The following is a 72,089-nucleotide window of genomic DNA, read 5'->3' on the forward strand; positions in this document are numbered from 1 at the left end:
GAGCTGGGCTGGAGGTCTTGGTTCTTTTAAAAATGAGTTTCTCTATGGGGCTGCTGGAGCTTGCTTGCAATATAGCAGCTGTACTCTAAGTCTTGAGAGCTAAAAGAAAAGTTTTCTGTCTCTACATACACGATATATAATAAGAGACAGAAGAGCTAAAGTACACCCCGTCATTGAGGAAGGGGAGAATTAGTACATACATAAAAGTCATTGGCTCATAGCATTTTGAAACCTAGCTAGGCACATGTTGTCAGTCCATTGATTAGTGCTCAGTCTTATTCCCTGGAAATAATTCACCATGGGTCTTGGCTCTTAACTCTGAATCATCCTTTACCCTTCATCAGAAATATCCAATGTTCACAGCTGAGCAGTTTTCTTAAACTTCCTTTGGTATAGTAAATTAGGGGCCCAAAACCCTCTTTCATTTTGTATTATCTTTGTACTTTTCAGTCCAGGCTAGCTAATCGATTTTTAAAAATTGGCAGAGTTTTTGTGGACCAAAGTATAATTCACTTCATCAGATAACATCTTTTCAATGCTAATCTCTTCAAGATACATTCTTCTTTACTTTGGGGCCCGATGAGGCTACTCTGAGAAAACACCTTTAATATTCTTAGAAACCCTGTTGCTTAGCTACGAGGCACACACTTAAGAATATTAGAAGCCCAATTATGCATATCCTTAAATATTTCTGATGTCTAAAAAGATAAGTCTTACTGTCATGTCAGGGAAACATTTAGCATTAGGCCGTCCTATTCCAGTAGCCCACTGGATTTGGAGTTAGCCCTAAAGCTTTTCTTACTTTGAGAATCTATTTTCTGGTAGAGATCAGAAATGAGAAACATTCCTATTTCAAACTCTTAAATTCCTGGTTTCTCTAAATTCTGCTCAATAACTTAACAGTTCCTTCAGTTCTTTCCTCATAGTTTATCATAGACAGCTAGAAAAAGTCAGTCGGCGATTTCTACTTTCTGTCCTGAAAATCTATCCACTGAAATCCATGAGTTTATTGGGTCTCCCCTCTATTACCCATGTTGCCACAGGCAGTGCTGTTGACAAACATCTGACCACTTCATAAAGGGGAATCTCTTTTCTCTAGCTTTCAGTCCTCATGTTTTAGATTTTCATTACATTGGCACTCCATTTCCAGGAACCAATTCTGTTCCAGTTGTCTACTGCTAAGTAAAAAATAATCCCCAGACTTGATGACTTCAAACTACAGTGATTTTATTTTATCTTGTCATTCTATGGCTCAAGAACTAGTACAGGGCTCAGCTGATGTTTAGTTGACAGCCAGGCTAATCTGGTGGGTACCTAGTGGCTTCATTCATGTGCTTAGCACACGAGTGGCTATGGCTGGAAGAATGGGCTGATCTGAGGCTCTCTCCCTCTGCATGTAGTCTCAGGGCATCTCTAAGTATTCTTTTCAGCAAGGTAGTTAGACTTCTCATCTCACTTGGTGGCTCAGGACTCTAAGATAGAGTGTTCTGAGAAAGAGAAAGTAGGAGCTACCTGTTGTTTAAGGACTGGACCCAGAAACTGGCACAACATCACTTCTGTTACGTTTTCTTGGTGAAGCAGTCATAGACAAGGCTCAGATTCAAAGGTACTAGACATTGACTCTCCCCTTTTCTCAGTGGGAGCAATATAAAATAATCCATGGCTATTTTTAATCTACCACAGGGAATGTGTAACTACCAACATAATTTCTAGCATGGGTTTTTCAAACTGGATTAATTTAGCTTGTACAATCAGCCACAAACCTATAAATAAAGGGGGTGGTCTGGGTTACATATTTGTATATCTTTTTATTGGGAAAGACTTAGAACATATCTCGATCCCCTTTTTCTTTTTCTCTTTTTGTTTTCTTACTTGAGAGAAAAAAAACTGTAACTCTTAGATAGTGACACTTAGAAATGTATATTTTATTCGATTCTTGGATATTTGCCAAAAAATTTATCCTTAATACACCTTTTGTTCTTTGTCTCCCTTTGTGGCCTTCCATTCACAATAGGAAAACTTTCCCAATCTTCCTACTCTGAAGATCCATATTCACTTTGATCATTTCATTTATTATGTTTTCACCTCCTATTAGTTTCTGCTAAGGCTGACAAATGTCATATGCTATTCTTTGCTGTGAGCTAAGAGATCTTTCTGTCTCTTGATGAAACTTTTGATCTGCTATCTGTTGCCTTGAAACCGTCAAGCCTGCTGTTTTTATATCTTAATTGGTTTTCTTAATTTATCCATATTTATTCCTTAAAAGATGGCAGGATAAATTTTTCAATTTCCTCCAACTCTCAGATTTCATAGCATTTGCATTTACAGTATACTAAAAAAAAAAGACATATTTCTTTTGACTTCTAATATCTTCTAATAAGGCTTCATTAAGTTTTACTCTCCATTTCTTTCTCATACTTGAGTTTGATAACTACGTAGCCAAGAAAAAAAATTACAGAGCATAAAATCATATTTTTCCTTGTTAAAAAATAAAAAAATGGTTTGCCTGACCAAAGCTTTATTTTCAGATTTTATTGGTTTCTTTTCTGTCTTGAACATTAGTTTATCAAATCTAGAAATTGTGTGAGATTCCTGACCCACTCTAATCCAGAAATATATTTAGACTGGGCAAAATGCTTCAGAAAAAAATAAGACTATGACCTCCTCTGAACTATGTCCTATTTGCAGAATAAAAGCAAAGAGCAGACACAGAAATGCCGAAACACTGACAGAAAGCCTCTGAAATAAACCCAACTCAGAAAACTTCTCTACAGGTATGGAAAGTCCATTTTTGTCATATTTTTTAAATCATATATGGGTTACTCCATTATAATAGAGTATAACATTGTCAAAGACTAGAATAAACTGTTTTATGATTATTTTATCCAGGCTGTGAGATTGGGACTAGAGAAAGAGAGGGGGGGAAAAAAGACTATGCTGTCTTTTAAAAAAAAAAAAAAATCAATGTCAAATTCCGTTTTCAGGATTGTTCTCATTGGACAATTATAGGAATGGAAAGAAAAGGTCACTGTTTTACCAGACTATTTTATGTGATCTCTTTTCTCTGTAACACACACACACACACACACACACACACACACACACACACACACATCCCTGAAATGGTTAAGTTAAAAAATAAAGCTTTCATCATAGTCATCATCATTAGAAATTCATTAAGGGATGCAAAGTAGCATTGTGGAATACTTGAGATGTGCTATTTATTGTCAGGATAGAAATCAAAAGACATTCATTGAGCATTTTCTAAGTGTCCAACCATGTGTTAAGCAGTTTTATTTGGGTTATATTTGGGTTATACATACATATATATATATATATATATATATATATATATATATATATATTTGGGTTTATTTGGCACTACAATGTGGGACTATCAGACAGAGTTTGCCAAATAAATAGTAAAAATTATAAATTACAAAATCTATAGGAATTCAAAAGAAGGTCACCTTGATGAGTACCTAAATATAAAATATAGATTTTATAAGTGGGAAACTAAGCAATGTGTTCGATTTACAAAATACCCAACTAATAGGAATACTATTAGTTTGGACTCCGAATAAGAACCTTATTGGAAATCCAAGAGTGTATCTTATTTTTTGAAGCAAGACTAAGGCCAAGATATGTGCTCTTTACATTATGGCACAAAGATTCTCCTCTTTCTAGAAACTAAGAATTCCTTTCTTCTTTCCAGGTGAGCTCCTCAGACATTGAATGGTCTTTGGAAGAAGTCTATGGAATCCTGGATAACTGTATTTGTCTAGAGATGGGAGATTGGATGAGGTAACTATTTAGGCCTTTGCTAGTTTCAGGATTCTGAATCTTAGCTTCATTTGTACCTACAAAAGTTTACTGTTGCACATAGGCATACTTCTCTTTTATTATGTAATGTAACCAAATTGGCTCTTATTTTTACAGCTGTCATAGAGGTTATAGCAAGAAAATTTTAATACGCTGCGTTAGAATAAACGATTGGCAAACTGAGGTCCACAAACCAAACCTCCTGTTTTCATACAGCCTACAAGCTGTATGTTTTTTTTGTTGTTTTTTTGTTACTTTTTGTTCCACATTTTTAGATGGCTGTAAAAAATCAAAAGAAGGATAATACCTCACAACACTTGGGAATTACATGAAATTCAAATTTCAGTGCTGCCCATAAATAAACATTTCTTGGGAACAAGTCCATGCTCGTTTATTTACCTATGGTCTATGGCTGCTTTTGTGTTACTACAGCAGAGCTAAGTAGTTGGGATTGAGTCATATTGTCCACAAAGACATATTTGCATATTTACTACCTGGCCCTCAACAGAAAAGTTTGCTGACCCTTGTAATACATGTTCAAGTGATTATTTTTTCAGAATTTAAAATTCTCTTAACTTGCATTATCAACTTGGACAATGGAAGGCCTTGATAAATTCCTCATTGGAGTTGGGTTGAGGGTACTCTCAGACACAAAACTAATCCTTGTGCTTTGTGGATGGACAGCCTCTGCTGACAGTAACTGGAATTGATGTATTTGCCAATCAGATGAAAAAGGTGAAAAATTGGTTTGGAATATAGAGCAGACTGTTGTAAAGTTTCCACTTGATTCTGTATACACTGACCAAAAGGAAGGCATCAATGAGGCTTGTAAATTCAGGGACAGGAAACATAGTTAATAGTTTTGTGAAAAATTTCCCAGAAACATTAATGTTGATGGAAAATAATAACATTTACTTTCCTTAAAAAAAAAAAAAAAAACTTTTATCTGCTGATTTCAAGGCATTGCTCTGGGAAGCTTTAAAATTCCACTGTTTGGGCAGCATACTTTTATCCAGCATAAACAGGATGCTTTCTCTTTGTTCAAAAGTAACTATTTCTATTTCCATGGAGGTTGCCTCCTCCAATTTTTCCTGAATCATCAATTCTCAATCTTTAGGACATTCTTTAATTATTTTCAACAGGACTAAGTTTCTAACTCTAGCGTCCTGAGAAAATTTTTCTATGGTCAAAGATGCCCATGGTATGCCCAGGTAGCAAATAACCACCAAAGTCACTTTGTAATTTTCAACAGAAATCATACAAACCATTTTGAAGGTACAGTATGCCAAGACATCTTGGAGAGTAGCATGGCCAGGAAGCCAGATGATGTCAAAGTGACATTTCTAAGTACAGAAAAAGGAGAGCAATAAGTTGGTGTACTAACCACTTAGGGAAAGAATGTTGTGATGTTGTGATTCCAGCCTCTGAACAAATTCAAGAATAAGAATTCAGCCCTACCATTCTAAGATAAATCATTACCATGTACAGTGGTACCTCAGTTTTCAAACGTAATTCGTTCCAGAAGAGCATTTGAGTTCTGAAACATTAGAAAACAGCCGATGGCTAGGCCTCAGGATCTTGCACTCAGTGGAAGCTGTGTGATGTGTTCGACCTCTGAGGTGAGTTCGAAAACTAAAGCATTTACTTCCGGGTTTATGGCGTTTGTAAACCAAAATGTTCGTCAACAGAGATGTTCGAAAACCAAGGTACTACTGTATTATTATAGATGGAGATAGAGCACTGCGCATATTTTCACCCTTGCTGCTTTTGCTTACATCTCATATTCCATCTGGAATATTCTCTATCCTCTTGTTTTAAAATACTACATACTCTTGATGACCTAGGTGTATAATCCTACCCTTTCCAAGGATTTCCATAAACTATTCCACTCCTGAAATCACAGCACTTCATGTTAATATCTCTTTTACTTTTTGTTCAAATTACCTTATTGGGCCTTAGGATTTGGAAACACTTTATGGTATTATTTAACTTTAAAAATATATAAAAATTCAATTACCTTCTCAATTATAACTTGTTTGAGGGTGGGATCACAGCCTTATGTATCTAAACTTCCCTATAGCATCTAGCACTGTGGCTTTTTGCCAGTGAACACATTACAATATTTTGCTGATTTAACTTTATGTATGGAATACGTGAGCTCAGAATTTGAACACGGGGCGGGGGAATCTATAATTTCAAATTTGCATTTGTTAGAAAGTAACATAGCTTTGCATTTGTTTAATTATAGCAGCAAATGAATTTTAAAGAGGAATATAAAGTATTATGATCGTGATTATATTTTATCATTATAAAATCCGTAGCTTCTGACATGGCTTCAAATAATCCCTGACCCTAGGTAGTCATGTCCTGTGCAATTCTTGAGTGTGGGCTTGATATGTCAATTTGCTTCTAAGGAATAGAATGTGATAAAGGTGATGTCATGGATTTTTTTGTGATTCAGTTATATAATACCGTGACTTCCATTTTGCTGGTAGACTTTCTCTCTTGATGGCTTTTATAAAAAAAGACGTCAGGTTGTAGAAGCCCACATGGTGAGGAATAGAAGGAAGCCTCTAGCCAATAGCTAGCGATGAACTGAGCCCTCAGTGCAACAGTGTGCAAAGAATTGCAACTTCCCAACAACCAGGTCAGTGAGCTTGGAAGTAGATCCTTCTATAGGTGAGCTGCAGATGATAGCCTAGCCCTTGACTGCAGTCTTGTGAGAGACCCCACAGCAGAGGATTCAGCTAATCTCTTCCTGGACACCTGACCCACAGCAACAGAAATGATACAAGTGTATTCTTTTAAGTCATTAAGTTTTGAAATATTTCATTCATTAAATAATTTTATTTATTTCATATACATTGATGTGGTCTCATTTCTATAAAATCATAACTGAGACTTTAAAATCTTGATTTGTTGCAGTCCATATTCTCTGCCTGGCTAGAGTAGTCAGTCATATATCCTGATTCCAAGAGTTTAAACTGAGAAGGGTTTATACCTGCTATATCTCATTTCAAAGTTACAACAATGCTGTAAGGTAAATTGATGAGAGTGGGGCAGATGTCTATATTATTGGCATATTTAGAAGACACCAATATTAAAAAAGAGTTAGCGTGTGTAGAAAAGAATGAACCATGTGTCTATTACATTGAAGGTGTAGGTGAAATTCTGTTTTAAGTCTCTCATATCATATGAGCAGTTGCCTCCACAGATATTTATGGTTTCTCCTGCTCTTTCATGGAAAAATGTACAAAAAGAAAATGACTATAATTGTGTGTGTGTGTGTGTGTGTGTGTGTGTCTCAAAGAGCATCACTGTCATTTTATTTGAGAATATTTCATTCCTCCTAAGTGAAAGCATCCAGCCTTCCATATTCCAGGGAGCTTAAAGAATCAAACCATTTGTGGCATGCGAGGCTGGGTGAACTTGAGATACTCACAAATGATTTGTTCTACTGAGACTAACCCAGCACTGTGGCAGATAAAGGCTAAAATGTCTGCCGCCTACTTGGGTGACTGTATAAAATCACACAGCACTGCCAGAAAGGTCTTTGTAGTTTTCCCAGAATTTGCTTTCACACCTTTTTGTGCCACATTTTGAGCAAATATTTACCACAGAGAAAAAAAACAGCAATTTGTTCCAACTGGTAAGAGGCTCAACATGTAATGCCAAATTATAGTAGCTTTCTGGAGACTAAATGTGCTCAGTTAATAATGTGTGTGTGTGTGTGTGTGTGTGTGTGTGTGTGTGTGTGTGTGTGTGTACTCAAACACTTCTTTGATGAAAGAACATGCTCTCAATTAGGTATTTACAAGAAATGTCAGAAAAAAAGTTTTAGAACTGAAAGAAATATATGTAACATATATATTTATGTATTTATACATGAATTTAAATATATAAACATATAAATATAAATTTATATATTTATAAATATAAATATAAATTCAATTTGTTTATTAACCCAGACATTATTCCTGGAGTTAAACAATGAGAAAGCTCTCTGTAACTATCAAGGGCTCCGTAAGTGCTAAATAATAAATAACACGAGGCCAATACTAGAGTAAAGCTGGCTGTAGGAGATGTGGGCAGATGTCAGTGCTACTTCTTGGATCCTACAGGAAAAGGGCTCAAACCCACCATTATTATTACCTTTCAGCATTATTCCTTAGGGAATGGGGAAGCAGTACACTTTGGCTTGGGAAAACTGTTTCTTAAACAACAACCACCCCCTTACTTCCCCAGCCCCCCCAAAAAATTGTATGTTTCATTCAGATTTTGTGTTTTATTTTTCTGTCTTTTATACATTCTTTGAGGGCAGGACTTACGAGTATACCACCGGTGTTTTCTACATTGGATCATGCCCTAGAACTGATTGATTCAGCGACTATCTTATAACCTCTCTTCAGGACTCAGAGAGCCTGTCAGAGGGACCCTGGGGTCAGTTTGGGGAGGGGTTTTGCCAGTATTTAAAACAGCAATCATCATGTTAAATGAGTATTTTTTTTCACTTTACAACCTACTCAGAAGGTTGTTAAAATAATTCAGTTCTGAATTGGACCTCCGTTTCTTATTTACTGTCTGGATCATGATAAATTCCTGAAGCTATACCTTCATTTTATGGCAGAAATAGTTCCTTTAAACCATTAATTTTTGTTAACTGGTTCATATTTTGTTGCTCTGTGAACATTAAGTCTTTGGAATAATTTCTTTGGGGAATTCTATCTAATGAACGACGATTTCCAATTTGTTTTGTGTTTAATCACCAGTGCATTAGTGAGGGTAACCTAACTACTATACTCAAACATGCCAGTTTAACACAATAGAAGATTATCTCTTATTTGGGTAAAAGACTGATGCCGGTACTCCTTGTCTGCAGGTGGCTGTCCTCTGGGTTGTCATCCAGAGGCCCTGCATTATTGTACCTCTGGGCTCCACATTCCACGTAAACTTGTGAGTCCTGTACTGAATGCCTGTTGGTGGTTGGTGTGAGAGATTGAAAAGAAGGCATGCCTCCATTCCCCTCGTCACCCAGGTCACTCCTGGATGCAAGAGTTCTGGGAAATATCCCCAGCTGGGTTCCTGCCTCCTGCCACAACTCACTATGGAAGGAATAGCAAGGAGTGGGGAATATAAATATCTGAAGGTCAGCTAGCTCCTTCTGCTACTCTCTATCACAAATAATTAAAGCTCATGATTTCTTTCTTTTCTAATGCCTTAAAATTTGTATTATGAAGACTGGTACTCAATTGCACATTTTCATATAGGAGGTACTACTCACTTTTGATGGTTGGCTATTTCTGTAGGAAATTAAAAACAGCTACAAGGTGGGAACCACGACTGCCATTATAAAATCACTTGACGTGCCTAATGCAGTCCTGGGCTTGGTAAAGACACACTTTCCATTCTGATCGAGAAGCCCCATCCTATCAAATCCCTAATATTCACACATGTACCAGGGCTTCAGTGGCAAAATGGCAGCTCTGAATATATTATGGCTAATGAGTTATTCTTTTCAGTCTAGCTAGAGAGTTACTTGTACTCTCCTCATAAATCTTAGGATTATCCATGATAAATTTCAGGTATTCTGGCAACTGACTCCATGGTTCCTAGAATCCCAAGACCAAATGTAACATAAGCATCTGCTCAAGTTGTCAAAAGTAGAGAAATGGCACAAAGTCTTTGTGCTTGTTGTAGTTGTGGTTTTGTTTTGTTTTGTCTTTTAATTAAATTCCTGTCTAAGTAAAGCTAAAGGAAATTTTCTTAATTATGATAATGTTATTAACAAATATACTTTGCATTGGTATATGTTTGTACAGTGTCCTTTAGTTTCCAAACTATTTCTATGGTATTAATTATGTTTAATATTTTAAAATTATCTGGTGACATAGAAATATAGGTATTATTTTTATGCTAATATAGCATGAAGAAATTTTAGCCCAGTGTGGACAAATCAGTTTCTCATATTAATATAAATTAGTGGTAAAACTAAAACTACAGTGGATGTTTTGGTGTTTCACAATCCACTTGTTTTTTCACAAAATGCTATGACTTGTGAGTTTTTTGACAGCAAGGAACTGTGTTTCAATTTTCATTACCTATTTGTACTTTGAAAACTACTTTAAAAAATTAAGGAATATTTAAGTATGAAGATAATGGTTACTGTTTAGCAGATCTGTCACTTATATTGTTTTCCCCCCCTTTCCCCCTCATGGAGACACAGTGAAGATATTGCATATTGCATTGCTTTACCATTATCTCTCATCAGACCATTTCTGCAGTTCCAAGGAAGACATGAATAATGCTACCATGAATATATCCAGTGTTATTTATAACCCTGAATTTTATTACGTTGCTATAGGATGGTCCATAGGTTTCCTTCTTGATTTGAACACTAAGATCAGGGATGTATGTATCCTAAATATTTCCGTACTCTTTAGAACCTTATTATGAAAGTATCATTCACATTTGAAACTTTTCTCTCTTTCAAACTGCCATAATTTTTGCTTAATGAGTACCATGTGTTTACTCCTCTTTGTGGTGAAAGACTTATCTTTAATGTGTTAAATTTAAATTGTTTGAGTTTCAAGAGAGCCTCAGCTTGTTAATTAGTCTTCCAGGATTCAGTGGTCAAGGTTGCACTCCCGCAAGCCAATCCCTTCACCATTTTACAAACACTAGTTATATTCTTCCCTCAGCCTTCATTTCCCAGACTGAGAGTCACTACCTCTTTAGTCTGTTCCTCTGAGAATATGCTACATACATAAATCAGGCTTCCAAGGAAGCTAAAAGAGGTAATTATTATTTGCATTTTGGGCATTTAAAAACTCAAAGCTCAGAGGTGAGGATATTTAATTCTAACTACTTCACCAGATCATAAATTTCTCCTGGGAACACAGCTCCTTCTGTTTGTTTTATCTACATCTCTACTCCTTAAAATTCCAGCAATAGAACCATACAAATAACCCAGACTCTAGGGCTCTGAATAAAAAATATATCAGGATCCATCAATTTATTAATCTAATTCTAGTTTTCTGGTCTCTCTCAGCCAAGGAAAGTAGACTTGTACTATTATCTGGGGATTCTTTTACCAAAATAAGGAATCAGTTTAGATCATTGAGGTGAGAAATATATTTCTACTTCCTGTATTATTAAAGTATTTCCATCTGAATTGTATGGATTCATGCCTACCTCTTTTGAGTGATGTAGGTAAAATCCAGATGTACTGAGAAAAATCATCTCTCCCAACCTGAATGGTTTCCTATAGTTTAGTTGCTACCAAAGGAAAAGCAGAAGTTCTTACAAGGTCTTTTTTTAGAGTTTAAACCAAATTTAAATCTTTTTTTTTTTCTTCTTCTTTGGCCTCAAAGTTGCATTTTAATTACAGTGCAATAATTTGAGGAACATTGGTAATAGGGAAAACTTCTAGACCTTTTATACTTTAGTGCAGTCAAGGGAAACCTCATTAGAGAGGATTTTCTTAGTTAGCAGGGCTCGAGGTTAATGAGCTGTGAGTGATAATATATAGTAGTAAAATCCCTCCTGGCAGTAACAGGTTGTATTTTATACATTCCTTAATCTCAATAGAAAAAGAGGTGATGGGAGAGGGTGAGAAGGAAACCAATTTAAGGGGCTTGGGGATGTTCCATAAATCCCACTCCTGGTATGAATTATAATTAAAAACTTCACAGGTTCAAACCTTAGAAGCTGAAATATGGGTAAAAACATTTCTCCATAAACTGATTCCAGTGACAAAATGGTGACCTGTTGTGACTCCCAAGGTGGATTAAATGAGGTTCCCCAATATCTGGTATCACCAGGAGCTAAATTCCTTTTACTGTCACAAGAAGGAGCCAGAAAAGTCAGGAGTCACAAATCTTGGATCAATCTGACAGAAGTAAGGAATGATAAGAGGGTGAAAGTAGATGAGGGTGGTGTTGATAAGGGGACATACTGAGCTGAATGCAAATTTGGGGTCCAATTTATATGACTTAATTCCAGACTGGGTTATCTCCAAAATGGACTGAGACCTCCTCAGATGGCTTTTCATTGGCATTACACTCGTCCTTCAGAACGACTCACCCCATTTAGTATTTCCTTTGTACACCCCATTTAGTATTTCCTTTGTTGTCCGGGAAATCAACTAGAAACCAACTCAGTTCATGCAATACGTTTAAAGAGACAGAGTTTCCTTTCTAAGCAAGATGCAGAGCTCAGTTAGCTGAGCCAGTGTCATCTTATTTCTGTGACATTAGATACCTTTATGAAAAAAAGAAGTGGAAGGAAGAATGAAGCTCCCTTTGTCCTCCTTTGCTAGTTTTGGTTTTATAGGTTGGCATCCCTGAATTGCCAACAATACTTTCTACTCTTAACAAAATAAAGTTCAGGATCTTTGCCCTGGCATTGAAGATCATCCATAATTTGTCATTACCTAATTCTCACATTTTATTTCTCTTTTCTTTCCTCCACAATGTCTCTGTTAGAAACAAGCTGGAATATTCATTTCTCCTAAACATGTAAAGCCTTTTCCACCTTCTCTTCTGTCTACTTCACTCCTAGTTATCTGCCTCCTATTCTTTGGGATCTAGCTTGAAAAACAAACACATGTACATCCTCCATGAAATCTTCCTTATAATTCTATTTAGAAAAAAGAGAAAAACATTTTCTCCTGCTTTATCTCTTGAATTACTATTTTTGTGAATACATGTGAAAATATTTTGAAAACAAATTGAGTGCTTTATAATTCAAAGGTACTTCTTAACTTACAGGCACTGTAGTGCCTTTTTCATAAAATAAATGGTATCTTAACACTGAAAACAGAAAAAAAATATATCATCTCAGAATGAAATGCAAGTTTGTAAATCCAACAGATTTTACATAATGAAAAAGTAAACTCACTTTCCGTTTTAAAAATTACCATATGCATGAAGATTTAATTACTCACTAGCCCCTTGGACTGTTCTTGAATGAATTTGAAAAACCACTCCGTAAGAGGAAGATTTATGAAGCTAAGAAATGTTTCATCCAGGTCACCAAAAAACAAAAAGCAAAAACAAACAAATGAGGAAGCACCCCTCTTTAAAAGAGGTCTTAGTGTTTCCTTCCCTTTGCATGTCCTGAAGAAACCCTCCAAATGCTTCAAATATTTGAAGCCCCTCGTTGAGGCTCCCCAATGACAGAAAACTCCCATTTTCTTTACCTCTAAGAATGTGATAAGGAATCACTCTACCATATTCTCTTTCCAGCTCAGAGCCAGGCACCAGAGACACCAAGAACACTCTAGATTGAAATGCGTGTCTACTTTGTTTTACCCTAGGAGACCAGTGAGTGTCAGGGCATGTTAGGGACCGAGCCCTGCGCTCCAACTGCTTTTCATTAAGTCCTCAGGATGCAGGGGCTGGGCCTGGGTGTGCTGTGCCTCTTTATCTTTATAAGGTCTAAAGATCACAATCGATTATCTGTTTTCTACCATCCTCTTGAAGTACCTTTTCTCTTTCAACCCATATGGTTCTATGTAAAGCTCAAAAGTCTATATTAACTCTGATTCCCTGCCTCTGTTTCGTCATGTTGATTTGGGACTTTTGGTGATTACAAAGACTCTTCAACCCCTGTAGTGACAACTGTAACAGGACTTAGGTTGATTCCTTAGTCCTTTAGTTTTATAACCTCTTAGATTTGTGCTCAATATATCCAGGGTGAAGATTTAATTAGAGAGCACACATTGATTAGTCTTTTAAAAGGAAAATTATAGGTCAATGGAAAATACGTATAAACTATTTTTCTATGGCTTTTAATGTGATACAATTTTAGAGATGACAATTTTGGTGATTGGGGCAACTTCTGTATTTTTCCTCACAATCATCATTTTGAGCCATTTGGTGTTTAAGCTTGACATTTCAGTTTTACTATGCTTAAAGGAAATAATGTTATCTACATAAATCATCCACCTTTGATTTAGAAGTGTAAGTCCTTAAGAGAAGAACATAGTGGCAATGGGATAGAATTTTGTTACCATTTTAGAGATGTCCTTAAAGAATTGTGTTACTTCTTCAGCCTTTCTTGGATAAAGTAATTACCTAGCAATTTTAAAAATAATTATATATATATATATATATATATATATATATATATATATATATATATTTTAAATAAGTTCCAGAAATTTTCCTAGTGGTTAACGTTAATATGGTCTTGTTCCTGAACTAAATCAAAACGATAACATTTTACTGAGAACTCCAAATTGCTGAGCACTGTTAGGGTGACTGTACCATACTCCACCAGACTTCATGAGACTGGCAAATATAAGATTAAAGAGATGGAGAGAAGATGTGTGAAACTGCCACATGACTCTAAACATTGTGTATATTCTACCCATAATCCTTTTCTTCAGATTCCTATATCTGCTAGAATAAAAACTTGCATATATTCCATATGCAATCTATTTTTTACTTGTATTCATTGATTAAGTTCTAACACTGATCTTGGTGTCCACCTTAACCTGAAGTATAAAAACAAAAATGGTTGGAAATGGGAAAGATGCAAAAGATGAGCCCACTGTGCTCTTTGCTCTGGCCCAAATGCTTCGAACCATGTTTCCCCCTCCAGAGTGGTGTCCTTAATGGACCTTCAATGCATCCTGCAATTAATCCATTCCCAAACCCCACTGTATTCACTTTACCTAATTTACCAGCATTAACAATTAATCTGTTCCCAAATTCCCTGATTTACTTCATCAATTTTGGATTTACTTCACCAAGTTGTCTGAATTAATGGTCATTTAATTTTTATTTATTTACATTTGAAAATAATGCAAACACTATATATAATGAACTACTAATGCAGAAATGACTTCAGTCTTATTTGGTTCATCCTCTTATATACTGAATGTCTACTATGTTCTAAACCATCTGCCAGGTATATAGGAAAGTAAAAGAAATGTTAAACGTAATGATTACCCTTAAAGAAATAGGATGTGGTCATGAATCTCAGTTTTTAGAGACAATTCCTCCTTCCCATGCTCTACTCACAGCGACCCATAATCAATTCTTGTCATTCCACTCTCCAGAATATATTTCCATCCCTGCTATTTCTCTACAAGTCCTCCACTGCCATACTCATTGAAACTACTATCATTCAAACAACTATCATTCAAAAGCTACAGCCTCTTGAATGTCCTATCTCCTCCCACACCTGCCTACCATCCCCTATAGTATGTTTGCCCAGAAATAGCCAGAGTCATCTTTAGAAATTTCAAATTTGATCTTGACCTTCTACTGTCTTAAATTTTCCAATGAATTAACATAAAATACAAAATCCTTTTTCTGGCCTCTTACTGGTTCCTCTGACCTCATATTCCATAGCTCTGCCACTCCACATGAGCAGTGTCACGTGGGAGCAGTGTCACTCGAGGTCAGAATCTCAGGGATGGGTTCCAGGAATCAGTATATTATAATAACAAGTCCTCCAGGTGATTCTAATGCACACTAGAAATTGGGATCACTGTCTCACATCTTTTTTTTTCCTCGCTGGGTTTGCCCCAGCCCTACAGGGTTCTTTCTGCTCTTTGAACCAGTGAATCCAATTCTGTTGTCAGGACCTTTAACCTTCTATCTGCCTGGAACTCACCTTCCCCTAATCTTTCCATAGCTTTCTCCTGTCTCAAGGTTCCTGCTAAAAGTATCCCTTCATTGATATTCCCCCGACCACACCATCTAATGCTGTACTCTTCATCCCTTTCTTCCACATTAGCTTCTCATTTTCTTAATAGTAATTATTACTATTTGAACTTATTTCTTTCTTTATGTATCTATCATGATAATAGATTTGAATGGAGATCCTGAGACAACAAATGCCATATTCTAAAGTAGGGTACAAGGCTGTCCACAGGACTTGCAGATAGAGTTTAGGAAAACTAGTCTGTACCTTTATGGGATCATTCAAGTATACCAAATAAGTTTGAGAGGCTTAGAAAAGGGCTGTGCAATAGACAGTGTGAGCATGTAGGTAACTGGTGTGCTCTGGGTCTCAACCCCTTCCTAAATAACAATAGTCATCTTTTCCTCAGAACCTCAACTCACAGCAGAGGTTCTTCAAGAGTTACTATGTGTCCCCTACAGTGTGTAGATCACTGGATTTGTGTCTGAGAGAATCTCCAGTGTGAGAGATGGGCTCGTTACCTGTTCTGACAGTGAAGTAAAAGGAAGGAAAGTGGCTGGCTGCCTTTGGCGATCTATGCTCCTAGTCTTTGAAGAAGAGAAGGATGCATGGTAAGCACTTGCCTTAAACCACAAGTTGTCCCTTGAAATCACACCCAACAGTTCTACCAGAAAGGACAAAAAAACTTCCCAGAAAGGAGTAAGAGGTCCTCATGGATGGCCACAGGCTAAAGAAGAAGCTTTGAGCAACAAGCTGTAGGAGAGTGAATCAGCAACATAAAGGGACTGACAAGTTGCCCAAAAGCCCATTTGAGCAACTCAGACTTATCTACCTACCTGGCTCAGAGAAAGTGGACCTATCTCATGTTATTAGGTAAGGACTTCTTCACTCACCTTTCTGCTCCTCCCTTTCTAGCTCTGTCCCTGGAAGGATCAGCAAAAGTCAAAGTTAACAAACTGAAAAAAGAATAAGCTATTTGCAAACCAGGGTCATACAGATGCCAACTATGCCACTCTTCTCTCCTCACAAAGGATTTGCCTATAGTCTGGATTAGGAAACAGGAGTAATCATAATGTTGAATAAAATATAAGTTTTTCTTTTTTTTTTCATTAGGTCATTTATTTTAAATTAAAATTTATTGGGGTGACAATGGTCAACAAAACTACATAGGTTTCAAGTGTACAATTCTGTAATACATCATCTATATGTTGCATTATATGTTCACCATGCAGAGCTAGTTCTCCTTCTATCACTATATATTTGACCCTCTTTACCCTTTTCTACCATCTCTTCTCCTCTTTTACCCTCCCGTAACCACTAAACTGTTGTCTGTGTCTATGAGTTTTTGTTACTTTATTTGCTTGTTTTGTTCCTTTGTTGCTTTCAGTTTTATATCTCACATATGAGTGAAGTCATACGGTTTTAGACTTTTTCTGTGTGACTTGTTTCATGTAGTATAATGATCACAAGATCCATCCATGTCATAAATGGCAACATTTAATTTTTTCTTATGGCAGAGTAGGTTTCAATTCTTACTGTATTTAAACTTACTATGTACAAAGGTTTTCTATGTATAACATCATATTGTCTGTAAACAGAGAAAATTATAATTCCTCCTTTCCAATTTAGATGCCTTTTATTCCTTATTCTTGTCTAATTGATCTGGCTGTGGCTTCCAGTATTATGTTGAATAGAAATGGTGAGAAAGAGTATCCTGGTTTTGTTCTTGACCTCAAAGGAAAGATTTTTAACTTTTCACTATTGAGTATGATGTCAGCAGTGGGTTTGTCATTTATGATCTCTATGATGTTAAGATATAATCCTTCTATACCTAATTTGAGAGTTTTTATCATAAAAGGATGTTGAATTTTGTCAAATGCTTTTTCAGCATCTATTGAAATAATCATATGATTTTCATCCTTCATTCTGTTAATGTGGTGTATCACATTTACTGGTTTGTATATGTTGAACCATTCTTGCATCTCAGGGATAAATCCCACTTGATCATGGTATATGATCCTTTTAATGTGCTGTTGAATTCACTTTGCTAGTATTCTGTTGAGAATTTTTTCATCCTTTGCTCATCATGGATATTGGCCAGTAATTTTCCTTTCTTATAATGTCCTTGCCTGGCTCCTGGATATATAGCCAAAGTAAACAAAATTAGCATCTCAAAGAGATATATGCATACTCTGTTTATTGCAGCATTATTCACGATAGCCAAAATACTGAAATAACTTAAATGTCCTTCAATTGATGAATGGATAAAAAAAGTGATTGATATATTGCTATATCTCTACCTATATATAGATATATAGGTATAGATATAGAGATATATAGGTAGATATATAGTACTATATCTACCTATATAGTATATCTATATATCTACCTATATATCTATATCTGTAGCTGTAGCTGTATATGTCTGTCTATCTATCTATCTATCTATCTATCTATCTATCTATGTATATATGGACTATTATTCAGCTATAAAAAAGAAGGAAACCTTGCCATTTGCAACAACATGGATGAAACTGGAGGGCATTATTATAGCAAAATAAGCCAGACAAAGATAAATAATGTACAGTATCACTTAAGTGGCATATTAAAAGCCAATTTCATAGAAACAGATAATAGAAAGGTGTTTGCCAGAGGCTAGGGGGAAAGGGAAAAATGAGGACGTGTATGTCAAAGGGCAACTTTCAGTCACAAAATGAATATGTACTGAGGCTCTCCTGTACAGCATGGTGACTATCGTTAGTAATACAGTATTATATACTTGAAATTTGCTGAGAGTGGACCTTAAGTGTTCTCACACACACACAAAAAGGAGTTAATTATGTGAGGCAATGTATGTGATAGGTTGATCTTACTAATCATTCCACATGTATATTAAATCAAAATGCTATATACTTTAAATATATACAATTATAGTTATCAATTATTCCTCAATAAAGTTGAAAACATTTTTTAATTATCTACAAGGGAACATTTTATTACTTAAAAAATCACTCCCAAATCGTGGAAATTTGCATATATTTCATCAGGGTAGGAGAACAAATTTAAAGGGACACAGAGAGACTGACTATAAATGTGCTTTCTGATTACGTTCTGTGAGTAGGACTTACTCAACATACAGGTTGCACTTGCTTTCTGCTCAGCCATAAGCATCAAGAAACAGGTATCTCATCTATTATTTCTGACTAAAGTAATCATAGCACAAGATAAAGTCATGTATCAACATTGATATTCACTTAATGAATATAAGTGAATGAATGAATAAATGAAAGAACCGATACATGAGCAAATAAATGGATATAATTAGTAGACTAGTGTTTAAAGTATGAGTCTGCCATTTATGTTACTGTGTGATAATCACTAAACCTCAGTTAATTTTCTTAGTAAAAAGAGTAGAAGCACCATTCTGAGGCAATTGTAGAAATAAAATAAAACAATGTATATAAAATACTTTGTACAGTCCTTGACTCATAATCATTATAATACTTTAGGAAACAAGACATATACGTGTGTAATATCACATTAAAATAAAACCAAAAAAAAAAACTATAAATCTCTTAGTGATTAAAAGATAATATACAATTCAAGTTCCAAACCTTAAAAAGTGGATAGTATTTGCAGAGTTGGAGCAAAGAGGAGAGGAGGCGAGGGATCTGGCACTCAGTGTCAGGAAGGAGACACAACGTGTCTAGTAACTGCTGGGAAATGCTCTCAGTGTCTGTACAATTATCATTTCACACCTAAATTAACTCATCAGTCTCTACAATTTTATTTTCCTCAGAATATTGCTTTTATGAAGACAGTTCCATAACAACAACAATGATAACAACAACAAAAAGCCAATCAAAACATTCTACAGAAACTCTCTCTGCACAGAATAAAGTCAAAAGACTTTATATTGATGTTCTAGGCCCAGTTACATCGCAGAAGGTCTAGCTTGAAGTCTTACTATTTCTCACCAAGAACTTTCTTTGAGCCATATTCATTTTTTACTGACCCTATACTAGATAACAAACATTTAGCACTTGAGGTGTCTATTCATTTTGCATTATCTTCAGGGAAAGCGCTTTTCTCTGCTGTCATCCTGTTTCCATTGCCTCCCTCTTCAGAGTTCAGTTCAAGTCAAGTTGCCTCTCTTGGATTCACTCTGTCCTCCCACCGAAAAACTGCTCTTCTAATTGGTTATAAAGCTTGTTTGTCCATTTATCACAACATGCCTTGGGACACCCTGTTCATTGTGCTATCACATAATTATTTAATTGCTATAGTTATATATAGATTATTATTATTATTATTATTATTATTATTATTATTATTTGTTTTTTTAGATATTTCTTTTATCTCCACTACTCAGAAAAATATTTGTATAAATGCTTTGATTATAGATACTATACCTCTCACTTCTGTGCATCTTTCCCGGTAACTAATATAACATTGGCTGTATGATCTATTTCATAGAATTCTGCTGCGTTGTAGATGTTGTGTATCCTGGTGACTTATGGCAGTGTCGGCGTTCAAGTTGTCACTATGTTTTATCAAGGAGACAGATACAGCCCTTCCCTTGAAACTTTGGATCACTTTGAAGAAAACTAAGGAAGATATATGCTCCACAATAACCCCAACCACAGTCAGAAGTAGCACCGTAAACCATTAAGAGTTATAACGCTCAGTCAATATTGATCATATCTATTTCTGGCTAATTGGAAACGATTTGAGTACTATTTGAATTTCTCTTCATATATATTTGGCTTGTTGGTATAAAGAAATAAGAGGAGATGGAAGAAAAAAGAAAAATTTGTATTGGTCACATACCCTCAAATAGGCGTGAAGATAGACAGGGGCAGGTAAGGAGGGATTCAGGTCCTTTGTGTTATTTAGAATGAATCACTGAAATGTCTCTGATAAAACCAGTTCAAGTAGATGTGGAAATTAAGTATAATATTACCATAGAGTTGTAGTGTTGGTGACAACAAAGCTGAAAAAAAAAGGGGTGAAATAACTGGCTGGTAATATTTTAAAGGGTAACCAATGCTCGCTAGTAGCTGCAGTAAGACATTAGGTAATAGAGCACAGTAATGTTAACTGCTCTCCTGGTAAGAGTGGTAAATGAAATAAACCCCAGTACCCAGGGTATCATTAATCTATAGTGAATAATGGCAGTGGTGGTGTAAGGAGATTAAAAAGGGCATTGTAAACATTTGTGGCTGTATAATATACAAATTAAAAATGTGAGAACGCTTGCAGCTGCATAATCTACAAATTAAAAAGTGTAATAGCATGGCATTAATTACTGGCTGATCAATTCCCCCATAATTGCTGGCATGTAGATGAACAATTATGGGTCCAAAATGTTATTTGAGAAAGAGACATTGACCTTGGAACTGTAAGAAATGATACTCTGTTATAAGGTAATACAGGATCCTATCAAATTCGGTTCCAGTATTTGTAGCAGCCGCCAGCTCAATGCAGAGCTGTAATCACCACACTATTTCTTTCGATTATGGTGCCAGAGGGGTTACACATTGTTTTCTCTTTTTGAACAGAAACACCCAGTGACCTTCAGCCTATTGAAAATGGGACCATCAGGCGTCATTTCCAAGTTCAAACAGTTTTAATAAAAATGAAATAGCAGGAGATAATACACTTTACCCTTCCAGGCCAGCGGAACGTTTTGGGAAGTTGGAAAGACAAACTTCTTTCGGATGTGAACATTCCAACTGGGATTGTGGTTGTAGATCTCATGTTTCCAGACCAACCATTTTCAAACTGACAGCTGATAGTTACGTAACCAGAGATTTAAATATTTGATTGATATTGGAAGTAAAAACACTTACCTCCTTCTCTAGCCCTTCTTAATAATAGACAAAGCGGCAAAGCTATGCTCTTGTTGACCATTTGCTATTATGGTGACCAATAAGATAAGTGAGTTGAGATTCAGCACAGCAGCTGCTACTCCAGACATATTTCTCCGGTCTATGTTAGCTCTGTGAGTGTGATTCCTGACAGTGAATTATAACTTCATGTCCAGGAGTTACCAACATTCTCAGTCCCTTTCATTCGTTTACTAACTGTGACAATCTGGAGTTTCTCATTGCCCTTCTATTGAAACCATCTTCATCAAGGTCACACTAACTATCAGTCCAATGGACATTTGTCACACCCTTTCTTGTGGGATTGGATTCTGCTGACCACTCCCTTCACCTAGATACTCTATTTTTTTTTTTTTTTAGACTTTGTTGACCTTCTTTCATGGTTGCCTCAATTTTCTTTACATTATTGGCTTCAATGATAAAAAAACAAAAACAGAACAAAACAAAACAAACAAAAAAAACCAAAAAAAACCACACACACACAAAAAAAATCACCAGTATCAAATTCATTCCTTTTTCTTTCTTTCTCTCCATTCTGTCCTAAATTCCAAATTCCACCTACTTCTCAGAGTAATCTCTGGTCCAGACCTTTTCTCTGGACCTCAGATTCCACAGTCAAAACCTTACTCAGCATACAAAAAAAAAAAAAAAAAAAAAAGGCACAGGCTCAGTTTCTCAGATCCTGCATGTGCACCCTCACACTAGCCATGGTCTTAAAATCACCTGATACCGTGGCTGAAAGCCAGAGTGACCACTCAACTTTTTCATCTCCCAAACCCCTCATGCCAAGTCAATCATTACAGCCTGTCTATGTTATCCTCTAATTGTTCTCGATTCTGGATCATTCCACGGTTACTCTCTTCTTCATCTTTTTCCAGGATTTTTATCATAGCCTCATCATTTTTGTCCTCCTCCACGTAAAATGCTGTCCACTCCACCAACACATATGTTCAGTTCATTCTCTGTAGGGCCATCCACAGTTATCACTGGCCCACTTGTCACTTTTCAATTGCTTTGTATTTTTACTGAGTAAAACTAAGCTTTTCCTCATGTCCTATGATTGTTTCCTGCTCCCTGCTTAATTCCCCAAATGCATGCACTACTGCTTTCTGATCATGCATGGTTTCTCCAACAACAATTAGCAACAGTAATAAATGCTTTAAACAAGGCCAGCTTTATTAAACCTCCCGGCCTTTGCACATACTTTTCCCCTGCCTGGATTTCTGCTCCCTCCCTTGTCCCCTTATGTTGTTTTACATCATCATATTTCAGGGATAAATGTAGATATCATTTTCCCTCAGAATCCTTTCCTGCTACCCTCGACAGAACAATCCCTCTCTCATTTCTTTATTCCCGTAGCTACTTCCATTACCACACTGGTCACAATGTGCTGTTTGTCTAAACGGCCATCCCCCTCTCTTGTGTCTGTAAACACAGTTTCTATCAGAAAGCCTGACATCTGGTAGGCACTCAGTAATTTTTTTATTTATTTTTATTTTATTTTATGAATTGTACTAAAGTTGGTAAAACAAAGAAGTTCTTGAAAAATTAAAAATAAAAAAGTAGACAGAGTACTGCTCCATTGGGAGTACTTTGCTTATATTAAAGCAGTTGCAGTAGAGATAACAATAATAATAGTAATATCAAATGCTAACTCTAATAATGATGTAACTTGCAATAGCAACACAAATGCTAAACACTTCTTATATACCAGATGTTGTACAAATTTGGTGGAGGGCATAAATTACCCTATTTAATCTTGACAACAGATAAGGTAACTGAAACTTAGGGAGTTTGGTTTTGTTTGTTTGTTTGTTTGTTTTTGCCGTTTTTGTTTTGTTTTGTTTTCAAAAAAAAAAGTCTGTTCTGAATCATATAGTTAGAAAGTGGTGAAGATAGGATTCAGTCCATGCCTGTCTAATGAGTCCATTTTATTAGCCATTAATTATCCCAAATCCCTGATTTCCCCCTTCCCAGAACTAGTTAAATTATATTTTCATTGAACAGCTCATTTTTTATTGAAAATACCAAATTAACAAGTTATTTTGTATTTGTTTAGACTCAGACAATTTATCTCCGTAAAAACATACTCTTAGCCCACAGATTTTCATTAAAAAAAAAATCCTACATACTTTGAAAAGAGACTGACCTCAATGGGGCTTTCATTTGAAGCATTTTAAACATCACATATCACATATACACATCAAATAAATTTTCAGATAATACCAGCTCCTTTTCCCAAAGTAATATTCATCAATTTCTCTGCTTAACTGTTTCGTCTATTCAATACAATTATGGAGATTTGAAATACACAGTAGATATTGATTCAGTCTCTCACATAAGACCATTTAAAAATAAGAACTTGGGAAGAAATTTTGAGTGAAACCATTTACATAAAAAATAAAATCCTTGCATATAGCTTGAGATTGGCCTTGAAAGAAGCCATAAAACATATAAAATTAAAGAAGCAACTATTTTCAGGAACTTTTAATAGACTTTACCCTTTGTGCTAATCAAAATAATTAGCATTTCTATTATTCCTTTGGAATCTCACTATAGAACTCTTGACAAAATAAAGGAATTCAATGGTTTAACACAGTGATTAGCATTTATATTATTACGGGGCAACACACTAGAACATTATTTCCTACAAATTAGAATCAGAGTTATGAAGGCTAGCATTTCTGCCACTATGCTAGAAATTTGTGTAAGCTTACTCACCATGAAAAGGAATGCACTATGCAGTTCATGAGACTGGACCTATGGAAGAAGAAAACAAACAGAGAAACAAAAATGAGATGAGAGTGCTTTTCAAGTATCAAAGTGAACTTGCTTTAAGGTGGCCACAGCCACATACGAGGCAGTCAGTGACCCCTCAAAATGGCCCGAGAGTGTAGCTCCATGGGACCAGCCTCATGCTCTTGTTTCTGCCCTGGAGAAACTGTTAGCAAATCTAAAACAGCAGGTGGAAGAATATCAGACTTCCCAGTTCTTTATTGGCTTCTCCATGAGAAATATTTTAAAGAGAAAAACAAAACAAAAAAACCCCTCAAATTTAGAAAAATAATGGGTTGCTTAAAAAAATCAGGCAATCTGGTTATTATTGAAATTAAATGTTTTTCACACCAAAAAATATGTCTCTGTGAATAAATTAACTCAGTTTGAGTGATGCAGTATAGATACAACTTCCATCAAGAAAATGATAGTTTTTCATTTCCATGGCATCATTGTCTTGTTTTATTTTGATTTTTAATGTATTAGAAACACAAATCTCCCCATAAAATTCTTCAGTAGCTTTCCATGTCTCTATACATTATTCAGGTCTAGCTGTTCTTCTTCCTCTGATGTAAAGAGGAGGTGCATGGACAAGAATGTATCAGGGTCAAGGTCACTGACTGAAACATGGTTTCAGAGTCATGGTCTATCTTTCCTTCAGGGTTCCATCCTTTGGGTCCTTCTTTCAACTCTCCCACAGCAGGGCAACATTAAATGAGCCTTGACCTCCTTTGGCAAGGGGAATTAGTTCCACCTGAGGAAGATCTGGGAGAGGCAACACACAGCTGCCTGTGGTAGGCTCACAACAAACTCTTTTTTTCCCAAAAAAACTATTCCCTTCTTCTCTTTTATATTCTTTTCTTAAATCACCTTTTATTTTGGAATAATTTTAGACTCATAGGGTGTTGCAAAAACACTAGAGTTCCCGTGTATTCTTTACTCAGCTTCCCTCATTGACAACAGCTCAAATAATGAGAAGAACATTATTAGAAACAGGAAACTGACATCGGTACAATAATACTAACTAAACTACAGATCTTATTTGGAGTTCACCATGATTTACATATGCATTCTTTGGGGGTGGGATGCATAGTTCTATGAAATTATATTACATGACAGATTTGTATAAGCACCACTACTATCAGGATACTTAGGTGTTCCATTTCCATCATGACAAAGAACCACTCTGTAGTTACCCCTTACTAGTCAAATTACCCCTCAACCCTAACCTTAGTTAGCAATTATTGATGTGATATAATTTTTCCTTCTTTCCTCCCATTTTCTCCTTTTTCCTTTATGCTAGACAGACCACCATAATATTTTCCAGGGCTACTAAAATCACCTCCCCTTGCCTTTCATCTTGTCTCCCACAAATCTAATTCCCACAGTAAAGCAAAACAGAACCTTTTAAAACACATGTGATAATGTCATAACACTGCTTTGGGCCCTACCTGAGTGATATCTTCAAGACTTTTAGGATAAATTCTGGATTCCATATGTCTTTCTGGCCCCTTCCTACCATAACATTCATCACAGCCCATATTCTAAGTACCTGTTTATCTGCATGTATTCTTCATTATGCTGTAAACCTTAAGGGTGAGACTATGGCTAACCTCTTCATAATTCCATCCCTAAAGTCTAGTTCAGTGACTGAAACATAGACAGTGCTTAATAAATGTTGTTTAAATGCATTAATAAGGAGGACATTTTCTCTAGATCACAGGTAGAACCAGGGAACATGACAGGGCAACAAACATGTAGGGTTAAAGCACTGTTAGAATGGCTAATGGTGGACGAAGTTCAGATTTTTTTCCATCACTATGTTTTTCCATGTGCTGGTGTTAATTATATATGGTTAAAACTCCTTCTAATAAGGACCTCTATTATACCATATTCTATATCATCACCTCAAAATGTTGAGTAAAAGCATACTGTGTGAAGTGAAACATGATCATTAAACTATTTTCTATTATGGAGGAACACCCTCAGTAAAGCTTACCTTCTCAATTGCAGAGGAAATGGCACCATATACGAGTATGTGACACGTTGGAGCAAAATGAAACCGACCCATCCCTAAATTTGTGAAACCAGTCCTCCCCCTCGATGTGACTAAATAAAGTTAGAAAGCCTTTCAGTTCAGAATACAAAACACCCCATTGCACATTTCATACTCCATATTTCTAGACAAACTTATTAGATATGCGTATACTATGTGCTGTTGCTTTGTGACATTGGCAAATGCTTTTAAATCTTCTAAATGTTTTTTAAACCGCGTGAAATGTGTTTTTTTCAAGGATGCGAAAGTGAACTGAGGCCAAGTGGCAGTGGGTGTGTTGGCTGTAAATCTACTCAATACATAAATATATGCATATTGAATTTTTCTTCAGTAGGCCGACTATAAAAATGTACCTTGTTGAATGTGTTATTTGTACTGTGCAAAGTTCACACTGCTAAGAGAACCATAACTTTTGCATTCATATTTTGTTCTGCCACATGCAAAAGTGAGTTTATTTTTCCTAAAACATAAAACTAGACTTGTGTGAATATAATACTGCCTCAGATTAAGAGCTAAATGTATAAAATATTTTGACTAATCAAAAATAGATTTTAGTATATTATTTATGTTCATTGTAAATATTTTTCTTTTGTTTTCTAGCATGCTTATAGTATGCCAAATTTTATTCCTTTGATTTTCTGAATGTAATAAGTATGACAATTTTTCAAACTTTTAACATAAAAATCATCTGTACCTATTATACATAATGTACACACTGTCCATAATACATATGTACATAGAATGCTGAAATTTGTAATATTTAGACCTTTACAGATAAACTGGTCTACCATGGTTATTTGCTACTTGACTCCTTATAAAAAGAAGAAAAAAGGCTCTTATTTTAGTGAAGCAGGTCTCAAAGAAGCTGTTTCCTCTTAAGTAAGTAAAGGGATAAAAAATCAGCGAGGACAGCGCTGTCCTTTGGAGAATGGACCTTGCCTTTGGGTTTTTGTAATCTACAACTGATTTAATAAGATTTATTCTTTTTATGATTTATGAAACACTACTCGTAGTTGAGAAATAATTCAGCATTATTCTGGACAGGATATGAAGAATGAATCTTTTCAGCCTTTAAAAGGAGCTTATTCGGCTATTCTTTTAGCAAAAGAAATAAGACTGCTAATCTTAGGCACTATTCCCCTGCAGATGGTATTGGTCAGATCTACTTCCTTTGGCTGAAAATGTGAATTTTATACCTTTATTACAGTAAAAGGATTGAGCTGCTGCTTATAAAAGAGTGTATGTTCCTAGGTAAATGGCAAACTGTTTGACTTCACTCTGGACTGCAGTATTGGATGGAAGCATTTTTTTTTTCATAGTTGGCTATGAAAAATAAGAAAGACACAAAATGCATAAATTGTAGCAGATGCTTCCTTAACTCACCCTAGTGAAATAATTTTGATGGGTGGTTATGAATTTGTAAGTAATGTTTACTTCTGAAATGCCATAATTGCTGTTGGAACTATTTGAAGCGTTTTGAATTGTATCTGTTTTTATTGTAATATGGAATTGTATTGCCATTTTATGAAGTGGCATCTTTTTGATGCATGGAAGTTCTGGATACATTTGTTACCCATCATGGGGAAACCAGATAAGTAAATATTACAACTATAACTGAAATGCTTCTTTTTTTACATGAATAAATGAAAACCATTTTGAATCTGAAGGCAGAAACACTCTATCTACAGACTGAAAAATTGCATATTTGTTTGGTTTCAAAAAACTGGTGTCTGACTTCTACACTGTGACTAAGGGAAATGTCTGTCTCCTGTAATGACAGAGCCTCTGAGATGGAGGTACTCTCTCTTTGATGGAGATGGGAGAGGTCAACTGAGTATATCGTAAAGAAAAAGAGCCCTTATCCATATAGTTACTATGGAATAGAATAGGACCACACAGTCTCTCCATCTGAAATGCTGTGGCTTATCTATGATGCTATATCCCCATATCCCTCTCAGTTTTCTAATTCTCTCCATAAACATCTACTGAGCACCTATTTTTGTGCAAAACATTATTAAAAATCCGTTTGTTGGTAAGATCCTTTGAGCACTCACAATTTATAACTGTGATTAATCTGCCTTTAACATTATCCACACATATTGCCCATATTGAGTAATATTTTTTTCATATGTGGACAAAATAGAGAAGTGACAGTGCTTATTTAAATTATTTAAAATTGAAAGGAATAAAATAGGGGAAGGGATAGAATCAAAAATGTGCACGGCCTGTACAAACATGCAAGAGACCATTCATGAAGAGGTACAAAGGCTGTGGCGGAGTGAGACAGAACAGAGCAACTTGAAAAACTGTAGTATTGTCACATGTTTAATTTCACTTTATAAATCTCAATTTCTTTCCTGTTCAGTGACTATTTTCACAATGCAGTTAGTAAACTTTTTGAAAACTCATAATATAAATCTTTAATAAAAGCATGAGAATCTAGGTGAATAAATAATATGAGATAATTTTTTTCTTCTTGAAGAGGCACCAGTTACACAGTGGACGAGGATTCTGGGGTGTGTCAGTCTCAGGGTCAAGGGAAAAGACATGGAGTCCAGGAACCTCTTGAGTCACAGTCCTACAGCCCTGGAGACTGTCATCCCTCTGGTCACATTTGCCTAAGCTTTTCAACTTACAATTTCTCTCCATATCCTCACTGGCCCCGTCTTGGCTTTTTCTGGCTGAATGTTTTAGTATACAATAAACTGGATTAGAAGAACTGTGAATGTGTGTGTGTGTGTGTGTGTGTGTGTGTGTCTTCTGAGTGAAGTACAGCTTCGAAGTCACAGATGGCACATTAGAAAAAAGAAATATAGTAAAATGAGTAAAATATATTCTCATTCACAATTTCCTAGAGGCCCCTTGGCTCTTAATTGAAACTTTTGTCTACTTTATTGAACAATAAAAGTGGCAGCAACTACTCCCAGGTGTCCTTCAGTATTAAAAAGAGGATAAAGGGTTCCTAGCAAAGGTGACAGAAATTAATGCAGTGAGCCGAGCTATCAAACATTCTGATATGTGAATTGCCTGATATTTCTATAATGCTGTCTTATGATTGGAAATGTTATCGCTTCTATTGAATCAATAGAAAATGTTAAAGCTCCACGGAACCCCAATTACAAACTAAAGCTGGAAGGTTAACATCTGGGAGCAGCAGAGATAGAAACAATCTCTATTGTCATACCTTCCTGACAAGTAAATGTCAGAAACATAACGCTTTTGCCTGGTCTCAGCACGGAGCACATGTAAAAGAGTGATTGTAAGGCTGCCTCAAGTCAAATCGCCTGTCATCTCAGCTTTGACACAGAATTACTTTTGTTTTATGCATCTATTAACCTTGAACTATCAGCATTTGTTTTAATGTTCCAGGCTGAAGTGACCTAAATGTTCTTCTCTCATGCAGAGGGAATCTGTGAGAGGACAGAGCATGTAGCCTGAGTTGGGGCTGGTCTTTATGGAAAGGAAAAGTGATTGAGACCAGAGAACTACCTTTCTCCCAAATGGCAATAGTCTGCTTCGCCGTCCACCATTAGAAGGGTATTATTTTGTGTTTTAAACAGTTGCCCTTTCCCTAAGAGTCTCCTGTGAAAATGTAAAAATCACACCTCATAGAGAGGATTCTATATGATCATCAACGATACAGTTATCACATAATCTATGTAGAAGCAGTTGTTGGCACAGTCAGTAGGGGAGGGTCAGAGGGAAAAGAGGACTTTTGTTTCTTACTATGGAAGATGAGACAGATGGAAATAACGTGAATTTGACCTGAATCCTGCTGTCTTCCCATTTTGCATCACTTTTCACTCTTGCTAGACCTTGCATATTAAATGCTCTACATTTTTCACATTACCTTGGCTTTCAGCCTTTAAAGAATATCCATCTCAGGTTGCTTTTATCGTGTTTCCCCGAAAATAAGACCTAGCAGGACCAGCAGCTTTAATGCATCTTTTGCAGCAAAAATTAATATGAGTCAATATTATATTTATATTATGTTATATTATATTATATTACATAAGACCTGGTCTTATATTACGTTAAAATAAGACCAGGTCTTATGTTAATTTTTGCTCCAAAACACTCATTAGAGCAGATGGTCCGGCTAGGTCTTATTTTCGGGGAAACATGGTAATATTACACTATATAAGGAAAGGTAGGCAATTTTGTGACTGACTCCAAGTGTGTTCTGGTGGTGTGTATATGTGTGTGTGTGTGTTGTTACATTGTTTTCCTTTCTAAATTCCAAGGCAACTTCAGTTTCATCTGACTCTTGGTCCCAGATTATGAAGTAATTATCTTTCATGTATTTTTTAATCCAGGATGGTATATCTGAGTCTGGGCTCTAAAAATCCTACTTGGCCCTTGATCTAATACTACATGTTCGCAAAAGCATAGTGTGGACATATTTTGCTTGAAACTATTGTCAGAGATAAGCTTGTTCTTTTTAGAGTTCCAACTTCTTCACCTGGACTTCCAGGCTGGATGGAGCCCAGTCTTCCACTCAGTGGAAGATTTTGTCTGAACTGGAGTCTAATTTTGACACACAAACTCTTTACAAGAACCAGAAAACATCTAAGTCTTCCTCTTTGCCTTCCCACTGACCTTTCATTAAGTCCAATTGTCTGCTTTTGTAAAATCTTGAATTCTCAACTCATTTGCAGGAAGAGGTGATTAACATACTTTGCCTCTCCTGGTTTGGGATCCCTGTTCTATTCAGTTCCTGAAGTTCTCTGTCATGACTCACAGTGGCTTCTCCCCTGCTTCCATCAACTACAGACTCAGAGAGCATTGGGACCCGGGGCACATCATCATTCTCTTAAATAGCAAGCATTCCTTTGGCCTGTGCAATGTACCAGCCACTGCTTTCAGCATTTAACACTATAACTCCATGGGCTTTCCATAAGAGTCTTAAAAAATAGAAGGTCTTATATACCCCACTTTATAGATGAAAAAACTGAAGCACAGAGATATGAAGCCCAAAGCCTTAGAGTTAATAAACAGTAGAAGGTAGAACTAAACTCAGTTTTCTCCAGAATCTATCATTTTAATACTCTGCTCCACAATCACCCCACTAGTCACCTAAAGAGGTATAAGTTAAAAAAAAAAAAAGGATAAAGCATTTGTTGAACATGTATCATAAACTAGACACTATAAGGATTTTATATAAATATTTTATTTAACATTCCCCCAAATCCTAAAGCTCTGATTCCAAAATCCAAGTTATTGTCAATCTAGGTAGAGTCAGTATGTTAATATAGATAAAAAGATAACACTCGATGGTGTATTCATTAGTAATGCTGGTGGAGTCATAGCAATTATATGCTAAAACAATTCTAAAAACTGGAGAATTAAGCAAAGCCATATAGCTTTTCCTGGTGAGTCCTGTTCCTGATACCAAGGTACTAGTTCCTGCTGGCTCCGCAGGACATTTTCCTGTAACCCTTGCCCTTTCCAGAATCCTACCATCACTTCACTTTAATAAACATCTATTGTCAGGAGTGACTAATTTTATAGCAGGGATGAACACGGCACAGACAGATAAGGGAGTTTTTAAGACAATAGCTTTGAAAAATATAGCAACACAAAGTCAAATTAGGTATATGTGTTTAGTAAGCTCAACTTTATAAAAACAGATTTCAGTATTCTTAGTGTGGCTGTATAGTTTAGAGTCTTGATTGCATTACAATCAGACCCCATAATTCTATTTCTTTCTTTTCTTTGTGAGAACACCAGCTTTTGTGAACTGTTTCAGATTAGCGCAATTCTAAAAACAAGGTGGCTGACACCAACCTCTATCGAACCACAGCAACATAAAACTCAAATCATAGGAAGTGATTTTATTTTTCTATGAGCAACTATAAAAATACTGTCTATTGGTCTGGAAAAGTACTGCCTTGGTGAAATAATGCCTGTGGCCCAGAAATGAATAATTACTATAGCACTCATTTGGCAAAATTCTCTTTGAAGTTAGTAAAAGTTTACATTGGAGGAAACTGGAGAAGTAGATCTGATCATGACAATATGCCTCTGTTCCAGGTCAGGGCACATTTAGGAAGATGTGTACTGCAGGAGTGATTGGATGAGTATATCGCCAGATAAGGCAATTTTAGCACACGATGATGGGGATAAACGTAAAAAGACACAGTGTTAGTACTCATACACAAAGCTCTAACTCACATTGATGTCAGCAGCCTGCACATCAAACTGCTTATTTTATTTGTTATATCCATGGGTCTTAGGATCAAAGAACTCTAAGTCTTGCAGGCAAGTTCATGAAAACCTAAGAATTGCAGTTTGAGAATTATTTCCCATGGAGGTCACACTGAAATAAGAACACTGCTTATGTGCTTTCTCTCTCTATTTTAACTCAAAAAGGGCACTGATGATTGTGAGGTAAAGAAGTGTCTACTGATTGAATTAAAATCCATCCAATCTGTATTAAACTTGTATAAAATATATACAAGTATGTTGTGTAAAATGTATACATAAATACACATGTATGTGCATATGTGTGTGTATAATATATAGAGACAGACAGACACAGAGACAGAGAAACACAGAGAGAAAGACTAAATGAAAGAATCTATTGCCATTTGTCTAGCATTGTACAAGGCTCGATAGGGTAGGAAACACAGGAAAGCTTATCACTTAGACTTAACTCCCCACAAAACTTGCTTTTAATTAGGAGACAATTGCACGTACATGAAACAATCAGAAAACATCACAAAATAATATATAGCTACATAATATATTTAGTGGCACAAATTTACTGTATTAGAAATTCATGAAAATTGGCTGATCCAAAGCCTTGGAAAATAAGAGTTGTATGTGGCATAAAAAGTAATTACATAAAAAGTAATTACTTTTATGTAATTGGCTCATTTATTTAATAAGACAATATTTATTAGTAACTGCTTCAAAAGGTGACAAAGATTAAAGTAATGAATACAGCACAATCTCGTCCCTCAAAGAGCTTACAATTTAGTGGAGAAGATAGACAAGAAAAAAGCACCCAGTGCCCAATACATTTACATTGTCATAAGCACAGATTGCTGTATGTATCTTTCAATTTATAAACAGACTTTGTACTAGCTATATCTGATCCCCATGTGGACATTATGTTTACAAGAAAGAAGCAACAACAATAAAAGAATACAATGAAATAAAGGCCCAGGAGAATAGGGACTTTGCAGTGTCACTTTCTACTATGACTTCCTTCGTGGAATGTCCTCATGCAAAAGATTTAGGGAAAAATAAACTTTTGTATTGAAAGCAACAAAAACAACAAAAAACAATTCAATGCCTTGTTCATTTGATATAACAAGCTGGGCACAACACTGTAATAGCTGTGATTGGATGTATGTATAAATGAATGAATGATGCTACCGTGCTTCTCTTCTTGGAAACACAGCCTCATAACAGTTAATGTTACTAAAGTTCATTCCTTGACAAGTCATGCATTGCTCTTGCTTTTTGTTTTCTTTCCTTTTCAAGCTCTCTTACTGCAATTTAAACATCCTATCTATTTATTGTTGTTTTCTTTAGGTAAACACTTTGAGGGCAAGTGTTTTGCGAGATAGAATCATATTCAGACCATAAAATAATGCCATGCATATAATAATTGCTACTATCTCCTAAGAAACCACGTGCAAAAAGACCTTGATATATCAACAATTAAGATAGATCTAGGTATGAAACCCATTTTCATCAAGCACAAAACTATGATTGTGGAAAGAGATGATGTAATCCTCAGTTTTTTCTTGTGTTAAATGAGGGATGTAATATCTACCCAACAAAGATTTTGTGAAGATGATGGAGAATTACTTCTGTAAAAAGCCAAGGGAAATGCTTTGCCCAAGAAATGCCAGACCTCTTTCTCTGGTATCCCACACACTCATACACACACATAATGAAAGAGGTGTTGCAGTCAGGGTCACTACCTACTGACGCACATGCTGTGTAGTGCTCAATCCAGAGGTGTAGGACATGGAACGCAAAGTGAGAGACGCCCTCTGGAATTGTGAAAAGCAATAACTCCAAATACGGCCTGTTGGGTTATAAAATATTGAAATCAACAATGGTTATTATTCTATTTAAATGGCAGAACTGGGCCTTGGTCCAGTGACATAAATAAACATCAATATGGCATATTTTCATTTATGTATGGCCCACTGATGGTAAATCATATATCACGTGTAATATTAATGCTATGTACTGTAATATTTTAGAACAAAATAGCCATTTTAATGAGATGGTTCTACAGATGGTCAATTTTTGTCATAAATTCCTTTCTGTTTTATCCCTTCAGCAATTGTACAAAACAATTTCTCTGCACTTTATATTTCACTATCTTCTAAACATGTTATATACATTATTTTCTCTACACTTTTCTATGTGTCATCCTTCTGACTGGTATATTCTCTCATATTGTCTATGGTTTTCTGAACTCTTCCAAGCTTTAAAATACTAGCTCATCATTTCCAACCTCCAATCTCATTGGGGTGCCTTCTCCCTTCTGTCCCCCAACAAAGTTGATCTTTCCCTGGGCAGTTTCAGAACTCAACATGTGTATCTCATTCAGTGCTTAAACAGTAATTCAAGGCAGCCCAGTTATTTTATTTTTATACATCTGGTTATCTAATTTTATAACTACTATGACCTGCTTTACAACATGGAACACAAATACAGTTAGAGCACTTTAACATTTCTAATTAATATTTTATTTCCTTCAAGATTTCCTAACAGGATTTCCCCCCCTTTTTGAGACGCAGCCACCCTACCTCACCATAACCCAAGCTTGGGGTGGAGGAGGAAACAAATCTAGTAAGACTATCTCCAACATTGCTTCTTGCTGTCATATGATGTGAATGATAAAGAGTGACTCTTTAGAGCTGGGTCTTGTATCAATATCTCCCTGACTGGTTTAGATTCCTGTAGGAAATGGGTTTCCTTAAGGAAAGAGGACTGCGTTCCTTTAGGACCAACTTCCATCAAAAACGTACCATGGTTTGACTCCCTGTGTATTACATGCCATGCCATTGTGTACCCTATCCTATTCTGTTACAAGATGATCACAAAGTAGTGGATCACTCTTAATTACCCGGCTTGACTACATATGTTGGAGGGCTTTGAATACCAAAGAGACTGGCTCAGAGAAAACTTCCAGTCTCAGCCACTTCCCTGGCTGGACCCGGTTCTCCTCGCAGTGCCTCCTGCAGCTTTATTTTATTTTATTTTATTTATTTATTTATTTATTTTTTTAAATTTATTGGGGTGACAATTGTTAGCAAAATTACATAGATTTCAGGTGTGCAATTCAGTATCACATCATCTATAAATTACATTGTGTGTTCACTACCCAGAGTCAGTTCTCCTTCCATCACCATATATTTGATCCCCCTTACCCTCATCTCCCACCCCCCAACCCACATGCTTTGCAGCTTTATTTTAAACCCACATCTAGGATTAACTGTTTTTAGGGCAATTTACATCAGAGAGTTTTACTGTCTTTTTCTTCCCTGGAGCTTTGGGGAAGGTCATTCTGACCACTGGCTAGATCTACTTAAAATCTTGGGCTTTAGGAGTCAACATTTTTCACTTCTAAAAGATCTTTAGGAAAATGAAACTCTTTAGGCAAAATGATCCCACCTTCTTTTCACGGGTCAGTTTCATTTACCATGAGTCTCAGGGAGTGACAACCTTGATAAAGTCACAAAACTTTGTTAAAACACAATCTTCAAACAGTGGAAACCTATTCATCCTACAGTAAAGAAATCTAATTACTCACAAAATCCCTCTTGTAGCAAAGAATATCAGCTTCTCTAGATTAAAATAAAAGCAAAAAAGAGAACTGGAAAATAAAAACAAAAACAGAAGAAAAACATATATCAGGTCTACATAACTAAAGGCAAGTATCTTAAGTATCTCCTTTGTATCTCCAGAAATTAGCACAGAAATTTGCACATAATGTTCTATTATTAGAACACAAAAGCATATAATCATCAAAATTATGTATGGAAGGAAAGTTAGAGATAGAAAACTTGAAATCAGACTTGAGTTGTGAAGCCTAAGGTCTTTATACGAGTTTGTGTCAAGGCAGCAAACATACTTGACTATGATAATATCTAGTTTATAGGCCATTCTGCTAACTTATAAAGACCTCAAGAATGAGAACCTTGACGTCAACTTTTCTTAACGTTTCCATAGTAGTTTATCTAGATATGTATACAGCGGACATACCGTGGTTATTTTACAAGTTTATGTAGAAAGTATGAAGGGAAAATATGATCTTCTTATATGTTGTTCTATTCTTTCCCATACAATTTCTACATGTCATCTTGAAGATATGGACTGAGCTTAATATAAAACATTACAACTTGATTATAGGGAACAGACGTTGTTAAATTATTTCTTACTGTGAATATCTAGATAAAGTGAAAGCACTAATGCCAGGAAGAAAAATTATGACATCTAAAATTCATTTTCTATTTATTGTTGTCATATTTATTGCTATTTTCAATGAATGCAATTATTTTTAAATAGCTTACACCATTTTCATATGCATCATTGCTGAATTGCAAGAAAAACAGCTAGTATTATTCAACGATGGCTCTTGGTATATATGAAGCAGGAAAAATACATAATTGGCCATCTTTCAATCTTCCCTTTTCATGTTCTTTTACTCCTTCTAGAAACATTCCTTGCTCACAACTAGTGTATGTTTAGTGCTCATTGGCTGCCTGAAAATCATTTCAACACTCAGTAATGCCATTCATCTGAACATAAGGTTCCACTACAGGCTGTGAGTGAAATTCAAGTTAAAACAGAACCACCTGTCCCACTGTCCTGCCAAACCAGAAACTGGGACATTCAGAAGTTTGGTCCATAGAAAACTCATATCCAGTGGTACCTCGGTTTTTGAACTTCTCTGTTGATGAACATTTCGGTTTATGAACACCGTAAATTTTATGGATCTATGGTATCATTAGATAGTAAAATTCATGCTAAATTTGCAGTTTTAGGGTTTGATTTTAAAGGTCTGCAACGGATTAATCCATTTTGCATTACTTTCTGTGGGGAAACCATGCCTCGGTTTTCGAACGTTTCAGAACTTGAACGATCTTCTGGAACGGATTATGTTCGAAAACCGAGGTATCACTGTATATATGTGATACCAAAAAATGTACAAATTTTAAGAAAGGCGAAAGCTGTACTAATATATACCAATAACAAAAAATAAATACAAGTTACATTTGCCTTCTACAATTAAAAGAGGTGCTCAAAGTAGTTACCATCCGTGTCCAGACACTTCTGATTATGGCAAACTACTGCTTGAACAACGCTGACCAAAGTGTTAACAATTAACACATCTTAAAATGTGTATACATTTTTTTGCACCCCAGATTCAAACTTATATCAAGATGATTATGAAGAATTCTTAGTAGAAAGAAAGCAGCTGAAAATCCTGGAGATTCTATAAACATTTGAAAAAAGGTGGTGTTTTTTTTTTCAGTTTTTTTTTTTTGGGGGGGGTGTGGATTATAGGGATAACTACATCTATGTCGCAGTCATTTTAAACTTTAACGATCACCAAAACTGTGCTCACTCTGAAAACATGAATAATATTCCTATGATTGAAAGCAACCAAGGTTTATAGAAACTTTAAGGGCTATTAAGCAAGTTCCTATATGAATCCAGAGAGTGAATTGTATAAGCATTTAGAATGTGCTGATGATAAAGGGATTCATAAAAGTTGTTATGCTGATTTTATGTTGATGGATGTCTGAATATAAGGTGAGTTATTAACCGGAGGTAAGTGAAACTAATGTTTAAGTGTTATGATATATGTGTAATTGAAAGTGAATTTTCTTGGCAAAATGGGGAGCAGAGTGAAAAAGAAAGAATGACTGAGTTAAAATAAAGATAATAACACAGATAAATCCATCTGCAATGCCAGTACAAGTGGCCATGGTTTACATTAAGCCAGGAATTTTAACCCCTAAATGAATCCAGTCCAAAAATATTTGAAGTGATATATAGATTTGTAGTACGTTTGGTAGATGGCACTCATCTGCTTCTTAATTAGATCTTTGCAGTCTTCCTTCTTCTTCCCTTTTACCATATGTCTTTTCCACTCTTTGCAGGCTGTCACCTCCTTTTCTGGCTGCACATTAGTATAATTATTGGGTGAGTCACTTACCTTCTCTTTGTATGTCATCCTAATCAATAAAAAGAATTCTGCATCTATACTACAGCCGTGTGTTTAGAGTTTGAAATCTAAAGGCTTAGTCTGACAGCCCCACAACATAACTTTGTACCTAATAATGACTGGAAATGGAGACACAAAGAGCCATGGTCACATTTCTGATCATCCCTTTCTGTTTCTTTCATCCATGGTCCAGCTCCCTTTTTCTGTAAACTTCCCCTTCATCACAATCCCAGGACAGGAGGTAAGGAGGAAATGTTCACCTGACAATAGATACCCAAATGAGATGTTTCACTTGTTCTTTCTCTTCAGCACTGCTCATAGTACTGCTGTTCACACTCATCATTCACATTTTCTAAGCACTTTTATATTATTATCCTATTTACCTAATCTGTGCAAGTAGATGTATGTGATTTTGCTCTTTCACTCCCACTCTTGCCTTTATGGATAGAAAAATAAATGGTAAATCAGAGGACATTTTTGTCCCTGTTTATTGTTTCGTGCTCAAATCATCAGACATGAAAAAAACGATTATCAAAAGAAGATGAAGGACTTATTTTTGAACATTTGAGAAAGACGTAATAAAATAAGTGTGGTAATAAATGAACTAAAAAAAAAAATGTTGAGATGATGGTTTTTATTGGTTGGTTGGTTGATTCAAGCCAAATAAGCTTACAGTAGCAGGACGAAGAAAGCCTTAAAGGTATTTGCTAATACTTGAAGGAGATGAGGTAAGTTCAAAACATTTTAGACAGAAAGCAGAATGATATGGATCTCTCCCACAAGGGGGTCTTATTCCCTTTTTACACTGAAGGAAACAGTTGAGGCCCGGATGTGGGAAGTCTTTCAGCACCTGATTAGTTTAAACTCTCCAAATTAAAAACTAAAAATTACTTTCGAAACTACCATACCATAGAATCGGTGACCAACATTTTCAAAATTCTTGAAGGAAAAGACAATTTTCTCTAAAAAAGGGTCAAGAAATGACAAACAGAAAATGTCAAATAATAAACAGAGTAATACCACTTACTTTCACCTTGTAGCACTCTATTCCCTGCCAAAACACAATATAAACAACCAAAAAAGTAGATACTGGGAATCAGAAGAGCAATTTTGTTGTTTTATTTTGTTAAAATTCGATAGTATGTTTTTGAGCAGATAATTAATGAATAGGTTTGGATTTGTCACGCCAAAGCTGTAATCAAAAACTTTTCAGAAGGTAGTTGGTTACAGGTGAATTCTTTAGATCTAGGTTACATTGTTTTTGCATAACTTCTCTCAAAGTCTCACATAGCTTCCTTGTTATTAAATGGAAAAATGTGAGTTATATGATAGTGCAAATCATGGATTCATAATTAGTGGAAAAATTACTCCAGCTGCCCTCTCCATTTAAAATGTCATATAATAAATAGCTCTTTATCACCCTAAAGTAATGGTGTTACCACAATTCTTCCTTTTGGTCTTAGAAAACATAGAGATGACTCCAAGATTTAAATGATAGTATCAGAGGTTTATTGTATCAAAATTGTGATTATATAAAACTAAGAAAAACAAATGATGCCATAGCTGGTTCTAGATTCAAAATTGCTCTCTTGACTGAAATAATACTTAATCATCAATAGCATAAAAATGAAATGGGGATACATCGTGTAGTTTTGAATTTAGCCTGAAAAAAAAATCATTTTTTAAGTTGTACGTAGGGAAAACCTGGCTTAAAAGCTGTCGTGTAAAAATATCTGGGATTTTTTAGCTGGCTGTCAATTAATAGGAAGCCACAATGCCATGCAAATAAACTTAGACATCACTAAACTATGGATTTTGTTGAGATAATGAGAATTTGCTCATCTGCTAAATTTTCATAGATCGTATCACCTCTAAAGCTCATACTTCACTAATGTTTCTGCATTTTGAGGGGAGCATTGGCAAAACGAGGAGGGATTCAGAGGAAGTCACTGATTGCAAAGTGACTAGAAGTTATATTGCTCTAAATGCTATCAAAGAAACTGGCTATATTTAGTCTGAAGGCAAAACTATGGGTCATTAATATTAAAATACTGATAAATAGAAAGGCAGTAGATTTTATTTCTTCTCTTCCAAACCACTAAACTTAAACCATTCCAAGGAAGTTGTAGGAATTCTGCTTTTGACTCACTCAAATGAGAGATTTAAACAACCGAAGAGCTTGTTCTCTATCATACAACACAATACTCTTCTTACTGAGATATTCAAGCAAACATAGATATTTATAAGGGAAAATAATTATGAGAGAACGTTTCTCTGGGTGAAGGGTTATATAAGAAGACTTCCATGGTCCTTATTCATTCAAAATTTTATGATTCTACCTATGCCCTGAACATAAATATAGTGCCTGCCTGTTGTGAACAGGTGCTTAAGAAACACCCCAGACACAAAGAAAAATGGAAAATTGCCATCTGCCCTCAGTGGTTTTATCCCACTATTTATGTATTTTTCAATACATTTTGATAAACTGACTTTAAAAAGTTGTTTAAGCTAATCATCATTAATTTTAAATAAGTATGCATCAGCTAAACCACTTTTACATTTCTAGAAATTGCATTGAAAGAGTTAATGCACTCTTCTTTGAAAAAATGAACTTCTATCTTCATTTTTAAGTAATTAAAACTTATAAATTAATGTAATGAAACAGTATCATTAACATCACTTTTGTAAATTAAAATAATTATAGACACACAGGCATGCACATCCCCACATACACATACACATAGTAGAAGAGAAATGGACTGCTACAAATATGCATTGAAGTCCAGCCTTTCAATTGGTTTATCACTCTGGAAATTACACTGTTGACAGCTCCTGACTGGAGTGGCCTTTTTTTCTGCCTGGAAAAAATTCAGAAGAAACAGAAAAGGGGGCACCAAGCAAACCCCTGTAATCTACCATAACAAGTTCCGTGATGAATTTGAACTTAGTGGCTTACAATTTTACATATTCAAACTACTCTATACAAGCGTATTACTAGGTTTTTGGAAGTGTTGTCCACGATCCACACCTGCTATTTGTGAAGGACTATTCTTTAGCTTTTATAAATCCTGGAAGAATCGTTAAAATGCAATTGGCATTTTCAAGGTGTTTGAAAGCAAACACTCCAGTATTTTAGAGGTTGAATGGCAGCATGGTGTGGGATGGGAAGCAGTTTCAGCATCAGAAGAACCACGGTGAGGTTTCAGCTGCACCACTTAATATTGGCGAGGTTTTAAAAAGTCCTATGAATCTCATCCAAAGTCTCAGAAAAGCTTTTCTGTATCTATCATCTAGAGTTGTTTTGAGATCCCAAAACAACAACAAAAAAACATTTATGTTTTGTTTTGCTTTGATTTTGTTTGTTTGTTTTTCCCTTATTAAAAGATGTAACAAACTAAGGCATCATTATCATCAATGCACATGTTTTGCTTTGTATCTTAAATTTATTTGCATGTGTTTTGGTCTCTTAAGTGTTCAGACTGCAGTGGCTTATTTTCAAGAACTAGAAAGGCATGACTCTCAGAAGTTACAAGAAAATAGAGATAGGATGGGATAGAGAAGAAGCTAAACTCTTCTGGCAGCTGGAGGAAAACTATGCCTTGTATTTACATGGTATGAATGTGGTTAAGCGGTAAGAGCAAAGAGAAACCTCTGCTCCATGCTTAAGATATCAGTTTGAGTTGATTAGAGAGATAAAAGCTTGCTCCAAATTGATAAACCTTCCAAATCTCTTTCTGAGTCTTTTCTAATCAACTTCTTGTCCTTAAATAGCTTTATTTCTAGAGTTTAATAGTCACTTGGGGTAAAATTATCTGGTCAAGAACAGAAGCTATGATGACTATGTCTGGTCCAGAGTAAAAAAGGCTGAATGCATGCTTTTAAGAAACAGCTAACAGAAAAGGTGAAAGGGGAATCAATAACTCCATGACCTTTTCCTCTAAATGACTGTAAGTAGTGACTTTAGAAAGTTTTATTTTTACTGAATTGATAGTTGTAAAGTAGGTTTCATGAAAAGTCCCAGATGTAAGAGCTCTCACTAAAAGCTGTGTTAACTCTTTAAAAGAACCTAGTTAAAACTATTTGAGGTTGAAGGAGCTGTGACATAATGTGTGGTAGAGTAATAGAGTGATGGAAAATTATACTATATTTGTCAACAGACATAGACAGTAAGAACATTCTGATTGCTCTGGAACATTTTAGTGAAGAAGTGCTCTCATTTTCGTACATTTCTGGATCCACTGTTATTCAGTGTCATTCTATGTGAGGCAGAATGACTTTAAATAGAATGGAAAAAGGTATTATATTTTTGCCAGCAACACTGAAAGTAAAAACCTTTTAATTAAAAGAACAGGCTGTGCTGGTAATAAATTTATCTCAGACTAACTTTTGTTTTCTCTGAGAGTCACTGGGCTGTCTGTAAGCTTGTAGGGAGGACATTTGTGGGCTTGAAGATCATGACAAAGCTGGTATCCATTGGAGACCTTGTTCAAAGATCTCTTCAACCTAAGACTGAAGCAGGGGCAAATTTCAGGTTAATTGTCGTTTTAGTTCCAACAAACTCCAATGTTTATCACAATGCTTTGTTTGAAAGTAGTAGAATACAGTTTGTGAGCATTTGACAGTAGCATTAAATTATTTTCACTGCAGGTGTTTTATTACTATTATCTTTACCAGCGTCCTCATCATCATTATCATCATAATCATCAAGTTCTTACTACATCCTAATCTAATGGAGACAGAAAGAGTAAGTTATATCTTCTGCCTCTAAAGTGTCTATAATTCATTTTGATGGGATAGCACATATGCATAAAAGACCCAATAAAAATTATCTATAGAATGGTACCAAACAAAATATTTATGAAGTTTATGGCAGAAACATCATTGGGAACTAAATCTAGCAACACACAAGCCTACATCCATTCAATTATTCATCCATTCACTAATATTCATTGACTATGTTATCGGCTAGAAATAAATTTGGCTGAAATTAATGGAAAACCCAAGATTGGCTCAAAAAAAAAATAGTGTTTTTGTTGTTGTTGCTGTTGTTATTCTCTGATAATAAGAACCAACGGTAGGTCTAGCTTAGCTAGGCCATCAGAGACTCAGATCATTTCTATCAGTCATTGTATCCTTCGTGGGTTGACTTCACCACTTAATGGGTGGCCCCATCACTACAATCTTGTTCAGTGGATATTGCTATAGCTCCAGATGGTATACCTGCCATCAAGGTAAGGTGAGATAGTAGGGGGCATGAAATAGTAAATCTCCAAAAGTGGGCAAAGAGAATGAAGTAAGAAAGGGCAAAAGACAGGGGGAGAAGATATAAAAAGAGAAGATAAGGAAGTTAGATAAACCAAGGAAATTAAAACAGAATTATTTCAAGCAGGTAGAGCTCTATAAGCAAAAGATTAGAGGAAGAACGATAATGATGTGTTTTAGGTAAAAAATTAGCAGCACAGCAGGATATCTATTATAGGATATCAACTTAGCTAAAATTATTATATAGTTCACTTTATAAAATGGCATATATATGATCTTGATGACCAGTTGAATATTTCCGGGCAAAGATGAAAATAAAATGAAGGGGCCAACTGTGAGAATAAACCATACTCAAGGAGTTCTTAGAATTTGATTTGAAGACAGAGTTAAGGGCACTGGGCAGGCAACACTTAGAAACACATAGGATTCAAGGTTTAAAGTAAACAGTAATTTGATCGGAATCTGTTCTTATTGGTAAGAAATATTAAAGTCCCAGAGGTCAGGCCAAGTCATGTGAATGAGGAGGAGTGGTCAGAAATCGGATTGGAGTATGCCCAATAAAAAGAATATGAGAATAAGTCATTTTTACCTACTCAAAAATATATTTTAAACCCATAGTTGGTAGGTGAAGATAAGAGCAGTATATTGAACTGACTGGATCTCAGTAAGCACAGTGTGACAGAGACAGATTCTAATATCACCTATAGAATTTTGTCAGCAAAACAGTGTTATCTAAATTTAATTTTTATTTTATTTTTATTTGGAGCTAGACAATATCTGTTTGATCTAAATTAATTTTCAAACAGATATAATTATTCTCCACCCTGTACCTTATCTTATTTTGGACAAATCTTTGTTCACTTCATTCATTACCTTTATTGAATCTGCTAGAAATCCTGTGGCATAGGAGTATATAGTAAGGGCTATATGAAATCAGTTCTACTCAACCATATCTAATAGTTCAACAGGATCTAATATAGCTTTTACCTGTTGTTTAGAGATGCATTGGCTTTTCCTTCAGTCATTTCTTGTAATCTGTTAGAAACTGACGGCAATAAAAATATGTATTAATTTTGTTTAATAGGCTAAGATGTTTTCCTTGGACATCCCAATCCTTTTCTAGTTCCAAAAGACACACACAAAATCTCATTGGTACTCTTGCAGTGTATGCAGGTCATTTTTCTTTATCTATTCAAAGTTATGGATTGCTAAACTGTAAAAGTCCACTGTAAACCATCTTTTCTACTTCAAAAGAAAAACACTTCATTGCCTCTATAAAAAGACATTTTCATACCTTATCAGAATACCCTCTATGGTGGTTTGTCTGCTTCTGAGATTCAAACTCAGCAGTAAGCACCATTTTATAATGACATACCCAATGGACTTTATAATTTTTCTTTACTAACATAAAAATTATCTCCAAGATAGAAAAAAAAAATGACACAATTTTCTCCTTTATTTTAGAAATCTGTTTGTTTTATTATTGTAATTATATTCCTGTTAGTTATAGTAGCCTAAGTTTATATGTTTATTTTGTTTTAGCATGGTTCCAGCCAGTCAAAGAAAATCATTGGGGGGAATTTTTTCATAAAAATCAAGGAGCTCTCAAATATGTTTGTTTCTCTTACTTGTTGATTACCTACATATGGATGACAAAAATTAGCTTTGTTTTTGAAAATTTGCTCCCCTTCACATGATAAATTAAACAGGGAAAAATTACACACCATAATAAAGAACTAGGTGAAAGTTAAAGATAAGAGCATCCCACTTCAGTTCTAGAAAACTTGGTATTAGGCATAGTCTATTCAACCTAACATATTTACTAAAAGTCAGCTGAGTCTGGGATTTCTAGTAAATCTAATTTGGGTTACAGAGGAGCAAGTTTAGAAGGGACTTATCAGCCTATCTGTTGTATACTATAAGAGATTCTCAATTAGATCTGAATTTTTCTTTTCTTATTGCTTTTGTTATTGTTTTATGGAGGGAGGAAAATATTTAGTTTTTAACTAAGGAAACAGGCTTAAGATCTGGAGCACCTTCTTCCATTACCATGTGACAGCTCTGGGGACTTATTTAAGGGTATGTATGTATGTATGCACTGGAAGATAGTTAAGAGGTAAGATGATTGTAAGAGCAAATGAATGTTCTTCATCCTGTGTTATGTGAATGTGTAATACTTTCGCCTGAGTGCACGAGAGTGGGGAATGCTTCCCTAAGGAAAGAGAGAAAGATGGATGCCATCAATTAGTTATTTTGTATTGACCATCTACTATAAGATAAACTGTGTTCTATAGCTCAAAATATATGAGACATAGCTGGGGAATTAAGGGGGATAAATATATAAAGTAATCAGAGGGTAAAAATAGACAACATAAAAGGAAATATCACAGTGCCTGGACTTAATTAAATCATATAATTTAGTGGAATGAGGACAATCAGCATTTTAGCAATGATGTTTGAAAATTTTATCATGAAATTTAACATCCAGTCCTGTGGCCACTCTTGTTCTCCTATTAAAAACTCACTAAGCTAAACTCCAATCATAAAGGGCTGAAAGTAAATACATTGACAATAAGTCTGGGTTAAGTTTCATTAAGGAATGTTTGTCCTCATGGTCATTTATCTAATTTGTAGCCTATATCAAATATAAATCGTATGCTTCTTAACATGTATTTTTATATTATTTATTACTAATAAAATGGTCATGATTTGGAGGTACCTGCTCTGGGGTAGGCATTGCATTCAGTTTTGTATATGTGCTAGCTCACGTATTTTTTATCTCTACAAGGTTTTTGTCTTATTACAGTTGAAAAACTTAGCACCAGGGGGATAAAGAAACATGTCCAAATTCATACAGTAAATAACTGCAGAAGGCAGACTCTGAACATAGACCTCTTTGACTTTAAACCATGTGTAAACTTTAACCATTCTGCAGTACTCGGAGACAATTAAGAGCAGTACTAATTTTGTAATTTTACTTGTGGTAACACTTATGTCTATCAATAATATCAGTATTAGAATACTGGTTCTCTTCTCTTTGTTAGTAGTTAAAACCTAAAATCTGAAACTAAAAATTTGTTTTGTAGCAGAAATTTCTAGATCTAAAGGATTAATTCAGAAAATAACTGTTCATAAATACAAGTTGAGATGAAGATGATGTATGAAATTATAACAAACCCATTTTTCTTAAACATCTATTTATCTACCAAGCTACCCATTTATTTCAGAGATCAATTTCATTTCTCATTATCATCCTATATCAAAAATTCTGTACATAATAAAGTCACTTCAAATTTTTTTTTCTTAGAAAAAATGTTTTCTTCTGTCCTCTCTACATGGGCCAGTTACATTGACAAACACCGAAAGTTAAGATCCACACTCTGATTCTTAACTGCCCCTTCCCATACAAACTTAAAGTTAATCCAGTAGAGATAAACAAGATTTGAAGGTTCTGCTCTATTGTCATGTCAACTTCTAGTTTAAATTTTTGGCTAAAAACTTTTCATGAGTGAAAATGTGCCCACTAAAGTTGTGTAAATATTTTTCTCATTTCCCTTCCTTTTTCTTTCATTTAATCCCTTCACTCTCAGTTAAAAGACTTTGTCCTTCTGTTGTTCTGTTATACGTTGTAATATTTCTAAATGCCTAGAAGATATAACTGTCATTATAAAACTTGTTCTCATGGATAATTATGACAACAGTGCATGGACAGCCTAAGATGACAGCACGGATTTTTCTGAAACCATCTATCATGGTAGGTAAGTTGTTCAGAATTGTTTTAATGCCCTTCTATTCAGAGTCAAATAATAGTAATAATAATAATAATAATAATAATGAAAAAACATATCTATAGTAAAAATAGAATAACTGGGTGAAATAAAAAAAATCCTTAAAATATGATGTTTCGTATCACCATATCCGGAGGATTTTTCTGACTTGAAATAGTTCCCTTTTCTTGGTTTATAAAGCCATGAATGCAGATTTGTGTTTTTTATGGTTGCCATGAATTTGGAAGCTGTCACTGCATCTGGGAGGGCCAACTGTGACTTTGCAAGATAGTATTTAAAAATATAACCTAAGCCAATAATTCCCCTAGAATCAGGAAAGTATATTTTAGCTTCTGACAGAGAGGTATGCTCAAGATTTAAACTAGCAAGCAAATTTTTCAGGATCATGGTAGCAAAATTACCTTTATTTATTTGTCTAGAAAAGAAAAGGAAAAGAAGAGAGAACTGGAGAAACTTCTTACCATATTTTAATATGCTGGGAGGGCTCTCAAGAAAAAAAATAAACCAAGCTGGATGTCAGCAGCATGGCAGTATGAGAGGACCTCTAGGTCTCTCTCCTTGAAGTTACATATTGGACAGCTACAATTCAACAAAGAATTCCCTGCTTAACACATAAACACGTTTGAGGAATCGGCATGTTGAGACATCTGATAGTGGACACATCAGAATGATCAGTATAGATGAAATCAGGGGAAAAACAAAGAAGGAAGTGACAGATGAAGTCCGTGCTTGCCACAGCCCCAGGGAATGCAACAGCAGTGAAGGGTTAGGGTGCAGCCCACACTGGGCAGAACAGACCCAAGGAGCAGAGATGAAAATTGAGCCTGGGTGGCTGGTCCACATTGAGGCTGAGCCCAAGGGGCAGGGACAGGGAAGCGGTGCAAGGGGTGGCAGTGTTCCACAAACCACAAATACTGCACAAAGAAAACTGCAGATGCATGTACCTGTCCCCATCCCCATCCTCCTGTGACCTGCCCTGCAGCAAATCCTCACTCAGCAGATTATGAAAGGCCAGTAACAAATTTCCAGCCTAAGTGGTCTGTACTCATTGCATCTGAACCCACTGGAAAAAACAGAGCCCCAGATCAATGAAGCTGCCTGCCTCTGTTCGCCCCTCCACCAGCATCCAGTTAGCAGTTTCTGGATGCAGGAAGGTGGTACCAGGAACACACAGGTCAGGCAAACTATAGACAGCTACATCCCACCACAGGAGGGTGTCCTGAGACTGAGCCAGCCCTGGCGTAAAGAGGACATCCACTTCCATAGGGAATACTGGGTGTTTTCCAAGGCTGAGGTGACAGAGATCCCAGAATCCCTAGTAGTGCAGGTAAAAGAAAACAAAAACTTGTGTGCCAGCACCGCCTACTGGAAAACCAACAAATTAACCAAAAATACTCTATTAACCTGCTAAACAGTTGAGACAAATACTTAAAAAAGGGGGGGGGGGGGTCCATTCCCACAAATGCCCACATAGAGAAATAATCCATCAAGAACGATGAAAAATCAAGGTAGCAAAGCAGTTCTGGAAGAAAATTTTAAAATCTCCAGAAAATAAACTTAAAGCCATGGAAGACTGTGTTTTAAATAACAGAGAATTCAAGATTGCAGTTCTGAAAAAAACTCAATGAGATATAAGAAAACTCAGAAAAGCAATTCAATGAACAAAAGGAATACTGCACCAAAACAAGATTGAAACTATAGAAAAGAGCTGAACAGAAATTCTGGAGCTGAAGAATTCAATAAATGAGATGAAGAATGAACTGTGGAGCTTAGGAAATAAAGCAGACCAGATGGAAGGAAGAATTACTGATATTGAAGACACAAATCTAGAAATGGCTCAGGTGAACGAAATTGAGAGTAAAAAACGAAAGAACTCTATGAGAACTATCTGACTCAATTAGAAAAAGTAAAAGAAGAATAATGGGTATACAAGAATGATGAGAGGGAGAATGGAACAGAGACCCTATTAAAACAAATAATTGGCAAAACTTCCTAAACCAATAGAAAGAACTGGATCCTTGAATTCAAGAAGCTAAGAGAACACTAAAATTATCTCAATTCCAAAGGGCATCTCCAATGGACGTTATATTAAAACTGTCAAAAATTAAAAACAAAGAAAGAATTCTCAGGGCACCCAGGAAAAAGAAGATGGCAATGTATAAAGAAAACCCCATAAAATCATCCACAGATTTTTCAGCAGAAATGCTCCAAGCTAGGAGAGAGAAGAATCAAATGTTCAATATATGAGAGAAATCACCATCCAAGAATAATATATCCAGACAATTTATCCTTTAGATATAAAGGAGAAAAAAAACCTTCCCATACATACAGCAGCTGAGAGAATTTTTCACCACAAGACTTGCATTACAAGAAATGCTAAAAGATGATCTTCTCCCTGAAACAAAAAGACAATAGGATACAAAACAATGAGTAAGATGACTAACAGACAAACAGAAGCAGAAAATTGCAAGTCTTATTCAGAATAGGGCATTAAATACTTAAATATAACAAAGACTAAATGAGTTAAAAACATTAAAAAAAGAAGAAGACAATAGCTATAGCAATTTGGAAATGAACACACAGCACAGAAAAGGATAATTTGTAACAACAAAACCATGAAAGAGGAGGGGAAATGATTGAATTTGCATAAGTGAATGGAGATAACAGGCAATCAGTCAAAATGGACTATAATACATTGAAACCTTTATTTTGCGTAAACCCAATGGTAACCATAAAAGAAGAATCTAGAACTGAGACACATAATATAAAAAGAGAAAACGGAGAAAAAATTGCAGAATACCACCAAATTAAAATAACAGACAGACACACAAAGGAAAAGAAAAGATGGAGGCAAAGCTATTAGAAAACAAAAGATAAAATGGCTATAAGAAATACTCATATATTAATAATCACTCTAAATGCAAATGGACTTAACTCACCAATTAAAAAACACAGGGTAACAGGATGGATTAACAGAACAAAATCCAAGTACATGCTGCCTTCAGAAGACACATCTGGGCTGCAAAGACAAACTTAGGCTCAAAGCCAAGGGGTGAAAACTGATATTCCAACAAAATGGCATGTAGAGAAAAGCAGGTATATTCTTACTTATATCAGAAAAATAGATTTAAAGATAAAAATGGTAACAAGAGACAAATATTGACACTTTGTAATACTAAAGGGAACAATACAAAATACAACAATACAACACAAAAGAGACATAACATTTATTAATATATATGCACCCAACCGAGTAGCTCCAAAATATATAAAGCAACTACTAACAGAATTAAAGTGAGAAACGGAGAAAAATACAATTATAGTAGGGGGCCTAAATACCCCATTAACAACAATGGATAGATCATCCAAACAGATAAATCAATAAGGAAATATCAACCTTAAGTGACACATTAGACCAAATGGACATAATATATATTTACAGAGCTTTTCATCCCAGACGACCAGAAAATAGATTGTTTTCTAGTGCACATAGAACATTCTAAAGGATTGACCATATCTTGGAGTACAAATCCAGCCTCAACAAATTTAAGAAGATTGAAATCATACCAAGCATATTCTCTGAACACAATGCATTGAAATTGGATATCAACTGCAAAACAAAACAAAACAAAACAAAGCTGGAAAAAACAACAAATGTGTGGAGATTAAACAGAATGCTTCTAAACAATGACTGGGTCAAAGAAGAAATTTTTAAAGAGTTCAAAATATACATAGAGACAAAAGAAAAGGACAATATGACATCAAAAATTTTTGGATGCAGCAAAAGCAGTAATATGAAGAGTTAAGCTGATAGCATTAAAAGCCTACTTAAAGAAACAAAAAAAAAATCTCAAATAAACAACAACATTTCACCTAAAGAACCAAAAAATAAATAAATAAAATAAAAAAGAACAAGCAAAAACCAAAGTCAGTACAAGGAAGGAAATAAAAGTTAGAACAGAATTAAAAGAAATAGAGAACAAAAAGACATTAGAAAAAGAATAACGCAACAAAGAGCTGTTTTTTTTGAAAAGATTAATACAATTGACAAACCTCTGGTTAGACTCACTAAGGGAAAAAGAGAAAAGTCTCAAATAAAAATCAGAAATGAAAGAAATTATAAAAATATCACAGAAATACAAAAGACTATACAAGAATACTATGAAGGGTTATACACCACCAAATTCAATAACCTAGAAGAAATGGACAAGTTCTTAGGAATATATAACCTTCCTAGACTGAATTATGAAGAGTTGGAAAATATAAATAGACATATCAACAGTAAGAAAATTGAAACAATCATTAAAAACCTCCCAAAAAGTCCAGGATCAGATGGCTTCACTAGAGAATTTTACCAAACAGTCAAAGATGATTTAACACCTGTCTTCCTCAAACTCTTCCAAAAAATTAAGAAGAACCAATGCTTTCTAACTCACATTATGAGGCCAATATTACCCTGATAACCAAAACCTGGCAAGACCAACACACAAAAAAGAAAATTACAGACCAATATCTCTGATGACTAGAGATGCAAAAATCCTAAACAAACTACTAGCAAATTGAACAGAAGAATACATTAAAAAGATAATACATCACAATCCAGTGGAGTTCATTCCAGGGGTTCAAAGATGGTTCAACATATGCAAATTAATTAATGTGACACACTATATAAGAAAATATGGGATAAAAATCATATGATCATATCAATAGATGCAGAAAACGTATATGAGAAGATAAAATTATGTTTTCCTGTTTTATGCTTTAATCTTTACAGTGAAAAAGTCCATATATTTCAAACCCTCAGCAAATATCATACTCAACGGTGAAAAACCAAAAGAACAGAAGAAGGAAAAATGCCCACTCTCAGTACTGTTATTCAACATAGTACTGGAAGTCCTAGCTGGAGCAATCAGGCAAGAGAAAGAAGTAAAATTCATCAAATTGGGAATGCAGTAAAATTATCAGTTTTTGCCGATGACATTATTCTATATATAGAAAACTCTAAAGACTCCACCAAACAATTATTAAGAACAATAAATAAACACAAAATGTTCAGGATACAAAATGAATATACAATAACCCATTGTGTTTCTATTATACTAACAATGAATTATCAGAAAAAGAAATGAAGAAAACAATTCTATTTGCAATTGCAACAAAAATAATTAAATACCTAGAAATTAACATAAAGGATGTGAAGGACTTATACACTGAAAACTACAAGACATTTCTTAAAGGAATTGAAGAAGATAAAAGAAATGGAAAGATATTCCATGTTTATGGTTTAGAAGAATAAACATAATTAAAATGACCATATTACCTAAAGCAATATACAGATTTAATGCAATCCCCATTAAAATCCCAATGGCATTTTTCAAACAAATAGAACAAAAACATCATCAGATTTGTATGGAATCACAGAAGATCCAGAATAGCCAAAGCAATCCTGAGTAAAAAGAACCAAGACAGAGGTGTCATACTCCCTGACTTCAACTTATACAACAAAGCTACAATAAACAAACAAAAAAAAGATGGTATCACAGAAACACAGAAACACAAAGCAATGGAACAAAATTGAAAGCCTAGAAATGAACCCACATATATATGGGCAAATAGTTTTTGACAAAAGAGCTAAAAAAATGGAGAAAGGAAGCCTCTTTAATAAATTGTGTTGGGAAAATTGAAAAGCCACATGAAAAAATGAAACTAGATTGCTATTTGATATTGTACACAAAAATTAACTCAAAATGGATTAAAGATTTATAATACCTGAAACAATAAAATATATAGAAAAAAATTAAGTACTAAATTTATGAACTTTGGTCTTAGGATTTTACAAACTTGACCCTAAAGGCAAGGGAAAATAAATAAATAAATGGAATTACATTAAACTGGAAAGCTTCTGCACAGCACAAAAACCCATCAATAAAACAGAAAGGCAAGCAACCAAATAAAAGTAGCTATTTGCAAATGATACCTGTAACAAAGGGCTAATATCCAAAATATATAAAGAACTCATACAACTCAACAACAATAACATCAACAAACCCCCAAAACAATCAATTTAAAAAATGGGCAGAGGACCTGAACAGACACTTTTCCTAAGAAGATATACAAATGGCCAACCAATATGTGAAAAGATGCTCAGCTTAGCTAGCTATCAGGGAAATACAAATCAAAAGCACAATGAAATCCACCTCACACCCCTGTTAGAATGGTTACTATTAATAAGACAAGAAATAACAAGTGTTAGAGAGGATGTGAAGAAAAAAGAACCTTCATACACTGCTGATGGGAGTGTAAATTGGTCCAGCCACTATGGTAAACAGTATGGAGTTTCTTCAAAAAATTATTAAGAGGTACCATATGATTCAGCAATCCCTCTTCTGGGTATCTACCCCCAAATTTTGAAAACGTTTATTCATAAAAGTATATGTACCCTTATGTTCATTAGTATATGTACCCTTATGTTCATACATAGTAGCCGAGACATGGACACAACCTAAGTATCCTTAGATGAATGATTGGATAAAGAAGATGTGGTACCGATGTACAATGGGATACTATTCTGCCATAAAAAAGAATGAAACACTAACATTTGTGATAGATCTTGTGAGTATCGTGATAAAAGAAGTAAGTCAGATGGAAAAGGACAAAAACCATATGATTTCACTCATATGTGAGATATAGAACAGAAAGCAGCAAACAAACAAACTCATAGACACATATAACAGAAGAGTGGTTACCAGAGGGGAAAGGGGTGGGGGTGAGATGAAGAGGGTAAAGGAGGTCAAATATATGGTGATGGAGGGAGACTAGAATTTGGGTGGCGAACACACAACGCAATATACAGATGACATATTATAGAATTGTACACTTGAAACTTATATAATGTTATTAACCAATGTTACCCCAACAAATTTAATGTAAAAAATAAAAAATAAAAAAATAAACCAAAGAGCAATGTGAAAATAAGCCATCGTTGTAAATAAATACTACATTTGTTATCTCCCTAAATAAATGATATCAGGACAATGTTTTTGTTCAATATCTAGGGTTTTGTTTGTTTGATTGTTTTTCTTTTTTTTTTTTCTTTTTGGCCTATGTTACCAAAGAAATTGTTTCTCTTGGGAGGTCACTCTTTAGCCTATTTTCTATCTGAGACAAATCAAATAGGAACAGATATGTTCCAAAGTGATTGAGAAAGGAGATAGCAGAAATATTTGATATTACCTCTAACTTTGCTCTGGTGCTATAGGTAATAAACATGAAACAATAGTTATTCCATGCATTGACAATCGCATGCTTGGATTAAACAGAGTGCCATAGAAAGGCTGCATTTAAGACCAGGCCACAATTTAACAATCCAACATTAATGTGTAATTCCACATATCACTTAAGCTGGCTTTTACAATTTTCTTATTCTACAGTATCATTTTTGTCATGTCTTTCAGCTTATATCACACCCCAATTGAAAACTATCCTGTCACACCTCTGTATCGCCATTGTAATGCACTCTTTAAGTCTACAGAATTCCCTTTTTTTTTTTAATGCAGAAAAGCTAAACTAGTCGTCTTCTAAAAAGTCGGTTGGTTTGCCCAAAATAATTAAAGTTGGTATAAACTTCACAACTTATACCATCATTAAATAAAATAGTTTAAATACCCAAATATACAATGTAATCCATAGAAAGCTAGAAAGAAATGTGCATAGCTATGTACTATCTTAGTATGAAGAAGACCTTATTTAAACAATGAACAATGATAGATACTGTAAAGGCAGTATTATATGGTACTTATACTCTCAGAGGTCAAACCATTCTAATTCTGCCTCTATTAGTGACAAACTATGAAACTTTCAGCAGGCTACTTAACCTCTCTAAAACATGATTTGCCTGTTATAAATTGGGGACAATAACAGAACCTTCATCGTCAAGTTGTTAGGAAAACTAGAAGAGAGAATGAATATAAAGCACTTAGCATAATACTTGGCTTGTAGTAAGTATCATTACTATTATATTTATAAAGAAAAAAATTGGACATGTTTGACTATATGCCCACACAGAGGAAACTAGCATGCAAACAATGTGCAAATAGACATAGCTGCCAGTGAGTTTCTATACAATTAAGTTTCTATTAAATATAGAAAATTCTTAGTAATCATTTAAAATTTTTGAATGTCCACTGTAAAAATAGACAAACACACAAGAAATGATGTAAACTTTCAGTATTTTTGAAAGATTATTCAATGTTAGAATATTCACTGGTATCAAAGAAATGAAACTTAGGTTACAAAAAACCATTTTCACCTATTAATTTGGCAAATATCTATGTTTTAAGTTACAAAAACAATTTTCTGGTGAACAATGATATATTTTTTCTTACTTGCACATATCTTTTTATTAATATTGGTTGGTGCAAAAATAACTGTGGTTTAAAAGGTTAAAAATAATTGCAAAAACTACAGTTACTTTTGCACCAACCTAATAGTTTAAATGTTTCTTTAATTGATTATTTAATTCCTTTAAAAATTAAAGTAATTTTTATGTATTTACATGAAATACATAGGTATGATATATATGTAAACCTTTTCAATATACTTGAATATTACTTGGAAAAAGCACAATTATTTGTTTTCCATTGAATTTGATTTCAAAATTTCATTATCATAATAGTGCTAAGCAGGGAGAAAATGAAAAAAATCTCTTTACAGCTGGGCATAATTCTAAGCCACCTTAATTGACTATTTGGTTTGGTGGAGACGAGCCGGAGAACGGATAGGAAAGGCAGAAAAGGGAAACAAAGTTGTTCTAAATGATTATTTTTTTGTCAAATTTTTATGTATGTAATTATTTATTATTGTCACTTTTAAAATATTGAAATATTCTAGGCAAGATACTCTGGGAGAGGAAAGGAAGAGTTGAAGAAATTAAGAAGAAGGAAACATTTGAAGCCTGAACAATATGGCAGAAATGAAAGGATCTCTAGAAGAGAAGACAAAGAAAGAGACCTTCAGTGGTGGGAGAGGTGGAGGCTTTAGAAACAGGATTCCCATGATATAATATTCTGCTATATTTTATTATTTGAGATTTAATTCTCCTTTCTGTGTGCAAACTGAGTGAAATATTTGGCTGAATATAACTAAATATCTTGTGTCAGTGACACTTTTGGTTAATCTAAGAAAGGGGTAGAAACAAAAAGATGATACTACCAAACGAAATGGTGACCTAAGTGAGAAGAGTTTGTTAAAACAGAGATGGAAGGGAAAATAATGTAGGAACGCATCCTATGGGAGTTTGTAAAACCAATGGAATTTCCATAGTTCATGGGATACGATTAAAACATTCCTGTACACTAAATTACTCAGAGTCCAGGCATCATAAGAGGGCTGTCAGTGTTGCCAGGTATGTAAACAATTAATCAACTAACAAACAAATAACTGTTAACTTTCAAACAAGGGAGAATGTAATAAGTGCTATGTACTTACAGTGCGATAAACAGAGGGGGACCCAAATGTTTACAAGAACACGCTCATTTTCTATGTCAACTCTAAAAATAGAAAGGAATTTTGATGGAAAAAGAAGAACCTATACACTGAAAACTACAAGATGTTATTAAAAGAAATTGAAGAAAACACAAATAAATGGAAAGATAGACTGTGTTCATGAATCAACATAGTTTAAATGGCCATATTACCCAAAGCAATATACAGATTTAATGTAATCCCCATCAAAATCCCAATGGCATTTTTAAAACAAATTGAACAAACAATCATTAGATATGCATGGAATCACAAATGACCCCAAATAGCCAAAGCAATCCTGAGACAAAAGAACAAAGACAGAGGTATCACACTCCCTGACTTCAAATTATATGACAAAGTGATAATAATCAAAAGAGCATGGTATTGACAGTTAAACAGACACACAGACCAATGGATCAGAATTGAGAGCTCAGAAATAAACCCACATATATATGGCAAATAGTTTTCTACAAGGGAGCCAAAAACACACAATAGAAAAAAATAAATCCTCTTCAATAAATACTTCTGGGAAAACTGGAAAGCCACATGCAAAAGAAAGAATCTAGACTGTTACCATGCTCCAAAATGAACTCAAAATGAATCAAAAACATAAATGCAAGACTTGAAACAATAAATTGTTTAGAAGAAAACATAGGTACTAAACTTATGAACCTTGGTCTTAGAGACCATTTGATGACTTTGACCTCAAAGGCAAGGGAAGTGAATAAAAAATAAATGAATGGGACTACATCAAGGTAAATCTTCTGCACAGCAAAAGAAACTATCAACAAAACAACTGAATGGGAGAAGATATTTGTATAGAACACCTTCAATAAGGGGCTAATATCCAAAATATATAAAGAACTCATACAGCTCAACAACAACAAAATAAAAACAATCCATTTAAAACAATGGGCAGAGGACGTGAACAGACATTTTTCCTTAGAAGACATACAAACAGCCAACAGATATATGAAAAAAATGCTCAACTTCACTAGCTATTAGGGAAATGCAAATCAAAACCACAGTGATATATCACCTCACCCCTGTTAAAATGACTATTATCAACAAGACAAGTAACAAGTGTTGGAGAGGATGTGGAGAAAAAAGGACCCTCACACTGCTGGTGGGAATGTAATTGGTACAGCCGCTATGGAAAACAGTATAGAGGTACCTCAAGAAATTAGAATAGAATTACCATATGGCCCAGCAATCTCTCTTCTGGGTATTTACCCCAAAAAAAATCTGAAAACATTTATGAATAAAGATATAAGTACCCCTATGTTCATTGCAGCATTATTCACAGTGGCCCAGACATGGAAACAACTGATGTCCTTCAACAGATGTTTGGATAAAGAAGATGTGGTACGTATATACAATGGAGTATTACTCAGCCATGAGAAAAACTGAAATACTGCCATTTGTGACAGCCTGGATGGATCTTGAGGTTATCATGTTAAGCAAAATAAGTCAGACAGAAAAAAGTCGCGACTATATGATTTCACTCATATGTGGGATATAAACTGAAAGCAACAAATGAACAGGACAAGCAAACAAACAAAAACTTACAGACACAGACCATAGTTTAGTGGTACCAGAGGGCAAGGGCAGGGGAGATAGAAAAGATTAAAGAGGGTCAAATATATGGTGACAAAAGATTGACTTTGTGTGATGAACACACAATGCAATATATAGATGATATAGTTATACACTTGAAACCTATAACATTTTATTAACCATTGTCACCCAATTACTTTAATTAAAAAGAAGAGAAGAAGAAGAAGAAGGAGAAGGAGAAGGAGGAGAAGGAGAAGGAGAAGGAGGAGAAGGAGAAGGAGAAGGAGAAGGAGAAGGAGAAGGAGAAGGAGAAGGAGAAGGGAAGGAAGAAGGAGAAGGAGAAAGAGAAGAAGAAGAAGAGGGGGAGGAGGTGGGGGAAGGGGAAGGAGAGGAGGAGGAGGAGGAGGAACAGGAGGAGGAGGAGGAGGTGGAGACCCAGGAAATGTACCAGCTTGAAGATGTCAGCTCTAGCTGATAATAGCAGTTCAAGGATAGGCTCATGCCTGCAGAACAACTACTCTTAAAGGTCCAAGTAGATATGATTTAAAACATCTTTATCAGCTTTGGTCTGAAGGGTAATTAAACACTGGAAAGGTAAATAAGGGAGTATACAGTGAGCCCATTCTTAAGGATCTTTCAAGATAGGATGATTTAAAAAATTTAAGGTTACAAGAAAAATTTCAACCACCAGAGTTCAAATCTTCTTTTTCACAGTATTCAAACACAGGTACATTCGTAAAGGTGACCACATGATTGACATTGACTGAGATGAACATATTATGGCTCTTTCATCCTTGCCAGAGGAGAGAGGAGTTGGGGAAAATAGGAATGGCAGATATCCGAGGGCACAAGCATTTTAAAGGATCAAGAAGAGAGTCGCACAGTGGCATTGATGTGATAGATAGAAAAGCCTGCTGGCATTGTATCCAATTTCAGCTCTGCTGCAAACTGTAACTATTTATTTTGCCTTCTTAATTCTAAGTTAAATGACAATACGTAATATACCCATTGCAGTGCAATGGTGAAAAGTAAATGATATATAAGATGCTTGATACAGACCTGTTGTTTAATTAACAAATCCTAGTATGTATTATGGGAAAAAAAATGAATTAAGTGTGCAAAAAGACAAATTGCAGGGCTTTCTATGTTGCTTCTGCAGGAGACAGTAACCTCTTGAGATTACTTTGAGCTCTGTGATCCTGTTTTTCAGTAAGGCAGTCCAACAACAAATTATTTTTCCTTTTGCAAAGACAATGTAATGAGTACTTTAAAATGGGATATTTTTTTATAGCTTTCAAAGCATAAAACAACAAAAGAGAGTATCTTCATCATTTAAGACTTAAGCTTTATCCACCACAGTCAGACCAGCGTGCTGTTTCTCCCTGTATTAATCTTGGAAGATTCAGAACTTAACAAATGTTTAAAAAGAAAAAAAAAAAAGCAGCAATATATCTCCTTGCTTTAGAGCAGTAATCATTTTGGCCTTTTCCTAAGTTCTCCTTAGGTGCTCCCAGCACTGCTACCTGTTGGCTCTTTCTTGCCTTTTATTGCTGTTCTTTCTTCTCCATGTCCTGGTGTTTTTCTGAGACCTCCTACAATTTTACTTCTTACTTCTTCAGTTCACGATTTCTTTTGGACTGAAGACATTCTATTTTCATTTTACCTTAAATTCCCTTGGCTGATTTCTCTTGTTCAATCGTTCAAAGGTACAGGAGCAAGCCTACTGCTTCAAGAACAGAAGTCATATATATAAGAGGTGCCAAGAAAACGTACATGCATTTTAAGAAAGGAAAAAAACTGTATTAAAATTCTAATACTCAATACATACTGATAACAAAAAATGAATACAAGTCACATTTGACTTCTGCAGTTACAACATGTGCTCAAAGTGGTTACATCAGCGTGATTTTAATATAGGTTTTTTTCCTTTCTTAAAATGTATATGCATTTTTTGGCATCCTCTGTATACATGTATTGTGTGTGTGTGTGTGTGTGTGTGTGTGTGTGTGTGTAAAATGTTGGAAATTGATGCCACTACACACTATGTACTATCCTTAGAATCAATGTGAAAACAACATTTTGGAATGAAATATCCCTTGAGGTCCTTGACAAAAAAAAAAATTGAGCCTGTTGAGAATTATCATTTATATTTTAATTATAAAATCTCCCCTTCTATTAGATTATTATATGTGCCTGGCTTTAAAGACCGTCTGTAATCTGTCTTCAGCCTGTCATTTGCAACCTACGTCTCTCCCTTATGCATTCCTTTTTTTTTTCTAGTCAGGTCAATATTCTCAATAGATCCTCTAGAAGCAAGGTTAATTTCTGCTTTATGCCTTTCCTTGTTACTTTCTTTGAATTGTCCTTATGCCTTTCCATTTACCACTCTTCTGTATTTTAGACAATGTACTTCCGGTCATGCATAAACCTTCTTCAACACAACCAGCTTACAGTTACTTGTCCTCAACTGACTTCACACATCACAATATGCTCAGGACAATTTCCTTATATTAGCACATTATTCTCCTTGGCGTAAAGATAGGATTTCTACCTGGAAAAAAACCGATGTGAGTGAATCCAATCTCCCACTCACAGTGACATGAGCATGACACTGGTGTTATCTAAAATTGGAATTAAAAATCTATCTTGGTCACTGACTTGCTTTTTTGGATAAGTTATTTAAACTTTCCGATTCTTCTCACTTATGAACTGGTGATAATGCCATAGTAAGAATTGCTTTGAAGTATGAAACTAATATATATTTTATGCTAAAGTCATTGATCAAGAAATGGCAATGTGTTGTGTCGATGTACCTGCATTGGGAGGCCCCTTGGTGCCTGTAACGTTACCCAGAGGACAACTATTGTACTGATGGTGCTGCTGATAAAAGCCAGCCAGACAGGGTAAATCTGTGGGTAAAACTAAACACTCTGATGCTTTTACCCCTCTGTCTCTTATTATATTTTGCCCAAGTGGAGTTCATGCTTCTGACTTCAAGGTATCTTCTCAAATAAACAAGAGTTACTCTGGCTTTTCTATTATGCCTGCTTCAAAATGTCTCCTCACTCTGCTACAGCCTGTTTCATCGTGCCCTTCAGGCTGGACCAGTAGCCCTCAACAGGGGCTATGTGTGAAGAATTTCTAAGAGGTACAAGGACATGGACAGATGTAAGAGAATCAATTTCTAGATACTCTACTACTTGTGGTGTAGCTTCTTTCCTGCCTCCATTTCACAGTCATACTCTGAATCACTCACCCAAGGAAAAGCCAGTAGAGCACCAAATAAAGGGGAAATTAGGTCATTTCCGTGATCAGGTACAGCAATTGCCTTTTTTTTTCCTTTCAAGTTATCTAATGTCATGTAACAAATTATCCCTAAACCTAGTGGTTTAAAACAGCAATTGATGACTTCTCATGATTCGATACATTATCTTTCTTCCCACCTTGCTTGGGCTAACTCATATGGCTACAGCTCACGGGTTGGCTGGGGTGGGGCTCAGCTTAGATGCTGCGAAGGCTGAACTCACCCTCTCTATGTGGTCTCAGGGTGACTCTTTTTTCATAAGCTCCTATAATTCAGTAGTTTCATCTGGGCTCAGCCTCAAATCCCTACGCAGTCTAATGAAGGGTATGATTCCTTCTCGGAATAATGATTTTAAGTTATAAAAACATAAGATTTATAAGAAACCAATTATATTAAAATATAGTTACAATATATCATAAAAACTAAATTTGTGATATAGTTCTATGCATGATTTTTGTACATGTGACACAATTTAGTAGCAGGTCTAATAACTACTATAATTTTGAATGATAATTCAAGTTATCTGTGACAACAGTAATGTAATGTGAAAATATCTGTGGTGTCTATTGTTGACAGCCTTGGGGATTGTTAATAATACTGTGGTTTGAAGCCTACATTCATAATTGAAGAAAATAATAAATTTTAGTTATAGGTTAATGAAGAGGAAGATGCAATTTTTTCTCCATCCAAATTCATAACCCACTAAAATCTGTACATGAATCTTTTGGGAAGTTTATGGACTCCAGGGTAAGAGTCTCACAGATTAATGTACTTAGTTTTTATCTCTCCAAGTAAATTGGGGCAGTTCTTCAGAAACCTAGTGAGCATGTGGGTGAGAACTGTGTTCCTAGAAGATGCTAAATGGTTTACTTAAAGAAGTAGTTAATGGACTAGTAAAGTTCAGAGAATATTTTGGACATTTGTCTGAAATTAGTTATCACATCTAGATTTGTCTTGGATATAATTTTTTTCATAAATATGCTTTAAATTCTAGAGCTAGAAATTGCAATTATCTTTTGTTATGGATGGTGGTTGTTAGAACTATTAGTAATGATAAAAATAAAATTAACAAGAAGAAAAACCAATATCAGCTGAGCATATCTTATCTGGTGGGCCTTTCCCTGTGTGTGTGTGTGTGTGTGTGTGTGTGTGTGTGTGTGTGTATGTGTGTATTGTATATATTGCATTATGTAATCATTCATTTATTCAAACCAGTAGACGTTGAGTGCCTACTTCCTACTATTTTCTATAACTGAATGTGACTAAATGACTAACATACATGAATTCTCATTGCTGAAAGTGACATTCCAAGACAATTTGTCTGTGAACAAAATTTCCACTGTGTGAAAACTAAACTTCACTACATAAATTTACAAGCTACAATCCAGATTTCAGTTAAGTAGTATGATCTACTGAATTTGCCACTAAAATAACAGTAGATATCCAGATAGACTCTATATTTTCAACCGTTACTTTAGGATTATTCTCAGAATATATTCTTATTATATACTCAGAAGATTAATGTTATTATTATTCCCACTTTAGATATGAGGAAAGGGAGATCTGCAAAGGTCAACGTTACTTGCCCTAGATTACAAAAAAAATAAGTATGAATCCCCTGAGTTTAGATTCAATCTTTAGGTCTGTCTGACACTAAATTGTGTTCTCTGCTCTCTGTTAGTCTATCAATCTATTTAAATACTTACTCATTCTTTTAACAAATATTAAAGTATATTAATTACATTCTTAATGTATGCCAATTACATTTTAGGTGCTCAACATGAACATCTTTCTAATAAATGATCTAGTCATCTGACTCTCTGTCACCTGTGGATATGTTTGTACTATTCTCTATGTCATCATACTGCTTGATTTTCATGCATTTTACTTCTTGACACCAACAGAACACATTTTTTCTGAAGCTCTCACGGTGTTTCTGGAATATGATCAGGAATATGCTTGTCCCCAGAATGGAGGCAACACTCTAGTATAGTTAGCACCTTCAACTTCCCCTAGCTCTATAGAAGCACATGTCTTCATATTTTATGCACCTTATTGTTATATGTTCACTGCATGAAGAATTAAATAGCCCTTCCAAGAAAAGAGAATGTAAGCTTGAGAATAGAAGGTCAATTAAAGCTGAAAAATTAGATATACTGTCTTCAGTAAAAAAGAAGGTAACTGCTCCCCTACAGTCCTCAGAGAAGGCACGATGTAATCATTCATTTATCCAAACAAATAGATATTAAGTGCCTACTTCTACTACTTTCTGTAACGGAATCTAACTAAATGACTAACAAACCTGAATTCTCATTGCTGAAAGTAACATTCCAAGACAATTTGAGAACAAAATCTTCCTGTGTGTGAAAACTCAGCTTTGTTACATAAAATTACACGCTGCAATCCAGATTTCAGCTAAGTAGTATGAGCTACTGAATTTGCCATTAAATAAAAGTAGGTATTCAGATAGACTGTTTCTATATTTTCAACTCTTAGTTTAGGATTATTCTCAGAATGTCAAAGACATTTGTATGACAACTGGCCTTACATGTACTCTAGCCCACATCTGTTTCCTGTAAATTCCTTCTTTAAGCCCCTAGGTAGAGAGAGAGATAAAAAAAATGACCCGTCTTTAAATATAAATAACAAATACCACTTGCTGCTCTTCTTTGAAGAATTAAAATTGATTTTCTCCTTCTGTATGAGAGATGATCTGGCTTGGGTGAGCATATAGTATCTTCAGTCACAAATGATGCTACAACATTTGCTCTGAAGAAAACAAAATGTAGCTGTGGCTGAGATACTTTTTCAAACATTGAAGAAAGTTCAAGCCAGGAAAGGATACAGCCTTCTGACAAACAGAAATCATGTTGGAAGAGTTTTCATTGTGAGACCAACAAAGTTCTTCCAAAATCCTTTTGTTTTGAGTTTGTTACAGATGAGAAAGCCCTAGAAAACTTCAGAACAGCATAAGCCAACATTTAATGTGGTTACTGAAATCTAAAGTGAAGAAAAACCAGCTTACTGTTAGCAGAACGACTCATCTGTAGGAAATGCAGTTCTTTCCTCAGTTCTCACTAGCTTTAGGGATTCTCCCTGTGTCTCTGGAGTAAAGTTGCCAAGGGAAACGAGACACGTTGTCAAAGAACCATCTTGGTCCAGAGACCTTGGTTTATGAAGGGTCTTTTGAAATGGACTAAGAAATAGAGTTTCTATTCCATCAAAGTAGAGTGACTGCTTAAAAGATATCTAGGTTCAATAACATTTCTCAAATTAGCAATTTTAAGTTTCTTCCTTTTATCTCACAAAGTTCCATAAATCTCTAGTTACATTTGAAATTAAAAATTGCAATATATTTAACATTTGAACATTTGATGAAGACTTCTAATACTTTTCCTTTCTTCCTTTCTTTTTTCCTTTCTTCCTTCCTTCCTTCCTTCCTTCTTTCCTCCCTCCTTCCCTCCCTCCCTCCCTTCCTTCCTTCCTTCCTTTCCTTATTTTCCATAAATTCCACTGCCTTGGTTCCATAAACTAGCAAGTGAAGGGGAACAGCAGTTACCCTGTTACGTAAAAAGTGCAGCTACACATTGTGCTCTGCCGCAGTGCCTTACCTGGGGAAGGTTTTATCACTCAGTACAAATACATTTTAATTGTTCCCTGAACAAAGACATCCCAACCAAGCTTTTTGTGTGGGTGTCACTGTTGTAGTTCTGAAGTAGGAATTTCTGGCAAACAGTGCACCCACCTGGAACTAAAGAAAAATTACATAATAGTGAGCGTGCATTAGGCCTCGGAGTTTATGGGGTGCACTTGCTAACTGGCCACTGCGTTTTTGTCAGTGCATGATCTGTGGATGACAAATGGTGTCTCTCTCTACCAGACCATGAAACAAAGGTTTCCAAATATTCCTAGTGTCCGCTTTCTCCTTCTTATTCTCTTTTTCATTTGTCCCTTTTACTATCAGAGATGATCTTAGACATCATTATATTCAATTACCTCATTTTACAGATTATAAAATCGAGGCTCAGAATGCCTAGTAAGTGGCAAAAGAGAGCTGGAATTGGAGACCAAGACCTAAAGCGAGCTTTGATCCACAAGTATTGAAGGAGGGTCAGAGCAACTTCTCCTCGGACTCTGTTAGAGCCAATAACATTTTGATGAAAAACTCATTCAGTTTATCCTATAATAGACACTATAGAAATGTAGGAGATTATCCCATAAGAAAGAAAGAGCCACCCCCATAGATATTTGGAAAAGATAATCCTTCTTTAATCTGCAAATTGGATCATATTATTCTCAATGGAATTTCCCCCACAAAAAGGTGGTAATGTGTAACAACAGATCTAAGAGACCCTTTCACATCCTCAGTGACTATAAATATAAGACTAAACACATTGAAAGAAATTTCTCTTGAGTTACATTTTTATTGTGATACTATAATCTCCTGTGCATGTCCTTATACTATAAGTAGAGGGACTTTCCAACATTCATCAAACTTTGCATCCTATTTGATAAGAATTTTTGCACTTGTCAAGTTTCTTTTTTTGGACACACATATGTATGTGTATGTGTATATGCACACACATACATACAGAGTCAGGAATAATAAGCAAATTGAGACTGTAAACCAGGTAAGGAGGGGAGCAGAGTCAGGGCTATCAACATGGCTTATTATTCAGAGGATAATCTAAACATTCATTCATTTTGGTTAAACCAGTAAGTGACGCTGCTATAACTGAAAATCAGGTCATTCTGCTTCTAAAACTTTCCAATGAAAGAGGAGATATCAACAAGTTTCAGTGAAAAAATACTAGAGGGAAAAAGGGGGCAAGTTTTTAATATTTTATAAAATAAAACTGTAAGACCTATCAGGAAGTGGTATAAATCTCATACAGTCTGCTCTGTTTGTCTACACTGTTTATGCTTTCACTGAAGTCTTGATCCTATGCTCACTGTTTCAATTTTAATTTAGGTTCTCTCATATCTTCTCAAAATAAACTTTCAACCAAAGATCAAAGTTAATTTTTATTACTAACTCTCCTCTTTTTAAATCGGCATATATAGGACAGTGCCAAAAATATTTACTAGTCAACATTGCATTTTAACTTTATAGCAGGTCTTTATGATTACATGTGTTAGAGATTGGATTTATTTATTATGCTCTGTTTTTAGTTTTGTTTTTCCTATCCTGTACTGTGTTAAAAGCCCACACCTCAGGCTAGTCTACCATAGGATCATACCCACTGTGGACATCCAAGGAATTCTGGAGACCAATAAAGATTAGGTGAATAGGCGCAAAGCTATTGAAAGGTCAATCCGTATTCATCACACGTTTTTGTCTGAGTCCTTTCTTTGGTTAATGTTCAAGAATAAAAGGATAAACAAAACAAACAAAAAAGCCAGGAAAAGAAAAGCTTTCTTAACATTTTCCACTTTTTTCAAGAATAAGTTGTTTTGCTTCACTGTAGTTTGAAAATATGCCATTTGTAAGACTGATCCAATGCTGGGATAAAGAATATGTTCTGAAAATCTCTTTTAGAAAGATTTATAATATTAACCTCAGGCTATTTTAAGTCTCCGTCGATCTTTATGAAAACAGCCAAGAGATCCATTTGTTTTCCGGACAGTAGAAAGTCTCTGTTGCCTTTTGTCAACCATGATTGAACAAATGACTTTGGGTCAAAGTGATTCAGTTGTGAAGTGCCTGGGGTCCTGCCAGCCCACTAGAATACAGACTCAAAAAACAGTCACTTTGGGCCTGAGTTGCCTATTGCAGCCAGGGGCTAAGAAGTCCTACTCAATTTTTCTGGGACTAACACCATTATGGACCATCCTAAAACCAGGATTAATAGGAACTAGTACAGTGGCTACATGTCGACACATGGTCCGTATGCCTGGTCAGACATTGAATAGTCTACCAAACTACTCAGTCTGGGTTTTCATTATTATTTTTCTTCTATGCAACCAACTAATTATGTGATAATGTCAGCAAAAGACTCAGTTCCTTGATTATTCTTTATTCTCCTAAAAGTGCCAGAGATCTGTCCAAGGCATTGAATGAGGATAACAGACACCCTGTTTAGCTAACAGGAAGTTAGAATGTATTATCTATTACTCCAGCTCTATAGTCTTGTTCAAATTCAAATCATTTATACCATCACTATTACCAAAAACCTTTTTCAGCCAAGACTTACCACCCATCAGGGCATTCTTCTTTCCTGAAACAAGTCTAGTGAGTTTTAAGAAATCATTAATGGGCACATTTATATAATGGCAACCTGCTTCTTCCTGACATTTTTTTTCTAAGTCCTTGCCCTTTTCATCACTGCACACCATCATCCCTCCTCTGTTCACACACACAAACACGTCTACACATGTGCACATACACACCCCATTATGGTACAAGCAATCTAGTCAATTCAGGATTCATTATGAAATTGTAGTTTTTTTGTTTGTCTGTCTGTTTTGCCCTGCCTGGATTCTATCTTTATTTAACCCTCGCTGCTGAGGTGTCTGTATGAATAGGTACCAAGCCTGCCTAATACCTGCCAATGAGGAAATTATTTTCTCAACATAGGATTAGTTTACTAATTTGTTTAAAGCATTGTGTATTAATACCTGGCTTCAGGAAGTTCACAGTCTGGTTTTGGCACTTCTCTTTGGGTGCCCTTGAGTATATTTTTCACTGAGGATGTTACATCTGGATGTGGTGTGCATGTTTTATTGTTGGCTCCCAGAGGACAAGGAACTTGCCTACTTACCTCGCTCTGCATAGAATCATGCACATATCAGTACTTAGCAAATCTTTTCTCTTGCTGCTACTGATGATGATTAATAGTGTTCTTCTCCAGCATTCTCCAAACCCTTACAAAACGCATTAATTATTTCCACATGCACCCAGGAAGAAAGGAAGTATCATTATTGACATTTAAGGAATGAGGAAAATGAAGCACTGTGTATTTAGGTGAACTGTCCAAAGCTTTACAACAAATAAGCAGCAAAAACAAAGAAAAATAATTTAGCTGTCTCTTCTTCCAGTTCCTAAGATTCCCAATTCAACTATATTCAATTTAACAATTTAATGAATCTTTATGCATCGTATTTTGTTAGGTACTGTGGAAGGAATAAGAAAATATGGTCTGATCTCTTACGTCAAGAAAGAAAAAAAAACTAAGAAGATAAGATACACAGCTAAGTACCAATTGAATAATAATTTATTTCAATTTAGGGTGGACTTAGGTGATACTAGTATTTGAAATATATAGTGCTAGGATATGAGGAATGCAAATAAGGATAAGATATATTATTTGCTTGTAGGTACTTCAAACTGTGGTGCAAAATAGTAGTAAAACTGGAATATTTTTTAGTTTGTGAAAGGCCTTGTTTAAATGTTAAAGAGAGCACATAGAAGGTAACAGTTGTGTTTAGTAGGAGACATCTGAAAAAGCTTTGGAGAGAAAATGGCAATTGTAGACTTTGAAACACACTATTCTGGCAACAGACTGCAGAGCAGATTGGAAAAGGAAGAGAAGTCATTGGGGCAGGGACATCAAGTCTAGAGTGGGAAGACATGTTAAGAAACTATTACAAAGTCAACGTGAGAATGATGAGGGCCAAAATTACAGGAGAAGTAATGGGATAAGAGAAAATAGAACAAATTGGACAGATAATTCAGAGGTAAATAATGCGAAGAGAGAGGACAAAGAGAACCAAAAGTCACAAAGATTTCCTGCAGACAATAATTAATCGCCAGGTTAATTGTGCTACATAAGGGCAAGAAGAAGGTAGAGTTGTTGGAAAGGCCTAGAATCAAGTCAGATTTAATCTTGATTTTGAATGATGCCTAAAGGTGGATGTGTGGAAATTTTCATGATCTTCCTCAGTATTTCCTTGGCACCACAAGTTACTCTTCTCTATTTTCACTAAACCACTGTCTTCTTATGACTGGAAGGGGCTTGCTGATTACAAAATTTAGTTCAGTTTCTTAAATATGTTTCTAAGGACTTCCATTTCTTGATGACCTAGGATTGATAGTCCCAATTGAAAAAAAATGAGAAGGCTAAATATCTTTCTCAAGATTTCACAGGTAATATGTGACATAACCTGAACTTTTTAAAAAGATTTTTATTAATATACAGCTAACATACAATATTATGTTAGTTACAGGTGTAAACCGTAGTTATCAACATTTATATACCTAAGGACGTGATCACCATGAGAAGTCCACCAACCATCTGACACTGTACCACACTATCACAATATTATTGACTATATTCCCTATGTTGTACATTACATCCCCATGACTTATTTGTTTTATACCTGGAAATTTGATCCTCTATTTCCCTTCACATCCCCCAACCACTTTAAAAAAAAATTCAATTATAGTTGACAGTCAATATTATTTTATATTATTTCAGGTGTACAACATAGTGGTTAGACATTTATATAATTGAAGAAGTGATCCCCTGACTAGTCTAATACACATCTGGCACTATGTATAGTTATTACCATATTATTGACTATATTCCCTGTGCTTTATATCCTCATGAGTATTTTGTAACTATCAATTTTATCAATACTTCTTAATCCCTTCATATTTTTCGCCCTGCCCACTAACCCACCTCTCATATATCTTTCTGATGAATCTAATACCCATCTGACACCATACATAGTTATTATAATATTATTGACTATATTCCTTATATTATACCCTACACCCCCATGACTACTTTGTAACAACCACTTTGTAGTTCTTAATCATTTCCCCAGAACCTGAACTTTTTAACACTAGAATACATTACTTTTTCTAGATGCAACTCCAGTCGAAAGAAGAAAACTTCCTTTATCATCACAATCAGGTTTTGGCTACAATAACTATAAACCATTTCTTTTTAAACATGGGACTTCAGTGAGGGATCATTGGTGTGGGAGTCCAGTTCCACAAAATAAGTGGGAAATTGAATGTCCATTCTTTGAAATAGTCAAGAACCAGAAAATTCTGAGAGGACATTAATCAAGAACTGGAACTACAAAAAGATAATTAGCACAACTGTTCTGTCATTGGAATTAACCCCCGTTGTTCCCAAAAGGTGAAAAGAATTCACAGACTCAGCCGGAAACGAGGAGAGCAAGGAAGTAAGTTCATTCAAGATGCCAGCATAGAAGTTGCTGGGGCAGAGGACTGCTCCTAACTTTAGGTTAGCTTTTTCTTATATAGGAAAGGGTAGGTAAATTTCCTTACAGCAGGAGATGTGACGTATAGAATGAGGTCATTTGATTGACATATGTTGATTATATAACTAGTTTTTTTCTGCACATGCTCTTACCCAGAATGCATACAGAAAAACCCACAGGGGGGCGGGGGGCAAGCCTTATTGCTCATTCCATTCTAATTGCATTATAATTAGACTAGAGTTCAACTAAAGGACAGTTTTTGGCAGTTTGCGCATGTGTGAAGAACCAGTTAAAACCAATCAAGTCTTACCTCCCCTTTCTAGAGGGATTTAGACATCTTAGAATGATTTGTAAGGATAAGCCTGGGTGGTTCCTGGGGAGGTGATGCAGGCCTGGGCTGTCCCCCTCAGGGTCAATTTTATTAACCCCTTTTTTCCTCATCAAAAACTATTTAACAACTGAAATAGGTTGGTTAAAAAAGCATCAACTAAGGATCCTTCAGACCTGAATAGCTTCCAGCCGGTTCCTAATCTTTCCACAAATTTGCTCAGGATTCAAATTCTCTGGCAAAATGAGTAAAACATAGTCACTAAACTGTTCTTTTACTGAACTCTATATAAATAAAAATGATATTAATTAAATTACACACAGTGGAAAATAGACATTGTCCAAACAGGAAAAACTAGGATGCTATTAAGGAAAGGAAATAGATGTTGACAAAGAAAAACTGACATAGCCACTACAAACTTCTATCAATTAAGCCTTCTTTTTGCATTCATACTTGTGATAGAGAAAAGATTGCTCAAAATATTTATGACATTTACAGCCAGAATGAACAATCAGGAAGCTCACAAACATTTTTTATGATTCAGTTTCAAGACAAATTATTCATTTGCTTTCCTTACATTCCTTACGTTATTCTTTATATTGTGTGTTTGTTTCCTTACTCAAATTGATGACTATGGTTCATATTAGATGCATTAAGAATTTATTGTTTATAAGTTTGTTAACTGAACATCCCTTTCCATATGCTGGGCCATAAAACAAACCTCAGCATATTTAAAATGATTGAAATCATACT

The sequence above is a fragment of the Rhinolophus ferrumequinum genome, chromosome 19, assembly GCF_004115265.2.
Source record: "Rhinolophus ferrumequinum isolate MPI-CBG mRhiFer1 chromosome 19, mRhiFer1_v1.p, whole genome shotgun sequence".
Taxonomy (NCBI): Eukaryota; Metazoa; Chordata; class Mammalia; order Chiroptera; family Rhinolophidae; genus Rhinolophus; species Rhinolophus ferrumequinum.